This window comes from Amblyomma americanum, chromosome 11 (assembly GCF_052857255.1).
Source record: "Amblyomma americanum isolate KBUSLIRL-KWMA chromosome 11, ASM5285725v1, whole genome shotgun sequence".
Lineage (NCBI taxonomy): Eukaryota > Metazoa > Arthropoda > Arachnida > Ixodida > Ixodidae > Amblyomma > Amblyomma americanum.
In genome coordinates this window covers 8,696,092-8,766,579 of record NC_135507.1, presented here as the reverse complement: position 1 = coordinate 8,766,579, position 70,488 = coordinate 8,696,092, and the positions used below count along the sequence as shown (strand labels likewise).

The following is a 70,488-nucleotide window of genomic DNA, read 5'->3' as shown; positions in this document are numbered from 1 at the left end:
AAAAACAGCACTTATATTGGTGACGACGAGGAAGAATTTCTATTCAACTACGAAGATACTGTTAGCCTATTTAGATGCATAACGACGCTCAGGTTCCTCTAAATTTGAAAAAAATTCCTTGTTTGTGGGTACGCCACTTATATGCTATTCTTCTACGTTGCATTGAATACTGCTCCTGAAAACAGTTTCAGTATTATTGCATTTGATTAAAACACTAATTTTATTCTTGGCTTCCCGGTGGATGACAAAAATGACTGTTCCTTGATCTATTCGCCAAAACAAATAAACTGCGGTACTTCCATGCAATGCTTTCAAAAGACGACGAATCCTGCTCGAGGGAATCCCCACTCTTCACTTGCAGCCAGAATTTCCTGCGCACGCACAGAAGAAGAACTGCGCTGCCGTCGGACCGGTTTTTCTTAGTGCGCCCCCCACTCCGCATCCAGGTCTTCCAGAGACGCCAGTAACCTCCTGAGCTGTCTTCCCTTGTGCCTAGGCTCCACTCTGTCTTCGTCGCTCAAGAAATACCACGTCGGCAAAAACCATGACGACGATGGGTAAGCGAGCCGAAATGCATGAACACGCTGCCCGGAGTCGCCAGTTCAACACGGGACGCATTTTTCATTTAGGGAGCCTTTTTCCTTGCTGGTTTTGAATTAGAATGATCGCTGTGTTTGGTCCCAGAAATTATGCGCATTGGTGTTGGGTGGTAGCACATACTATGCCCGACAACTAACAACCAGCGCTGACTCTTGACAGCGTCCTTGATAATGAAGTTAGTCCTGGCTCAAGCTCTGCCGGACTAGAGCAAGGCCCTAGACACTGGTCTCGGAGCAGGGTTTTGGAGTCCGTTGTTGAAGGTCAGGCCTTGGAGTCGGGGTGAATTAGGGTGCGGTTGGAAGAGCATGAATGCTTCTGTTTTCGCGACGCAAGGTTGTGTCTCAATAAATTGGGCGCTTTCACTGCTTGCTAATATACTGTGCCACCATATAGAGCTACGGACAAAAAGCCTAGCGCCCAATATGCGAGTTAACTATGCACAGTTTCTACTGCATATTAATCTGCATTCCTTCCAGGCTGTTTGATGTGTTTTCGGTAATTTTCACTCTGTCGCGCAGCGCCAAGCCAGTGGTTATCCCCTACATTAATAGGGCGTCCCACAACCTGAAAAGGGTTGGCAACAAGTACGGCGTGCCGCTGGTCTTCTCTGCGCCATGTAAATTGGCCAAGATGTGTCCCAACGTCAGCCGTTGCGGCCCTGACAGTTCCGGCTGCAGGACGAAGCACACAAAGGCGTACGTGCGATGTGCCACGTGTGTGGTATACAAAATCATCCTTAAATGTGGCAAAGTATATGTCGGGTAGAGTAGCTGCTGTGTGAACGAACGTGCCAGGGAACATGAACGTTCACTTGGTAACGTTTCCGACTTGTTTCCGCTCACTGCCGCTCCTGCAAAGATGAGAACGATCAAAACTGTGAACCACGACTTAAGCGTACCAATATTCTAAGCAGAAGTAAGGTCAGATTAGCATGCGAATTATCCGAAGCGCTTTTTATTAAACAAAGGGGGCGATATGTGCGTCAGCACCACATCAGTCTCCCTGCGAGACAGGGAATACAGGTTAATAAATAGACGAGAGCATGCAGTATGCTCTCTCTAATCTACCGGAAATTTCCCACCCGCATGCGCTCTGGTCCTTCATTGTGTACAAATCTAGAATATGTCGGCTTCATTAAAGTTTGTGGGAAGCCTGCTAGATTCCCGCCGTGGTGTCTGCGCGGCATCCCGCGTCGCTCTCTTTCCCTTTCTCCCGCCTCGGGTAGCGGAGAGACGGCTCGTGGCTAATCGCTGTCATTCGGCCGCAGCTACGCCCCCGGCTTCCCAAGGGCCTTTGCCATTGGTGACTTTTGGCGGGAATTCGGGACCCGTTTTGGGTGGTCAGCGGCGCGCGACCGTCCAAGCGGGGCCTAGAGAGAGAGAGAGACCCCTCCGAGACAGCGTAAGGTGCGTACGTTACTGTTCGTCCGGGCCAGCCTCTGCCGTTCGGACCAGTTCATACTCGAGCTCGCCAGCGTGGGTCCTCGATCCGCCGCGGCTCGAGCCTGTCCAGGGGTCCAACGACCTCTGACAGGCGCACCTTGCGTTGACTGCTCACTCTCTCTCGCAAACGGCCCAACGGCCGACACGAGAGAGATCACAGCACTGCCGCGGGGACAATCTCCTGCAGCGGCGTGCTAGCGGCGCGCATTTCTCTTGTTGCCCCGAGCGCGCACCGGAGCCTTGCTCTGAGCGCGCCCCGGGACGGGGTGACTGTTGAGTGTGTGTATGTACCGCTGGAGGACGGTGTCAATAAACGTCTCCTTTGTGAACTTGGAGGCCTGTTTCTTGCGGCGAGCCGCTCTCCTCTCTGCAGAGGTTGAACGCCGCCGCAGCGGTGCCCCAGAGTGCGTGTGGTGACGGCTGAACGGGGCCCTTGGCTCGCGCGAAGCTCGAACCCGCGGTGGGTAGTGGCCTGTGCCTACTGAGAAACCCAGAAGTTCGAGTTAACACCCGTCCTATGTTGAAGAAAACTAAGAAGCCATGCTTCACCAACTAGCCCCACAACGTGTTTTGTTATCTGTCGTGACTGCCCGCGTGATGCTACCAGCAAAGGCGCTGGCAGGTGGTTTACTTGGAAACAGCCCGTCTCTTTGGCCAAACTTACCACTTTCGGTCCTGGTTGCTTTTCCGTTCTCTATTTCGATTCCCTATTTCTATTTCTATTTCGCTGCTGTTGTCGTGTGGTTCGCCTCCTTGTGACGAGCAGAAAGAATCATTAAATTAGTTCCGTAAATGTTGTTCATTATACGCAGTCATTAGCGTGAGTATGTCAGCTGTTCGTGGCTTCTGCTTTCAAGAGACACCAGTTGTAACAGCCATTATTCGAACAATGAGGTTTCCTTACAGCGGAACTCCGGAGGGATTCCGAGCATTTTGCGCTGACTATCGGATCGTATTTCTGGGACCTCTCTGTCTGAATACCGATAACACCTTTTTAAGACAACAAGGAACACAATTATAAAAGCGGAAAAATCTGAAAACCAAAAAGTGGCTAACGGCCAAAGTATGATGTCGCCATAGGCGAAAGAATAACGTCGCAGATATTGCAGAAAAAAGGAAAACTAGCGTGTCCGTTGATTGGCAAAGGTAGTGATTAATTGACAGCTTAGATTATTTTTTGTCTCGAATCAACAAAAACAAGTCGAAAAATTTTTTTTCCAAGCTTACACAGTGCGTATATTGACGGTGTGCAGCTCGCGACGTTACACACTCAAGATTTATCGCAGAAGTTTGTTACATGAGGCCATCAAATGAGAGTTTTACACTAATGAACGTAATCTCGCGCGGCTCCGAAATATGCCACACATGTCCAAAAGACTTCGGAGAACGTACACAGTAACAACCGCGACGATAGGAAAAACGGAGGAGTTGATTACAGGACCTTACAAATTGACAGACACTATAATGGTGTAATGCGACGAACTGCATAAGCGTAATGCGCTTTTTAAGATGATACTTTTGCATTTCAAGCTTTTCTATTTCATTTTCTTGTTTCCTCATTATCTTCCTGATTTCATTATGGCTCGGTAAAAATTTTATTCTTTACATATTTGTTTCCTTTGCCCTTTCCTTTATTTTGGCCGTATCTATGGCTTTCAAATGCTTCTACATTTGTTGCATTATGCCAAATTCGCCTTGCTTGGCTTCCCACGTTGGATCAGCCAATGACACGCGCTCGCTGATATGATTCCGTGACTCGCGCTCGCTTTCAGCGCTATCACTTTCCAGACACGCCACTCGATTGGGGATGTAGCTGCGGTTGTCTTTCTGCCTCTCGCCACCTCTCCAGAATGGGGAGGGGGGGAAGGGGGAGGATGTGGTCATGCTTGCAGGCGCTGGAGGCTTAACTCGGCGGTCTCGCAGAGACACACGCCGGCATTTTCGCCTAATGGTGGTCGCACTGCTTACGGAGTAAAAAATAGAAGGCGTCACGTCACTTCTCTGCGTCACGTCACTTCAGGTAGCAAAGACTTATGTTACTCCTCCTGTAAGTTGTGCCTTTCTTTTAATTTCAGATACAGGTGGAGGCGCAGACGCGTCGTCGAGTAAGTACTGCGCCTTCGATGGCACCCACGGATGTAGCCATACAATCTACTCTACCAGCGTTCGATGTTTATGGAAGGAAGCAGATCAATTTCTATTTCCTTGTATTCATAGGCAATTGTTTAGTGAAGATTTGCAGGTAAAACAGAAGAAAAAAGGTACAGAGTCATGTTTGCTGCAATTCCTCGTCACGAATCACCAACCAGCCCTTGTCTTTACCCTATCATCGCTTGACGTCTTATGCTGCAGGGAATAGTTTGCATATTCACAATTTTATTGCTAATATCTATTGAAGCTGTCTAGAAAGGCAGGAGTGAAATTAAATTTTCTCGCCAATTTTCTCCATCATTAACGTGTTGTTACGGGTGTACGTATACGCCGCTGCGAATTCTTGAGGTTTAAAGCTAAGATTGTGTTATCCATCTTGGTCTCGGACGTGTTAAAAACTATAGTGGTGTCATTGAGAGAACCTTCCACGGCTAAATGCGTAATCAAAGCGAAGCAGCTAAGCCAGCACGCAGCAAACCCAGGGCACACAGCACGCGCACAGCTCTTCAATTCGTCCACTTGTACGCCGACGTTACAACGTCCATTGCACTGACATACGACAACAGAAATACGTGATTGGGGCGTTTCTGTTCATTGACGAGTGGCATATGGCTTCAGGCGCAAGGCATGCACCATGTCGCGGTGAACGCATGTGTTATTGAATGAGGGAAAGCTGGATGATTTTGCAGGTCACTACTGTGACCTGGTGCAGTACAAAATATGAGCCATTATAACGCAGAAGTTTTTCAGACAGCCGCACGCTTAGATACGGCAACCGGTGGAAGACGAGGAAGCCAGGTTACTATGTGGCCGTGCAGGTGTAATAGTGTTGCTGTGAGGCGCACAATTCTAGGAGACAGGTTAGAGTACGCTGGCGGGATTGGTCGGCACAGGCAATTGTGGGCAAGTGCGTGTTCAGTAGGCGGATAATCAGCAGCAGGAAGCAGAAGGTATAGATGTACTGTGGCGTCGCGGCCGTGCAAAATGTAATGAAGTAACTAGCCGGCTCCGTGATGTCTCTATGAGTTACAGGTGAAGTAACATGAGAGAGAGGCATGTATCGTTCACAGTAATAAGAGGAAACATACATCGAGAGAAAGTATGTGAGCGTTTTCCTGAGACGTCTGTCAAGGAAATTGGTTGCGAGCGATAGGAGATGATCTACATATGTTTGGTGGAACAGCAACTGAGAACACAGGCTCGATCTTTGGGCAGAAGGCGACTTAGGAAGGTAATTCTTTAGATAACTAACAATGAGGTCATTCTAGGATAGTACCGTGAGCATGCGATGCGTGCTCATCGTTATCTTGTGGAAGAATTGATGCAGCTTTACGTGATTCATTGTAATTCCGAAAAATATGTCCTATTTCTCTGGCTACTGACGACTTATACTAGATTGAGGAGAAATATCATTACGCAATTTTTATCTCTGAACCTCCAGATTAGGTTTCTTTTCCCGTACGTGCTCTCCTTTCAGCGCCTAGCCCAATCACTCTAATGTGTTCTACTGCTATCATAGTAATTTATCCATGTATTCCAAAACCACGTGGATACGCAATACCTGAGGCAAAATACCAGCATTTTAAGCAATATAATCAACAGTTTTCAGCTTTATTCTTTAATATGTCTCCAGCAAACCGACGCAAACATTCGTTTGTGCGCTTCTTCACGCAGAAAAAGTTCGTTGGCTTTCTAACAGTTTTCGAACACAACTTGGTTCATATAATGGATCAACAACGACGCAAAATGCACAGTATTTGTCAGAGTCCAAAAAGCTGGCCTCTGAGGTGTGTTGTGGGCCTTTTTTAACATTTGTGGAAGCCCAAAGTGTTGTAAAGGTGAGGACAACAGTTCGTTTCCCCTTAAATAGATTTCGAAAGCTGGCGATGCAGAAGGAATCACACAGTATGGGGTTTAATGAAACTGATAAGGCGCTTTACGTTTGACAAAGGCTATACAAAGCTTCCGGTAGGCCCTGTACATATATGGTAACACCCGGAGGATTACTGGAAATGCAATATCTGATAAGTGGATTCCCATTGCTCTAAGCTAAAATACATCCTAATTAACTTTTTAGAAGGGCAGCCCGTAAAAAATGGTTCCTACTTGAGCGACTGCCTCAGCCGTCGCCCTAAGAGTTTACTATCGTGGCCACGATATTGTGGCCACAGTTGCACCCACAAAAAGGCCAACTGTAACTGAACCCCTCCCCTGCGTTTTGTAAAGTTATCTTACAAACAAAATGATTGCGTCACACATCTTCCTCATTTTCGTGAACATTATGTAAAAAAAGCATTTGCCCTTGTACTTCCCTCAGTTCTAGTGAATGTTTACTTCTTTTGTATGTAGGCGTATTTGTAATGGACCCCTAATTTCGTTACCTTTGCAAGGAGTGATTTCATTCTGATTTCACCTCTACGGACAAGCTGGTCAGTTCAAATCAGTTCTTGCGCGGAAAGCATGTGACAAGGTACTTCTGATATATATGTTTTGCTATCACCCAAGTTTTTGTGTTGTGATGTTGCACCAAAAGAGTTACCGATCTGCTCTTATTTGTTGTTTGTGTCAACATTTTATTCCTATGTCAACAGTGGAACTCTCGGTGTCATGCAAGTGCTCTTGAGTTGAATTTTTTTTTCTGACTCAATATCAAGGTCCTACAATATAAAAGCCACATTTTTTTAATTGACTGGTAGTCTTATGTTCTTCAGCATGTATCTCAACTATGGATGCTTGCCGATACATCAGATTACAAAAAAATGAATTGACTGCTCAGGACATCCGTTAATCTTTACCACTTATACCGTTCTGCCGTGCAGACTAAACGGAGTCAGCGCAGGTAAAAGCTGTTGCATATTTGAGTAGTCATGAGCAATAAAACTCATTACCGCTGGAACTGCTTTGCGTATCTAGAGACAGTTATGCACTTCAATCTTCATTTTCTAACATTAACCTGGTCAATTTTAATCCAGTAATTCTGAAATACAGCGCAACGCAAAACGGACCGCAAATTAACGGCGTATTTCCTTATAACTCTAAAAAATGCTGCGGCAAGAAAAACGGAACTATTGAGTACTTTCGCCATTTCACACTTAGTAAATGCTCTGTTTTCCTTTCCAGCTGAGCAACCAAATGGCAAGTATTAGTTAAACACTACTTGTTTGATTCCTTGTATCATTTAGCATTTTGGTTTGGTTTATGGGGTCTAACAGTCCCGAAGCGACTAAGGCTATGAGGGACGCCATAGTTGAGGGCTCCGGAAATTTCGACCACCTGGGGTTCTTTAACGTGCACTGACATCGCACAGTATGCGGGCCTCTAGGATTTCGCCTCCATGGAATTTCGACCCCGCCGCCGGGATCCAACCCGCGTCTTTCGGGACAACAGCCGAGCGCCAGAACCACGTTCTTCGTTTTCTTGTACCTAAGCTGGCAGCGAAAAGTTATGCTATATTTTTAATCTTAATATATATATATATATATATATATATATATATATATATATATATATATATATATATATATATATATATATATATATATATATATATATATATAACGCATTTCAGGAGTGCATGTCGTTAGGCGAGTCGGTCGTACATAGTTTAGCAAAGGTACTGCGCAAAATAATGCAAGTACGGACGAGAAGGGCACAAGAGCGGGCGCCCGTCCTTGTTCCCTTCTCGTCCGTGCTTGTATTATTTTTGCGCAGTACCTTTACTCATATATATTATGCACACACGCAAAACCACACATCCGGCTTCGGGCGATACTGCAATATCAGGGCTGAATCCAATTTCCTCTCAATCCAGTTTTCTTCTGTGAAGCATTAAGCACACTTCTTGTACCCGCTCATTAAATTTTTCCTGTATATAAATTTTTCTATATTTTATTATGCTGTTTCATTTCTTCATATCATTTTCAATCCACAGAAGATGAAAAGTAAGTAAAATTTTATTGAATTGTGCATTCTTCGCCGAGTTTAGAGTCTTTAGGAGCCCAGACAAAAAGTGGAACACGCAGCTTGTAGTGGCCTGTTGCTCCCTTCAAATTCGTTGTGCATGTCTAAAGTATAGCTGACAATGGCAATACAATCACCGGTAAATGACAAGCAAAATAATGAAGTTGATCTCAACAAAAACACTCTACATAAAGACTATTGTTTACACTGCATGACTGATGAAACAAAGTTCAAAGCTGTTTCCACGGCGATAGTGATACTTTGTTATGGCTTAAAGCACAAATTGTGTACCACGGCTGCTTCCATAATATTTTCAATACCATGACTATCCTCTCTTTTCATGGTTTTAATGTGGTTGTGAATGTGCATTTGGTTTTTGCTTCGCTCGTGATGTTCTTTAGGAACATAGCATGACCTTGATTACTCTATTTAAACGAAGTTTTTCATACCTGAAGTTTCTCAATGCTGAATCGTCTCGACAGTCGCGAGTGAAATTGTGGCACTGAAAACAGGTTTAATAAAAAATACTAAGCTCGCGACTTCCGAGGGTATACTTAGCCCACGACCGAAATAAAGCGACGCGTGGAAGGCTGAGTATTCTAAACCTGCTGTATATGTAACATGGTGAGGTTAAACCTGCAAGCCGAAAGGTTACTGAGGCAATAAGAGAAATGCGGCTTTTAATCATGGCTCTTAGATTCCCTCTCTCTGCACAAATCGACATTTGTTTTCAGAGATGATAAGGAAGCCTTGCCGAAAAATTGGCACAGATTAACATAAAGGTGTACGTGGCATTGCTGCTGTGCTATATGTTATGTGTAATATACAGCCACACATTATGTCGCAATCAGTCGCTGGCGAATGAATTCCAAATTGTGTTCTGGTATACTTACGAGACAGTGCCGTCCAAATAACTTCGCGTTTTCTGCACCTCATTTGTTTGCGCGCAACTGACGCTTATGCAAACCTGCCTCCTTTATGGAAGGCTTACATACATAGCATCTTCTTGAGCTTAGACATAACCACATGAGCTGCGAAACTCTCGACTTCCATACATCTCATGCACGAAACTGTGACATAAAATTAATATACAATAAAGTCTAGTAAACCGTGTGGGGTGGACTTGGGGAGATAAGTACGTTCTCCCCACTCAATTGAGTCTGACACGGTTCAAAGCCGCCCGGACCCCACCCCGTGATCGCGTACGCTACCGAGCGCTCGCCGACCACGGCGGGCCTTGCTCTGAAGGAACAAAGGAACGACACACTGGCTGACGCAAACAGGCATTTATTGCTACAGAAACAATAACGCCAGCTAGCAACAAGGTACGCTAATGAATCGAGGACGTCCGACTCACCAGCAAGGTTCCGAGCGAATGTTCGCCCGCGCAAGGGCAAGGGATATATCCTCCGAAGGCCGGACGGGACGAGTACGGTTGCCTGTCTCCCCGTCGCTTCCTCGCCCCGCCGGCGAAGAGCGGAGCCGCGAGCGACACGTCCGCCCGCGCCGACGATCCCAGCCGAATCCCCCATCTCCCGCGCAGCGACGCTGGCGCCTTCTCTTGCCAGTTAATGTAACTGACAAGGAAATGCGTTCATCCTCGGGGTGAGACTGCTGCTGCACGGTGCCTCGCGGGAAAGCAAACACAGGGGGCTGCAGGGCAGGTCCCCTCAACCGTCATGTCACTTTTGTGATCAAATGAACTCTTCAGTCGGGACAACACTGTATGAGGCTCTGCGCATACAACTACCTTACTCCTGTTTGTAGAATAGTAAACTGGGCAAGTCGGTGGGTATCCATAATAGAATAACCTAAGTGTCACACACAGCGCTAAGTGTTCCGCTTCTTCCTATAGCTCGTATCGTCTTATGCGTGGCAGTTTCTTTAATTATTGTTACTCCGGTATATTTCTGAAAATCAGTATTTGTAAGCACCATATTCATTAATTCAGTCAAGGTTCTTAGTTATCAAATGACACTAGTTCACTCTTTTCTCCATTTAGACGTGCGGCCTTTCTTCTGCATTTCCTTTTCCTCAGGGAGAAGAAGCGCTTCTTCGCTATGGTGGGCACTATCTGCTGCCTGTTGTTGCTTGCCTCCCTACTCGCCGGTATCTACGCCGGCACCAACATTCTCACAAGCGGTGAGGGGTTTGCTCCGTCATCTCCCGCTCCCCTTCTTGTTACGATATAACAAGACTCGCTACGTGAACGGGAACCTAGGAGGACGCAGCGACGGGTTCCAGAGCTGTTTGGTTGAAATGCGATCCCATGAAAAGCACGCACGTGGCGTTGACTCGTGCTCGCAGCGTCCACTGTAATCCCCAGAATTTGTGACCTTAGTCATCAGTGAGCACACTCTTAGTACCAGGACAATACTTTTCGAGTTCCCAGCTTGGCTTGCGGATACAGCTCACGTTTGACAAGGTGCTAAGGCCTAGCGGAAACCTGGACGGAGCGCCCGTGGGCTCTATGAACATAAGACAACACGGTACATTATAAAAAAAGCGAAATCGCTGGTTATTAACGTGCACGACAACCACAATACAGCGCCGACCTTGAATTTGGCTTATATCAAAATGCAGCCTCGTGGCTGGATTCGAGTCCTCACCTCGTGATGACTGCAGAATGCCAGGGGCCGAGTCACGTGAAAACAAAATTTAGATATTTCAATTGTCATAGGTGATATGTTTCGGAGAATCCACCAAGGTGGAATAGATAGCCGTATGGCTGCGCTTGGGTGGATGGCAATGAGTAATTACTCCATTATTACAATTATCGTAGTTTCGTCCACACGCGATTCTTAGGATAAGCAACGTATTTAGACGTGGGGACAATGAACGCCAAATGTAAAACATAGATTGGCAATGGCTAACCTGAAAGTGAGTTTCTGAAACGCCGCCCCAGCAGTGAGCGCTAGAATTCCTGTGAAGATCGGGGAATCCATAATACTGCCAACGATATAAAAGGACCCGTTCGCAGCATTCTAAAATCATAAGGAAAATTGATGGCTTGTAAATTTTTGCCGTAGGGTGCTCATAGCAAAACACTCACATGCACCTATAACGCATTCTCTTTAACAGACGAGGAGGACAATGGAGTAACGGAAGACCGCAAACAAACGTACTCGTCGGGACCCGGATCCTCAAAGCCTGGGGATGGGTCGTCAACAACGCAGGCAAGTTTCGGTTGCCATAGAAAGTGTCAGGGTTTAATATTTCCTGCCATGTCGCATTATCGAGAAAGATGCGGCTGCCTCAAAGGCAGAAAGCGTCTCGCTTAGAATGGGATGTATACTGCTGCTAGTGTTGCTGACAGAAAGAAAAGGGAAGTGCATGGGCCTGCCCACTGGCTCAAGCCGAGCCACAGCCGCTGCCAGGTGCTGAAGGTAGGATATTTGAAAGATAGAAAAAAGATGGAAAGAAAAGGCACGCGCTGGTGTACGCCGAGCCGATCTCGCAGGCAGTGCAATACCGGGAGGACCAGTGCCAGAGTGCTTCAAGCCGAGCACTCCGCCATATTAAAAAAATAAGATTAATATTTGGGGTCTAAGGACCCGCAGCAGATATTAAATCAGGTATCAGGTATCAGATATCATGGATCAGATCTATAGTCACGCTAATTGTTTTGTGGGGCTACCGGTAGGGTTTTAGTGTACGCACAAGCGTGGACTGTCCGTCTTTCAGCAACAGTCTGCAGCAGGCACTCGCTCGCGCCAACACGAGCTGCAGCACACGGCGGACAACACACTTGGTAAAATGAAAATGAAAATTGGTTGTTGGGGAAAGGAAATGGCGCAGTATCTGTTTCACATATCGGTGGACCCCTCAACCACGTGGTAAGGGAAGGGATAAAGGAGGGAGTGAAAGAAGAAAGGAAGAAAGGGATGCCGTAGTGGAGGGCTCCGAATAATTTCGACCACCTGGGTATCTTTAACGTGCACTGGCATCGCACAGCATACGGGCGCCTTAGCGTCTCGCCTCCATCGAAACGCGGCTGCCGCGGTCGGGTTCGAACTCGGGTACTCCGGATCAGCAGCTAAGGGCCCTAACCACTGAGCCACCGCGGCGGGGCACACACAAGTATTCCCTTCAATTCTCAAAACACGGTCTCGGAGCTGGGTGGTGATGGAAAGTGATATGTCCACCATCCGTCCGGAGAGCAAGTATTTTTGACGCGTGCAATACAAAGCATTCAAGTGCAATGTAACAAAAACCGCACTACAGTCAGCGTCCTTTGGTTGCAGGTGACAATGAGCGATGCTGTGGTTGTACTATCGCCTTCACTACAGGTTTAAACGTGCCCGTACTGAGCTTGTTTCATGGCAACACTTATAGTGCATTCCGTCACTGTACACTGAAAACTAGATTACAGGCACTCAAGTGGAACTCAGCGCGGATCTACTAATGTCGATTTCCTTGAGAACCATTTTCATACCCTGACTTAGTGTTGACAGCCCACTCTGTTCATGTCCTTTTCAGTCTCTTTGGACTCCAGTCACAGTCATTTGTATAGGAAGCACGGCGCTACTGTTTAACGCATTTTTTAAGAGCGAGGGCCAGAGTTCAAAGGCTATAGAACAAGCTGAGGGAAGAAAAAAATCGTTATTTGCACTCCTTCCATCACGTTGTATGAAAAGGAGATAGGATTTTTAGACGCCTCATGATGTGTCACCTGTTGATCTCTGGCGCGCAAGTGTACTTCGGTTTGTTTTTCTTTGCACGTTGGAGTTTATAGTGCTCTCTGTGCTATCTATGCACTGTGGGCCTTTCGCACCTACGTCGTTTATCTGTGTATATATATTGCGTTCCTTCATAATAAAATTTATTTGAGAGACGGCACCTGTCTTGTTCCCCTTCCAGTGTGTTTCGTCCCTCCGCGCTCAATGTTGCGCCAAAATGAACTACATCTAACTCGTCCAACTCACCATTATTCTGAGACACAGAATTCAACTAGCGAGCTAACTGGGAAGTTGACGGAGGTTCAACCTGTGAAATACTAATTTCATACAGTGCTGAATGTTAGACTGAGAACGCTGTTGAATTTTTAATATGAGTAACAGTCGACCGGCGGCTCATTCTAAATATGTGGAATTAGGACGTTGTAGGTGAATTTTGTACTAAGAATCTAAGGCGTAGAAATGAAACATTCCTCACCCCCTAATCAATTTGAGCTCACGACCACAGCAGCAAAAAGAACTTCGGTTTCGCCGTTACGAAATGAAGGGCGCATTGGCACAGGCTTATAGATTAGCGTGAGAAACAGTTAAAGACGGCATTGATTTTCCTTTATAAAAGCAGCTGGCTGTGGCGACACCTCTTTTTCGTTTTTGGCATTTTATAGGTAAAAGAACTCGCACTAAGCGGGCCTAGGCAATTTTTCGTTACAATGCCAAATCAATACAGGACAAGCTCAGTTTTCCCTGAGCCTGCTTTTAGGCGAAATAATGAAACTTCCTAAGCCACAGCTACACGTGTAAATCTAGATGACATATTATTAATGTTCTGAAACCGGTTGAAGATTCTCGCTTGGGCATGCGGCTCCACTGAAACACGTATTAAGCGGTAAGACTTGCTCAACTGTAAAATCAGAACTCCCCTACACACAGTGCTTCTGTTTCCGATTAGCAAGTCAAAAAGAGAACTATAAACCCACACGTCTCTACTGACGGCGAACTGACTGAATGAGATGAATTAAAAAAATTGCTCACTTAATATGCACCTGAAATACCTGACTTGAGCGAATATTGTGAATAAATCGTTACTTTGTGGAACGTTGCTCTTATTTATATATGCGATTGGATTCTCTGTAGTGGGAACGCTAGTACCAGTTTAATGGGCGAATAATTTGCCACGGCTAATCGCGAACGCCATTACTTCTGTCTGTGCAGCATTATACTAAATCTGATAAGGTGTGCAGCCCCGGGCATTTTCAATTCAAAGTTGCCAAGGATTAACATCAGGTAATGTAGTCCTGTACCTCTATCATTTGGAAACTTTTGGTTTATGACTTCCCTGCCCTTGGTGTTCTGTGCCACCATTGCCTACCCGCGATTTATGTATAGAGGTACAAATAAAAAAACAACGTGGTCGTCATCGCGCGATGCACCTGCGCATCTTCCAAAAGTGGGCTGGTCTTCTTAAGTATAGTAAACGTAATCGGAAATGACAAGAAGCATGAGTATAATATTTAGTGGTTTCTTGGCTTCACATCCCTCTAGCTATAATGACGGACGTTACAAGGAGCCGTTCGGCGCATCTTATAGTTCGGTAATCACATTAAACTCCATAATCGACTTTTGAAATGCCGCCGTACAGAAATCTACTGTAATTTCAAATTTCTGGCCCTCTTGAGAGTTACGAGACAACTTCTAAATACAGCTCTAAATGCTAGCTGTTGCTGTTTGGCTCCACAAACTGTCTGAAAAATGACTGTGTTCCTTGTTGTTTTGCAGCCGCAATCGACGTCGTCATTATTAGATTTTCACCATATCTCGTTTTAACCACCCTTCAATTCATGTACGCTCACTTAAATTCATTTTTTCCCTAAAGAGGCCATTAGATCTCATGATTTGTTTACTGAATAAGTGAAGAAAATGATAAAATGCACTAGGCAATTTCCAGTTCATTTAAATTGATTGCATTCAACGTGAGAGCTCCTGCGTGGAAGTGTTCGAAAAGCGTCCGACAAAATTTTCAACTTGCATGCTTTAAGGAACATCGGGGCGAATTCCACGTATAATCCTCCCCTTTGCGTGAAAGGGCAACGAATTGGATCCGCTGTTTGGCGTCAATTTCAGGCCACCTCCGAGATGCCGACGGCACATCCCACTCATCCATCCCGAGCACAGCCTCCTCCTGCTACCATCCGGCCTACGCCGACAGCATCTTCCTCGAATGCGACAATCTCGGTGACTGGGGCCACGACTGATTCGATGAGTACGACCAAGGTGGCGACTGATTCCACGCCATACACTACGCTCTCGGCGACAGCAAGCCCGCAGACCACCGTATCAGCTCAAACGACTACGCCAAAACGTGAGGGCTGGCCTTTTTTTTTTCATTCTAATGCTCATGCGTCAGAAATAGGAGATCATGTCGCAAGGGGAAGCTACGCTGAGCCAGGCGGGCCGGCAACAAAGTGGAAGTCAACGCGTTATCCTCATGCAAGTGCGATGGCATTACGCGTGGACAGGACAGCGACTGCACGAAACGCGGCGAAGAATAAAACTCACTCGAGAAATACGAGCCAACCTTTAGAAGTTTAAATTCAGCCACGTGATACTTATGGAGACAAGCACGCGACTAAGTAATAATAGTTACGGCAACATCACTATGCACGCACCGTTACTATAGCCTGAAGTGAAAAGCAGGAGCATAGTATAGTAGGTTCACAAAATACGAAGTGCTAACTATCCACTAAGAACTACGCCCTATGTGCGGGTTGAGTAAGTGTGTATTCAGGTTGGATGCGTACCACGGCGAAAATGTGGTCTTACACAAGTACAGACACAGAGAAAACTTTCAGGATGCGGGCTCATGAAAAAAAAAAATAATGAGAGCATTAAAAGCGTAATCGGGGAAAAAAATGTCGATCATAAACTAATTCACTGCTTGGAGAGAAGTGACGTCCCCAGACCTGAAGTGACAACTGTACGTTTAAATGTGTCTTCAATTTGTCCGTGCCGACACCTTTAGACACCTTCGGTAAAACATCTAAGCACGGCTGGATGACCCGAAGAGATGCCTAGCTGCGTGCAGACATGCGTGTAGGGGCCGCAAACGCAACCATGAAAGAATGACACCAAACTCGATGTTAATACATCAAAATTCCCTACCACATTCGCACTGCATTTGCATAACGTGAGTAGGTGCCCCTGTAAATTTTTTTTTCTGCGTTGCCTGCCTAGCTAGTGAACCGCATTCGTGCCAGCCGATAGAGCACGCATGCCCGGAATATTTTGCATTTTCACTTTCGTTTTCGGAAAGCAATATTTCTTTATAAAGAATCCGCATTCCGGAAAAGTGTTCTTGACTGTACACAGTACTGGCCAAAGAAGAGGCACTCAGATCTTCAACAATAGAAGGATTACCCAGAAAGCAACATACTAGACTGTGTATGTTCGAAACCTGCAGCTTGGCGTCCATCTCTATTGGACACACGCTAGAAGGCAGTTAACAAGCACGAATGATTCGTTCCAGAAAGAAAAATTGTTTCAAGGGCTTTGCACGAGCGCATGTGTTGTTGGCAGAACTCTCCGCTGGTGAAGCGTACCGCTAATATTCTCCTGCTCGCCCCTTAGATGGTCGTGGAGTAGGCACTTTATGCTCTCAGCCACTCCATCTGTCGTCATGTGGCTCAGACAGGTTTGGATCATAAGGTTAATGTAGCCAGAGGCTTAGGAGTTATTGATAATCGGCCATCCGTGCACCAGTTGGCGTTGAGAACAGGACGAATGCAGAGGCCTGAAATTCCACGCGTGAAGTACACATTTCCGGACGTTTGGATTAATACAGGTAGATAATACTTAAGGACCGATGAGGAACATCTCAAGAAGAAAAAAAAGAAGGTGAACAGGGCCGTTATCAAGCATATATAGATCATTTAGGGGTACAACAAATATGATGTAATTCGAGTCCTTCGGATTGTTGCTGTGGTTACGCGGCTGACATCTGCGAACGCGGGAGTGTACACGAAATGAGACGTGCTATAAAAACTAGAGATTGACCAGACAGCGGTTGATTAACTCCAGGTGGTCACGGAAAGTCAGAAAGTAAAGCTATACAAGGAGAATAAGAGTTAGACGTCATTTCAGGCTCGTGAAAAACAAAACAAAATATTCTGAGGAAACACTTAGAAAATAGAATGAACAAAACAAAATATTCTGAGGAAACACTTAGAAAATAGAATGAACAAAACAAAATATTCTGAGGAAACACTTAGAAAATAGAATGACAAGAAGTGGGCAGCCAGTCTGCAAGTTCTTGTATAGTAATAACAGAGACAAGCTGTGTAAGAAAAAAACTAGAAGCATCACGAGAGACATAGCAGAGACAACAAGATGGAAAAGGAGGTTACCGTGAGCATAAAAAAGAAGTTCACGAAATCAAGACGGCCGATTGACACATAAATAGAAATAAAAAAATCACAGCTTAAAAAATGCCGTAAGATCGAAATTCAGAAGGTAGCGCTACATATTATTCGAAGATGCAGTGCCCTCCAGACTGAGGCTCGATAAGGTTGTCCTAAAAGGAGATATGTAAGTAAAGATGAACAGGAAGAAATTGCACGAACTATCACAGAAATTGAAATAGAGCTTTGAACTTAGGAAGAAAAATGCTCAGAATCCAAAAAAAGACAAGCAACCACAATAGGAACAAAAAAGTTTCGATGAAACGGCATTTTTAATTCTTTAGGCAAGATGGCGATCGCCACCACTTTGATTCAACGTGTATGCGAATAAGATATACGTCGGAACCAAGACGCCATTCAGTGAAGCGGTGCGCAGTATCAAGCGTTCCCGTGGAAATAACGGTGCGACATTGTCGGGGTAAGTGGCTCCCTTTCTAAATCGGGTGGAGGAAGCAATTTTAATCTGTCATTCACTCTTACTGTCGTCCGAGATAGTTATGAGACGATCAGAGTCCGTCATTGGACTTCTAAGGCACAAGCAGACCTTCATGCAATTGGCTTGGAAAGTCCCTATGCTGTTTTGAATGCGATGAGTGCGCTTAACATGGCGCCAATCAGCAGCATCTGGTTGCCGCTCGAGCGGAAAATAATTAGATTAATGATATGAGCATGAGCGTTGGGTCTCTTCTAGTTGACGTCTAAATGCGCACAAGCCGCGCTGCGAATTTCGAAGAAATCTGGTTACACACCTGTCAGAGAGACCACGTACGCAATCAGACCGAAGTAGGTGAAGCAATGTACGTTCAACGGCCGAGGATGAAGGAAGCGCGCCCATTAATTGCTCTTAGGACAGAAGACAACATACCCTGTTCTTGAGGTCATATTCTGCTGTAAAGCACTTTTTGCGCGTGCGCGGATCACCTCAACAGGCGTTTTTTTCCTCTTGCTTCTACCCTCAACAGGTCCGGGTCTGCGTCGCTTCACCACCGTGTGCACAGTGAGCTACCTTCACATTGGTCTCGTGATGCCTCCGGGAGATAACTGCAACTACATCTTCTACGACTCGCTCTACTCACGGCCCGAGGACACCTTCATGGGGACATTCACCAACAACTACCTCAAGCCCTTCTTCGACGCGGCCAGGCAGGGCACCACAGTCCGCTTCGGGTTCTCTGTGCACGCACCGTAAGCCATGGCGTCCTTCTCGCTCTTCGATGATATTTTTCATTTCGAGAAACGAAAATTCATAGAGAAAAAATTTATAAACTACCGTTCTGCACAAATGTTTTTGCGTAAGCGTCAGGCTGCATTTCTGGCACCACGCAACGCGGTACACGGTAGGGAATAATAAAAATCACTCATTGGGAAGCGGAATCTCACGTTTCCAGCCTTCGCATGCCAGGTTGTCCTGACGCAGTACTCTTTCCCTTATCACTGGGATGACCAAATTGGCCACACTTCGGGGATGCTGTATTCGTTGTTAAAGCGTACCAATGGCCATCGTCGACTTTCTCCGCTTTGTAATTTATTAGTAGGCCTGAGGAGATTCATGTGGCACTCCATTCGTGGTTAATTATCACTACATGCAGGACCAAATAAAGTTTTCCGTCCGTCCGTCCGTCCGTCCATCCATCCGTCCATCCGTCCATCCATCCATCCATCCGTCCGTCCGTCCGTCCATCCGTCCATCCGTCCATCCGTCCGTCCATCCATCCATCCATCCATCCATCCATCCATCCATCCATCCATCCATCCATCCATCCATCCATCCATCCATCCATCCATCCATCCATCCATCCATCCATCCATCCATCCATCCATCCATCCATCCATCCATCCATCCATCCTAGGCTTTTAGTGTGTACTTTGGGACGACATGACAGCATATTTGACGGTATCTTGTGTGGCATGTCTGTAAAGATAGATAATTGAGTGTGAGGTCCCGTTCAGCTGTCCTCCGCGATTGCTGGCGCCTCTCTTCGCTGTATTGATTCATTGAAGAGACTGATTGCGAATTGCGCTACGAATGCAATGAGAAGACCTCATAAACGACTCAGTGTGAGGAAATAATTTCCACCGGTTTTAAATTTTATAGTGCATATAGAAGTCATTGGACTGGTACTGCGTGGCAATGAACACGAATGAATAATATGTATTCGGTAGCTGGAGGGGAAGTTAATAAGTTTTTGCACAGAACCAATGCCCAAAGTGGTTTTTTAACTATCAGTGGCCACTGCGTCTTAACTTTATTTATCGTAAATGCTTATTAGTAATCGGGGTATAGGATTTCTGCTCTGTACCAATAGGCTCGTCTACAGCGGGATTCAAAATCCTATTGCTTACAATCGAGTCCTAGCGCTACCCGATCGTTATCACAACCAACCCCAGTACGTCCGCTCCAGAGTTGTACCTCTTCCAATGAAGTCCATGAGTCCTGTCCTGTGCTACGTGCTGCAAACCTAAGCCTGCGAACAGCTCAGTGCAGGTCTAACATGTAATTCTCTGTCGCCCCGAACGCATTTTATTCCTCCGAGTCCATTACACTAACCTACTTGCTAACCATGACCTCTGCACAACGTGCCCTGCCCTTCTCTGTGTTCACTACGGCCTCTTGAGCTCAGCTAGGATATCATTACGTAATCTCTATTCACTAGTCCACTCTGCTATTTTCGTGTGTCTTACTGCCGCACAACTACACTGAAGTGGCTTTCCAGGTGGCTGCAATGGCACAGGGTCGGCTGATGTCGCAACAGTCAGTCGAGAAATGGCTTTAGTCACCTCTACAAGAACGTAAATTTTCCCTCCAGGGCAGTCGATGGTTTCACCAACGAGATCCGGTCGGTCGATGGCAAGAAGCACTACAAGGACCACTGGCAGCAGAACGTCTACGGCTGGGGCTTTCTCAACATCCACGAGCTAATCGTAAAGAACAGCCCGCAGGTGGTGAAGTCTGCACTCACCGCACTCAAGGTTTGGTGTCTGAACCTCTGAGCCGGTTCGGTAGAACAATGACTGAAACACCGCTTTTTAGTCCAGAAAGATCGAATCCACTTTTCGAAATTCAACCGGATGAATGAATTGTTTTAGTAGATTTACAGTCTTGTCATACCAAGAGATTATGTTCATTTCCTCAAGCTGTTTTATGTTCAATTGTCTTCATGCTCAGTAAGAATCGAGACAAGCAAGAGGAAGTGGTGCTTACGTCACGAGCAGTAGATGGTTTGTTGTGTACTGCGCTTTGCTACTCCCCGTTCCTAATTAAAGAAATGAGAAGCATGGCAGTAAGTGAGAGATGCAGCTTGCCATGAAACCATATTTCAAGCCACTAAGATGAATAAGATTGCATCTCTAAAGTGAAAGCGGCGATGCATATTAGACATTCTCAGCAACACTGTAACGCCGCTGTCAGCATATACAGTGGCAGTCTGTCTTTTCTAAGAATCTTATTCATAAAACTTATTTTAAAAAACGCTGCTAAAACACTGACATAAATCTGTTGCTATTTACAAACGAAGAAAACAAGGGTGCCTCAGGTTACTTTAACAAGAAATGACTTCTCTTCCGCAAATAACTATTCAAAAAGGTAAACACACTACAGGCGACGTAGCCTATTTAGCAGCATAGAGAGACAGTTATTCACTGCCTTTTACATACAAAGGACAACACCAGTATGTTTAAGATGAAAAGATCAACGCGTTCGAGTTTTAATGTTTTATTTTCGTGTTCTGCAAGCACGAGCGCTTTGAAAAGACTATACCTCCTGTTCTCTTTACATAACGAGTTATTTTGGCGAGCATAGGTCAACAGACGCGTAATTAAGAACATTATAGCAGCGCTCAATATATTCTTCGACATAGGAGGGCCAAAGAAAAATTAGAAGTGTGCACATCAGAGGGCGGAAATGTTTTCTTGTAACGGCATGTGTCGATCTATATTAAAAAGTTGCCATATTACACTCCCGTGAATAATTCGTGGCAAATAAGTGTTTTCACGACCTGTAAAGCCTGAGTTGCTTGTGCTCGCAAAGCACCAAATCTCATCAGTCTTGTACGAAGAGCATTTACGAACTTATTTTCTCAAAGCAAAGTAAGTGTCCACTCGAAAAAGCGCAGAAAGATGCTGCTAAACGCACTGACAAAAAAAAAGCTAACCAGTTATGCCGGTAAACAGCTTACCATTTCAACAAACATGCGTCTAGATGACCCGGCAATATAATGACCTTGAATAGCGCTATTGGCGTATTGTATGTGCATGTGCGTGCTTCGTTGGAGTTTTACGGATTCAGACACTAGAATTACTTGGTGAGTTTGATCGTAGAGCCTGAAAAGTTTTCTGAACTCAACAGTCAGTATAGCATATTTCTGCCGCTCGCAAGCCAAATACTTACAGCAGAAATTTCAGTGTGTCAGCAGCTCAGAAGTCTCACTGCAGAGACGCAGATATTACTAAGGCTGAAATTCTTCTATAGTATATACCATTCTAAAACAGGTTTTGACCATGACCATTATTTAATCCCGCCAGACTATATGTCTGCAAGAAGGAACCACCCTTTCAAAGTAAACGAAATTAAATGCAGAACTGATTTACTAAAAGTGTCCTTTTTTTCAGAAATAATAAATGAATGAAATAAGTTGCCCCAGGAAGTCCTTTCAACGAAATGTAATGAATAGTGCGCCGCATTGCTGCAATTTTATACTTGTGTTTACATCAAATTATGCTGCAATATATTTTCTGTATTTTTTTTCTTTTCCTGTCACTATGTTGTATGATTATTGTAACTCTCTCCCTCCGCTGTAATAACAAACCGGCGCTGTGGGTAATGTGATAAATAAATAAATAACAGCAGCAAATTCTAGGTAAGCGAAATTTTAATTGTCTACACGTTAGTGGGTTTGCGTATTGCGGCAATCAACAGTTGCATTTTGGTACAAGGATGCTTTTTTTGTCGCCCGCGCGGCTCATGGTTCGCTGCCCTTTTTTATGTTTGAAGATAAATCTTTGCCAACTTTTACGTCCAGTGAGCCATAATTAATAGGCTCAACATCACAAGCACCCCTGTGCTGGCGCATGCGCCAATTACAAGCTGGCAGGCAGCCTCAATCTTAGTAGTCGGATTCAGGGTTGAGAAAAAATTCGAATGTTTCGATATCGGCAGGACACAATAGAGTTCCTTCCTTTCTTCCTTCTTTCCTGTAGTGTATTTACTTACTTTACTCTACTTCATTACATACCTTACTTACTTTACTTATTTACCTTACTTTACTTACTTTGCTTACTTTCTTTCTTCCTTTTTCTTTTTTTTGTGTTGCGCGTGGAGCAGCACTAGTTACTTGCGCTGGTGTGAACAGCGGGGGGGGGGGGGGGGGGGGGGATTGAAATTCGGAAGTAGCTGTGGCAGAGTACGAAAACGTTACGTCTTTGAGTGTTGCTGGCGGCTGTGGCCGTTATGGTCAAAGTTCACCTCAAGCTCTGCGATTATAGCACAATGTCTCGCAGGAGTTGGAAGAAATCGCGGTTGCGGAAGGCAAGAATGCTTCCAACACGGTCATCGGAATTTACTGCCGGCCTCAAACGACCTGCGATCAAGTGGCGGATTACATGAAGTGAGCGCTCGATGTTTTGATTTCTTTCACTTCCAAGAAGCGCGTCGGCACAGAGATTGTTAGACTTGCTGCAGTTTCCTTTATTAATCCTCATCCTATTTTGTATGATGCAATCATGCCTTAAACGCCTTATCATATGTCATACGTTATCCCTGTCGTGTTACCGTAAGTGTTCGGAGTCTTTTGTTCCCGAAGCGTCGCAAAGTACCCCGTAAAGGAGCTGTTGGCAAAATTTCTTTTTGCAGTTGGCATTTAATATTCATGCTGTACTTGCAGGACTACATTCATTCCGGGAGGAGTGGTGATTCTTGGACACTTATCTCACCGCGACAACAACATCACTGAATGCTTCATACTTGCGCCAACTTTAAGGATTACTAAGGGCAGAAATTATGAAAACCTGAGCTACATACATACTCTGGTGAGCTCCACATCAATCAGTTGCCTGAGTTTCTAATCCTGCAAGGTGCATGCTGCATAGCGTATTTGTTGCTCTTATACTACAAGGGGCCAAAATTGGGTGCAATTTCCCCATGCTACCGAAGTACTGAAACTCGGCAAGATCAAGCGTAACATATACATTTATTCAAATTACCCAGTCCTGTACCATCCGCGGCTACCTTATTCACACAAACTGCCTAAACTTCCTAAACTTCTCAGTCTCCATATGGCTGAGTGCAAACAAAGGTATTCACCATGGGTAGCACACGCGAGATAGCCCCGAGTCTTTTCGAAGCCAAAGCACCAGGCGGTAGAGTATATATGCGAAAAAGAAAGAAAGAAAACGTATTTTTGGTTTCAAACTTCTCATGTATCTGCTTGTAACTTACCAACATATTCTTCTAAGTATCTTACCTATGCTTCTAATATCTAAGTGAGAGAAAAAACTTTTTCGTTATATTTTCAGGAGCACTTAAAATTTCCGGAAATTTTACCTTTGTATTCAGCAACCAACCGCCACAACAACTGATCCTCCACGGCGGGTCCCGCGAAACAATGTTTTCTTATTGCAAGGTGCTTCCATCAGAGTTAATAATAATAATAATAACCGACTGACCGGTTCCAACGGCCACCTCATCTTTTCCAGCGTCTTCATGCTCGTTGAACACTCGTCTTAATTCAGAGAATAGCAGTAGTTTCCTTTTCACTAATATCCGAAGTGTACTTTCAAAATCTGTTGCCCTTTCTTCCCTCGTCGATTCAACGTGCGCTTCACTTCTGATATTAACTGAAACTTGGTTGGACGATACTATTCCGGATGCTAACATTCTTCTCAGTGAATCCGAATTTTGCTTTTTTCGTTGTGATAGAAAAAATAGAAAAGGGGGTGGCGTCCTTATTGCTACAAAGAAACAAATATCTGCTGTCCCGATCACTGTCACTACTTTTCTTGAATGTGTTTGGATACGATGCAAAAATGGTATTGCTGATGTTGTTATTGCTGCCTTCTACCGACCGCCAGATATGACTGCCACATTTTCAGGTGAATTTCATAGAATATTGAGTGACTTATACGTGCGTTTTCCTAACTCCATTTTCCTTGTATTTGGTGATTTTAACTTCCCAAACATTGATTGGCCTAATCTTACGGTTAACCCCAGTGACCAGGAAGCCCACATGTTCCTTCATACTTGCTTAGATTTTTCGCTTGTTCAACTTATCACTGATCCTACCCGCCGCTCCGCCACAACGGCAAATATTCTTGATCTCGTCCTAACTAATAACCCTGAGGTTTGTTTCTATATCTTGCATTTACAAGGCCTATCCGATCATGAAATCATCACCGGGTACATCACTCGTCCATTTGGTAGAAAGAAAACATCCACTAAGCGAATTCATTGCTACAACCGCGCTAATTTCGATGGGATTAACTCTGCACTGCAATCATTTTCGGAGGACTTCCTAGCTCACTGTTCATCTCGCTCTGTCGAAACAAATTGGAAATCACTTAAAGACACATTAACTAATCTTGTTGACAAGTTTGTGCCGGTCATCACCATCAGATATCATAAAAATGCACCATGGTTCACAAATCGCCTTCGTCGTCTTAATAATAAGAAAAAACGCTTGTACCGCCAAGCAGTCAAAACAGGTCTTCCATCATCATGGACAAAGTACAGGCATTGCGATCATGAATATCAGTCACTGCTTAATACAACTCGTCATCATTTCTTCAGTCACGACCTGTCCACCATGTTAACCAATAACTGTCATAGATTTTGGCGCGTCATCAATCCGAGTTCCCACCCCGAAATCGTACTAACTAATCCTGACGGTGATCCTGTAACTGAAACTGAGTGTGCACAGCTTCTTAACGACGCATTCGTCTCAGTGTTCACCCATGAAGATACCACTTCCTCGCCCATGTTACAGTCATCTTCCGTCACTTCCATGCCAGAAATTATCATTAACGAATCAGGAATTCTAGCCCTTTTGAATAACCTCAAAGTTACTACTAGCTCTGATCACCTTGGATTTAATAACAAAATACTAAAGAATGCCTCTCTAAACCTCTATCAAGTATTGACATCACTTTTTTCACAATCATTATCATCTGGTACAATTCCTGACGACTGGCGTACAGCGAAAGTAATACCCATTTTCAAATCCGGAGACCGCACCATTCCACTTAACTATCGCCCTATCTCATTAACCAGCAACATCTGTAAACTCCTGGAACACATAATTCATACTCAAGTAATTAATTATCTAGAGGAGCACGATATCATTTTCAAATACCAGCACGGTTTTCGCAGGGGTTATTCATGCGACACACAACTCACTGGATTTACTAACGACATATTTTCCGCAGTAGACGCTGGCTTACAGGTTGACGCAGTATTTTTAGACTATTCTAAAGCTTTTGATCGCGTTCCCCATCACAGGCTCCTAACCAAATTGACAAACTTAAATCTCCATCCCAGCGTTATTTCATGGATAAAACAATTCCTCGATAACAGAAAACAATTCACCTCTGTCAACGGCTTTAACTCGTCTTCTGTCCCCGTAACATCTGGAGTCCCCCAGGGAAGTGTACTTGGCCCTCTGCTCTTTTTAATTTTTATTAACGATCTACCCCAGTGTGTATCGTCTCAAATTAGGTTATTCGCGGATGATTGTGTAATATATCGTAATATTACTAATGAAACCGACCGCCAATCACTTCAAACTGATCTTGACGCTGTAACGGCTTGGTGTTCTTCCTGGCTAATGTCTCTAAATGCATCTAAAACAAAGTTAATGTCGTTTACTAACCGTTCCACTCGAATTGCTACAACATACTTCCTCAATAACGATAAAGTTGAACTTACAACAACTTACAAGTACCTAGGAGTTCACTTTCAGTCTGACCTAACTTGGCATTACCATATTAACACAATCTTAGCATCAGCAAATCGCGCACTCGGCCTTCTTAGGCGTAATCTCAAACACGCGCCTTCACACTTAAAAAAACTTGCTTACATCACGCTAATCCGACCGAAAGTTGAGTATGCGTCTGCCATATGGGACCCTCATCAAGCTTACATCATAAACAACCTTGAATCCCTGCAAAACCGTGCTGTTCGCTTCATCTTTTCAGATTATTCACGCTTCACCAGTGTCACAGCATTAAAACAACGTGCCGAGTTGGAACCGCTATCATGTCGACGCCATTTCGCTCGCCTAACCTTGCTTCACAAACTGTATCACCATCCCATCCTCCACGACGACTTCTTTTTGCCACACCCTGCAGTCTTTCCTCGCCGCGACCACGTTAACAAAATTAAACGCGTCACATGCCGTTCATTGCTCTACTCGAAATCATTCATTCCTCGCACTATAATAGATTGGAATAACTTGCCATCACACATAGCTACTGAGGTTAACCCACAATCGTTTCAGCATTCGTTAAAACAAACCATGGACTAACAGATTTGGTATTTTTGTTGTATTATGTGCATTTACTGAGTATTTTCTTCTGCGTTGTTTGTTGTTGTTATTTGTGTACATTACTAGTTTTTAATTAATTATTACGTGTATTTTGTTTCTAATGCCTGTGCCATATTTTTATGCTTGTATCGCCCCCCCCCCCTATGTAATACCCTCGCACGAGGGCCCTTAGGGGTATTGTAAATAAATAAATAAATAATAATAATAATAATAATAATAATAATAATAATAATAATAATAATAATAATAATAATAATAATAATGTTATATAGTAGTTACAGAACTAAGTTTAGTTATATCAGTACCTGCCCTAAATTTTCACACATTGAATTATCTCAAGTGCTTGAGAGATTTTTACCTCACACTCCCCAGGACAGCTAGTCTGAGAACGGCAAATTGTATAATGGCAAACCTTGTTGTAAAACCGTGGTGTTATCGAAATTAGTGATGTGTTCAGTTCACTCGCTTCCGCAACAGGAGTTGTGTCTTCAAACTTTAGTCCTGTTCTGCCCTCTTTGCTCTCAGGCGAAGCTTTTAACTTGCTAAAAGTCAGACTGTCCGTCAGGTGTGAGGAAATGAGTGGTCCCTGACCCATGCCCAGATTTCCAGCCTTCCTGCGAAATAGAGGGCGGCGAAGATCTTTGTGAGAGAGCGCTTTCTCCATTTCGTCTTCCAATATGCGATAAAATATTTATTCGGTCCCTAGCATTGTTTACATGTTTCTGCATGTAGTCCTTTATAAACTTCACTCAATTACATCGCGGCGCACAAATCGGTAGGCCTTGACGCCGTCTGGCTAACTTGCCCCTGTGACATATTATGCAAACCATCAACATCATTATGGTATGACTGGGTAGAGTGAACGATCGATTAACTGGAAGCGCCTGCATATTGTTATGACACACTCCAACCCTGATTGTTATGAAGTTCAACACTCTAAACACGAGTTATCCCATATGGGAGTAAAAATAGCCGCAAGCTCTCCTGTAGCGCACTCTCTTTAAGGGGAAAGGTACTCTACTCGAGCCCTGGAGTAGAGCCCTAGGGTAGAGCCCTGAGGCAGCCTCCTCCCATTACTAGGTTCATCGTTATGCTTTGCGGTGGGAATATGACTCCGCTGCCAAGAGTAAGCATTCCATATATTTACTGAACAATGTCTTCCCCGGTACTTCAGAAACATACTCAGCCCCTAAAAGGGTGTCCGTAAAAGGGAAGCTTATTCCCTTTTTACTTCCATATAGGTTAATTCGGTTTTAGAGTGTGCGAAAGAGGCTTCCTTCAATTCGCGTTCGCCTAGAGATCTATACCGGCCTCTTTTCTTCTCTAGATTGAAATAAATGCTATTGTTGGCTGTAATTAGAGTACGGCCTTTCCTCTGAGCGTGGCGAGAACTCTCAGCAGCTCTTGACTATATCTCTTCTCTCATTTATTCCTTTTATTGCACACACTAGTTTTAGACCTCTCGAAGTAAGAGCGCAAAAAATACAGACGGCACACATAGAACAAAAACACACAACGAGCGCTGTTTTTCAAAGGCACATAGAACAAAAACACAATGAGCGCTTTCTTTCAAAGAGAGAGACAGCGCTCGTTGTGTGTTCTTGTTCTATGTATCCCGTCTGTGTTTCCCACGTTCTTAATTCATGTTGGATCACCAACAAGCCCAAGCTGCTGTTTTGGCTAGTATTAGCGTCGAAGTGATGCTTTTAAATCAATGCATTGGATTCCTCGATATCGGCTTGTTTAGCAGAAGGGAAACGTGTCTGAAGAGATTATTTTTGCCATATGCGCGGTCTTGTGATCTTTCTTTTTTCTTTTTACTTCTTACTCCCACCCCGAACAAAGCATTCTTTTCATTGCTTGCCTTTAAATTTACTAACCAACTTTTTTTTACTTTCCTTTTGCGTTTTGCACAGCACTGTTACAATATGTTTTCATATGTACATTTTGACACAGTACAATATTCTGGATAGTGTTGCTTGTTCTTGTATAACTGTTGTTGTGGAGAGCAACTGCTGACGCGCCACTGTTGCTGCACCGTCGGTGTCCTCTGAGGCCAGGGCCTAGTCAGGAGGATGTGTTCAGTCCTTTTGCCCTGCCTCAAGGGGGATAACTATGTATCACATCAATAAACAATATAAACACACTATATATCTTAAAAATCCGTGCTTTTTTCGAGCGAGAAATGAAGTCTCGCTCATTTATTCCTGTCGCTTCACAGCAGGATTCCATGGCAGCAGTGAGGCACCTGCAAAAGACGCACGGCATCGACACCATGTATTCTGTGTCGTTCACGATGGCGGGGCGTTGCTACCAGCCAAGGAATCCGGACAATCATTTCTCCAGAGCAGGAAGGTACCGCCCAGGGTACCCCTGCAGAACCGGAAACTACTCGCAAAAAGTATTCGTGCCAGAGGCAAGTCTCGTCTTGCTTACTGGGTGTACGATATGCTCATAGCGTCGATTGCAGAGAGAACTGCACCATGAAGAAGGGATAAATACGAATTAAAGTGCACTGAACCCGTGTGACACACCTTCAACCAAATTTGCGGAACCGGAGTGGCATTGAAGTGAAATCCATGTGCAACAAAAAAGAGCAAATGTTTCAACGTAATTAAACCGAGTAGACATGCGAAAGAATGTGATTAGCCTGGTTGTCTAATGGTTTTGCATTGCTGGGTCATGGGCACGTCTGGCGGCAATATTAGTTCGATAACAGTATAAGCTGATGAAGACGACGATGTGCAATGCACAGCGCGGGAGTGTTATGTTAGTTGGATGGTATTATTAATTGATAAACACTATGATGTGCAATGCACAGCGCGAGTGTGTCTATATTAGTAGGATAGTGGTATTAGTTGATGAAGACGATGTGCAATCCACAGCTCGAGAGTGCATTGCACATTAAGGCGAGATAGGTTGCGGCGATAGCATAGTGGTCTCGTGCAGTGGCCTGTGAAGTTGATCTTTTAGTGCGGGTTTGGCTACGGTAGCCCTCAAAGGCAAGCTGGAGAAAAACTCGGCGAGTCGGTTGGAACTCGTGAGGCAGTGTTCTCGCACACGGAACGCATGGACATCGTGGCAAAAAACGAGGGACGCTTAAGCTCCCACTTAGCCACCTCAGTGGTTCAGTAGTTAGGGCACTCAGCTGCTGACCAGAAAGACGCGGGTTCAATCCTGGCCGTTGAATTTCGATGGAGGCAGATTTCTAGAGGCCCGTGCAGTGTGCAATATCAGTGCACGCTAAAGAACTCCAGGTGGTCTAAATTTACGGAGCCCTTCATACGACGTTGCTTACTACTAGCTAGGGGTTGTTTAAAATGCAACAGAAAACTTAAATATCACTCGAAAAAAATGTAATCATCAGTATAAAACATGAGAATAGAAATCGTATTATGTATAGATAATGACAGTGTTAGAGCCATTTATCATAGGATCGGAACAAAAGGGACGTCTTACATATGGGAAAAACAGGGAAAAGAAAATATCAATCCCGCTAGCTTTTATTATGCTAAAATTGCTAAATAAGGTCATTATTTGTGTTTCTAGTATATCCTGTAATATTAGTAACGTAAAAATAAGTAGGTCGTGTTAGAAAAAAAAAACGTTTGGCTCTGTCACCGTCAATCCGAAGTGCCGCTCGCTCGCTGGGCGCACTCCGCTGTGGTGACCATACGAGCGGGCGAGGGCGCAGCGCCGTGAACCCGCTGGTCCGCCTGAGCGTTCCGCTTTCGTCCGCTCCGCTAGCCCACTCTGCTAAAAGTATCTGTTAATGGCAACTACCGAAGAGTTTTATTTGCGGCTCCTAGGCGGCGCTTCCATCTACTAGTGTCTTATTTGCGGTTAGTCTCACAGGCATTTAATGCTGACCTCGGTAGTGTACCGAATATCAATACATACCAACGCAAGGCGGTCACAGGGAACACCAATGAATCTACACAGAAGCTCATTGTGCAAAGCTCACATGTTTCACGTGAAATAACATGATCATCAGTGACACGTAGGCCGCAGTAATGACTCATATGGCTGACTATCTCTCATGCGGCTCTTTATTATCAACGCCTCATTCCGCGGAGGTCGGGTAGTAATCACGCGAACTACAACGATGACTGGGTAACTGGTCCAAACAGCGATTGCACACTATAATGGACCATGTAACTCACTATAATTGTCATGTGACCTATTAATTATCAGTGGCTTGTTTATAGAGATCACGTCGTTGTCACAAAAATGGCGTCATTAACACGTTAGTGCTCCCGTTGACGTCTAATAGTCATGTAACTGGTTTGCCAATGGGCGACATGACCCGTTGAAATCCTTTTAAATATGACTTCTCTAGCAACTTACGCTGAAACACGTTCATACAGGAACGTTCCTTTGGTATTTTTAGTACGCTAGGGGCCATTTTCCTTATTTAGCCGTTGTGTGTTTGTCTATTTCTGTTTGTCTGAGGCCTGTACTGTGGCAGGCTGCTCACCTGCCCACTGGGTGATGGGCAGCCTGCCTATGTGTATATACCTAGCAACGAGCCCACCGCGTCAGGCAGCAGCTGAATCGTGAGAGGCTGCTCAAGAAGAGCAAGCTCTGTCGCAACCCAAGTCACATCGATGGTAGAACCTGCCATAGAAGGGCAGTGGCGCATTGCTTGACCGCTTCACCACTGCGCCAGGAGTGGAAGGAAGAGTCCCAGGGATCTATGAGTGCAGCGAACGACCAGTTTCATATTATGAACATCAAACCATTATCGCTATCCGAACAACTGCCGTCCGTGTACACTGGATCTGAACACCGGAATCGAAGTCAAAACCAAACTGCCAGAGCACCTAATTCGCATTTGACCCTACTTCGCAAATCAACAATTTTTTTTTCTTTAATCGTACTCGCTCCTTTCCTTCTAATGGGTCCTCCGCTTTCCTTCCCAGGTCTGCGACAACACATCCCTCACATACAAGTCGACATTTTATTACGCCTCGACCGACAGCGCTGTATTCGCATTCGATAAGACTCACGGTTTTACGGTGACTCTTGACAACTCGGAATCCTTCAGAAGAAAGGTAAGCTGCCTTCCCTTAGCCGTCTCTGAAGCTCACACAGCGCTTATGTCTTTCCTTTTCGAGTGAAGGTGTGACGAGCGCTGCGAAGTCTGACTTCAAATCTTTGTGCTGTGCCGCATGGATTGGACACGAATGCAGAGTGGTTCCTGCAGCACAGGGGATATAAGGCGGGATAGAAGATGATTGGCTTTGCGCTATTTTTGAACTGAAAATTCTTGAGGAAAGTTGGTGTTCGAGTGCCGTGCAAACTGAGAGACCAAAGGCCTGACAACTTCATAGGAAGCTTACAATACACTCATCATCCTTTGACGAAGGGGAGACGTATATGATTTATTCTTCCTTTCCTAAGCACAGCGAAATGTCATTTCCAACTTCACTTGTTCATTGAGCAGCAAGCAGTAGTCAAGTTGAATTCCCAGCTTTTTCTAACTACCTCACTTCAGGAATATAATTATATTCCTCATAAAGGAACTCTACAAACACGCCCTTAATTGTTATCATTGGGAAAGATATTGATCCCTGCAATATGGTGTTATTAGTGTTTTTTGAGTTGCCTGCATCATTAAGGAAAAGATACGATACCACTAGCCCTGCCTTTTCGTGTGTCACATTTGTTTTGAGGCAAAACGAACAACTGATAGTTCGGGTTAGCAAACTTGTTTTCTTTCTTTTTGCCTTGTTAATGTTCAGCCGGAAAATAATTTCACAGCGAAAGCTGTACAAATAATTTTTCTCGAGATTACTTCGTCGGTGGCCGCGTGAGCTGTGAGAGCAAGAAGTGAGACTGCCAAAGAGCTGTCCGATGAGCGGCGCTGCGTACCTGCTGTACTTTCTGCCCGTTACTGATGGTAACAATCCGGCGATTTTATTGTTCAATAGAAATTTCGAGCGGTGTCACAAAGACTTAAAAGCGCTACTCCGTGCAGCGATCTGATATTCACGGAAGCTCGCAAATCTGCGTTGCTATCACGCTCTGACACCCTCCAGTTCGAACTTCGTAAATTTTCGAATCAATTGGTGAACCTTCGCCTATGGCGTACAATAAAGCATTAGGCAGTTTTAGTTTCACGTACGTACACAGTTCACGTACGCAAACGTGAGGAGTTTACGTAGCATACGCGCATTTCGTTTCAAACCCTTTTAGTTGCACGTACGCCATCTACTGACAGATGCAGGCAGTGCTGTAGCCACACTAAGACAAGAAGAGCTAAAGCCAAGCCAGTCGAACTGAGCGTCGGAGCACTGCTTCGTTAGGGTTAACAGCTTGGAAACCGCCTTTATATCTGAAAAAAAAAAAACAATACCTATTTCTCGCTTGAAACTTTATGCGAGGGTAAGAATGGACAAATCGAAGGCTAATACAACAGTTTAGAACACGATATCGCGTCGAGAGATTAGCCACGAAGCTGTTATCGTTTTGAAGCGGGCGGGCAGGGCGCCGCTGTTTGTCAACGCTACGTACTTGCGCAAACAACGCAAAGATCGCAACGTAAAAATCCGAATCTCACGCACATACGTGAGACTCGCGCATACCCTTTACGTTCTGCGCATGCGCACTGGTCACCCGTAAGAGCTCTACGTACGTGAAACAAATTATTAACGTCCCGCATCGTGAACGTCCTCCGGTTAGAGATGGTTAGCGGCGTTCGCTCAGTGATTTCAACCCTTGGTTAACAAATTTCAGTATCAATGGGCACCTCGCACGAATGCGACGATCGTCCGACACTGGTGCTAGAATCATAAAGAGATTAGAGTTTGAAATGTAACTACACCCTTAGATGCCCACAGTGTATTAAATAATCAGGGTATAAAACACATGTAATCCGTCGCGGGAATAAGTATTATGGCAATCCCCTTACATTAATGAGCCTCTTTTATTTCCGTATCTTGCGTTCAATATTATTGTGACCTTTCGCACTTCAATGCTTACTGATTTTGAATGTAATACAATGAAAATTACACTGTGACGCTTCCTGTCGCAGATTTGCGATACTTGGACAAACAACACGGACCTCCTGGCTGGTCTCGCTGTGTATGACGCAAACTATGATGGCGCGCTCAAGAACTGCACCACGTATAAGGGGGCCGCTTGGAGTTGTCTGCAACGGTTTAGCACCGCCCGAAATCTGCTCAATACGTGGGGAGCTAGCAAAGTTGGAAATTTCTCGGCAACATGCTACGCGCGTAAGTATAAGCACCTGCGATGGTTGACCCACTAAAAGACACATTCTTTTTCGAACATGCTATAAGTATGGGCCATTCAAAATCAGGCCGTCCATCTCTCTGCTGAGAAAAAAATGCTTTATACGAGCCCTTCGCGCCTTGAAGCGGATACAGAGTGCCAGAAAGTAGACGACAATCTGGACTCGTCATGAGCCAGAAATGATTAATTTTTTCATGTTCCCTTCGTTCAACCCCCGGGGGACTAGACCAGCCAGGTTCGTCACATCGATGACTACCATATCTGGCACATGAAGAGTTCAGCTTGTCGAGTGTTTTCTGAAACACTGTCTCCGATTTGAGACGAGAAGGTCTCGTCCAAATGATTTTTTTCTTCGAAAAAAAAAATGGCAGAGTGGGTACTAAACGACCATTTTGGTACCATTTTGAGAAAAAAAATTGTTAGGCGAGTAACAGTATGCAACTTTACAAAAAGTAATCGTGATGGTGTAGCACCCGGTTGCTGAAGATATCGGGACACGAAGGAAGAAATAAAAAAGAAAAAGAGTTAGACGAGCGCAGACTACATGCCAGGTGTCACAAACGCGAAAATTCATTCACTTTGATTGCCCACAGACACCCAGAAAAAAAGGTGCCTTCCTCGTCGTCTACAACTTCCTTCATTTGAAAATGAAAATTGGTTTTTGGGGAAAGGAAATGGCGCAGTTTCTGGCTCACATCTTGGCGGACACCTGAACCGTGCCGTAAGAGAGGAAATAAAGGAGGGAGTGAAAGAAGAAAGGAAGAAAGAAGTGTCGTAGTGGAGGTCTCCGGAATAATTTCGACCACTTGGGGATCTTTAACGTGCACTGATATCGCACAGCACACGAGTGCCTTTTGCGTTTCTCCTCCATCGAAACGCTGCCGCCGCGGTCGGGTTCGAACCCGGGTACTGCGGATCAGTAGCCGAATTCATTCATTGAACCTTCATTTATTCATGTTATTTTTTCACGATACCGCCCTCCTGCTATTTACGCGCCCGTTTCGCGACCTTAAACGGAGTGATTCGAACCCAGGCCAGTTCGGAGTCTGTGGTCTCCATCACTACTACTTTAGACCACTCGACCATGGTCGTTTTTGTGTCTTCCAACTTGTGCGCAATCACACACACTATACATATACAAAATGCGCTGACCTATGTCCACTGGCCTGCGAGGTTCACGTTATTGAGTATCACTAATTCGTCAAGTACAGACCACCACTCACTGGAGAGTCTGTCTTAAGCGCTTCACATGTAAGCAAAGCTCTAATTGAAATTTCCTCGCGCTTACCGGTTCAGCGATCACCTCGAGGCTTCGAATTATGCGTCTGTTTTGTACTTTCAAATATCTTGCATGTTTGTGCTGCGTGGGAACAGTTCTGAAATGGGCGAGTTTACTGGATAATTCGAGTGAGTGCAGCCTTATTGAGAATCTGGAATGCGTCGCGAGTTTGGTTTGAGGCTTTAGCAGAAAAGCGCTGGAATCAATAGAAACTGCAGAATATGCACAAGATTGGGGCTGAACTCCTCTCTACGCTTCAAGGGGAGCAGATTAACGCTGCCCAAGAGCACTGGCTGCCATTCATTAAAAACGCAGGCTGGCAGCACCTATCATCCGCCGTAGTTGTGCGGCGAACATGATACGCAGAGCGGTTGTTCGAAGGAGTTCCAAAAGTATAATTGTGGGGCATACCAAGGAAGTTCTCATGCGTACTAACAAAAGAGAAAGTGGCGACGTGGAACATCATTCACTGCGGAAAGGTTATGAGGTGGTGGCTTTTTTTTTTTTTTGCCCGGCTAGTGTAGGGTTGTAAACGTGTATTCAATCCTAAAAGCAAGACTTAACTGCGGATGCAGTGAAAATGATATAGGTTTTAAAAAGCAGTTAGGCTGTAAATGCGAAAGTAGTTCTCGGAGTCACTTGCTCGGGTCACACTAAACGATGATGATTGGGAAAGGCGACATATGGATGTGACCTTACGGATTCTCCCAAATAGAAAATAAGAAGCCTCGAATCCGGCTAGCACTGATTTATAGTGTCTAAACACTTGCATGAAAACAAGTTTGTTAGAAATGAGGCTGAAAAGCGATAGCGACAGTTAAAGGGAAGGTGAAATGGTTTTTTGAGAATTTTAGGTTCTTCAAGAAATCCAACCTATGAAGCTTCAAGGTAAAGCATGCCAAGTATTTTTTCGCCAGCATTGAAAATTTTGACGTAATCGCCAATTAAACCGCAGCGATAGTCAGGCTTCTCCTCACTGCAATAGAGATGTACGGAGAAACTCGTGATGAAATCTTTGTTGCCGAAATTTAAGACGTCCGCTGCCTTCGCCCACGAGCTGCAGTGAGCCTTCCAAGACCACCAAACAATGCTTCATGGGCTTCACTGTCGGCGGTGTTGGTTTAATTCCTTGAAACAAACGTTTATTAGCTGTAAACGCAGCGCCGCTCTATGTGACGTCATCGTTGCGGTCTCTGCCCATCGCAGGCACTGAAGAGAAGCCTGACCAACAATGCGGGTTTATTCTGCTATTACGTCAACATTTCAAATCTTAGCCCAAAAATACTTCACATGCTTTACCTCCGGGTGTCACACATTCTACCCCATTTAAACTCGTACAATTCTAATATCTCTTCACCTGCCCTTTAAGGTACCTGATTAGCGGAATAAGATATCATTACATTTCACATTATACGCAGCTTCTGTTGCAATCCCAGGGTGTGTTTGCGTCAGTTTCTTTGCAATTGTCAGTGCATCAAGTGTCATATTACGATTACCAGCTGCAGTAGCAGGTACCTGCTGTGCTGTGGCGGTGACGACATTTGCTGTACCAACCTTTTTTTCCCCCGACTTCTGATATCGAGTCTCTTCCTTGCTGTCTCCAAAATATTCTCGACCAATCATTATTTATTTGTCATCTGCCACGGTGAGCAGGTTTTGATGAACTGACAATGTTTCGTGACCTCTCTCAAACAATCAAGGTGTTTCGTCAGGGTAGGTTGGGATGATGTCACAAGACCACACGACATCTCTCGGTCAATGAGCGAGTTTCATCTCGGACAGTGGGGAGGGGGTGAGGGGGACTCTAATGGCATTGCATTAAAAGCAACGCACGCATCAGAGGAAGGTGAATAATATCGTAGTACGACACAGCAAGAAAGCAACATGGATAGTTAGATGAAATGCGAGTTAAGGCTTTTCCAGTTATAACTTCGGCCTAAATTATAACTTCCACTTTCCAGCTGTAACATTCAAGCTATACATTTTCCACTACGCCATCTACACAGACTCCCAGGATTCGTGTCATTGAATCAAAAACACTCCCATCACACCTGTCCACGGAGCTCGAGGCCGCACTTGCGTCGCTGCACCCTTGCCCTCTATTCCTTCGATGGATCCCTGGGCGCTCGGGGATTGACGGCAATGAGCTGGTTAACCAGCTCGCCCGTGAAGCTCTTAAACACTTGCCCGGGTACCGTTCAGCCCCTGGCCAAGGAACACGGAGGGCGGTTCGAGACGGTCCTTTCGCGCCACCATCAAAGAATATTACAAAGCAGTACGCCTCGACCGTAACATCTACCCCGACCCTCATACGGTCTTTCTGTGCAGGAGGCTCACATCCTTCGACAGCTACAACTTAACGCACTTGTCACACCTGCAGGGCTTTATCTATACAAATTTCATCGTGATACTTCATGCCACAACGGCCCTGCCTTTTATGCCAACCTCTCCCACTGTCTATTCTCCTGCCCGGTTACTCTGCAATCAGATTTCTTTTCCACCCCCTCCCACGCACTGTCGGGACCTGGCTGCACAGGCTACGAGCCCGTACTACCACTACTACTACCACTACTACTAACACTACCACTACCACCACTACTACCACCACCACCACCACCACTACTACCACTACTACCACTACTACCACTACTACCACTACTACCACTACTACTACTACTACTACTACTACTACTACTATACGAGTGTGTATCCCTCCCATTACAACTGCTTTGCAGTGTCCGTGGCTATCTCGAAATAGACGAACACTAGACGTGCTAGAATAATTATGAGACAGTCGAATTAGAATCTGAGCGTCACGCGTTGACTAATCTGAAGATATTTCGCCCTGTCCAATCTCCTTCACTTTGATATGGATAAACAAATTTTCCTACTTTTTTTTTGTCCAGCGCTAAAAACTTTTCATTTTTCCGGGGGAGAAACACCACTGCTGTGCAACGTAATATGTACAACGTTAAATCGATCCTTTTCGGTGATTATAAAATAAGCGCGAGAAACTGAAAAGAAAATGAAATAAAGAGATGCAGGCAACGTGGGCGCTCGAATTTCTTGCATCTCTTCGTACCGTTTTTTTCCTCGCTAATTTTGTGAGAAACTTACACCATGTGCCTGAAAAACCGGAGAAGCCGGGTAAATTTTATTTTTGGGTGTGCGAGTTGCCGTCTCCCATTTTGTTCTTACTGCTTACATACCGCAAGTCACAAAGAGAAGTAAAAAGTTTAAAAATATCTAAATTCCAGAATAATTAATGCTAAGTCTACATTCTGTTCGCAGTGCCTCGCCTGAAGTAACGAAGATGCGCCGCCATACAGCCAGCCCTCCGGAATTTGCCTTGCGGACTCCCCCTGGTCTCGAATGGACTTTAGTTCATTCCTGAGCTCAATTATGTGTTCATAACGCTATCTTTCGTTTGCTTTTTAGTTATCTTGTATTTATTTTAATATTTGCGTAGACACTGATATAGGAAGTGTGCTTTTGGTCGTTACGTTTTCTCATTCATGGCACGGTTTTCCAAGTGTGGACCGGCTGCTGATGGCGCCATTGCGGACTTTCCTGTCAATTCTGAAGATATAGACGCACAGAGAGCAAGCATCCATGCACAAGAGGACCAGCATTGCGCAATGCACGCTCACGAATCAGCAGGGACGCTCGTGCAGGCACTTCTGATCGTCGTCGCCGGCGGCTAATCATGGTGACCGTTGATAAAGAGAGGAGCACCAGACACCGCTGTCGACACTCAATGCGGAATTGTTAATGTTTTACCAGTTTCTTATCAGAAGATGGGAAAAGGTGGACAGATGAGGTCGCAGGTGTGAACAGGGCACAAATAACGTCGTTCGTCTTGTATATGAAACTCCTGCAAGAACCCCTGCTCTGCTGACTGATCCGCAGCTTTATACAGGAAGAGGTTAAGCTGCCTGCCCATTTACGGCGATTTGGAGTATACGACAGAAAGCGACACAAGCGGTGCTCTACTGCGACTTTTTTTTTTTCCAATGACGCTACATGTTCTAGCACCTGCATGGCATTTGCTTTATATAGGTGCTGCGGTCGCTTCGCCGAGCGCCTCCCATATTTTTACTTCTAAATCTCGAACGAAATTTCTTCAGACGAAACTTACTGACAAGTGTTCGAAGTATGTCACTAACACCACGCTAAAATTTTGTCCCCCTTCCAGTGTCTTGCGTCCCTCCGCGCTGAATTATCCGCCAATATGAACTACATGCAACTTGCCCAACTCGCCATTCTTATACCTCACTAAAATCTTGGATGCCATTCCTTCTGAATAATCAATGATGATGATGAATTTTTTGTGTTGCAAGTGCATCTGGGGCCAAAGAGCGCCATGGCACAAGATATTTTCGTTTACTCATGTGGGATACCAAATATTTCATCCTGAATAAGCTCAACACCAAACCAGGGAAAGCTTGTACCCATTGTATCATTGGCGGGCACCAGGCGGCGCTGCGGATCGAATCCCGCACCACCTGCAGACGGGGCGGATGCCCAAACTGCTAGGTCACGGCTCCGGTAATAAACTACCAATAAAAGTTTACGTTTCACACCATACTTTTTTGTGGCATATGTAAATTAAGCTGGGATGAGACTTATTGGATCTTGCTTAGAGAGCATTTCTTCAGCGCTCAGAAAATACGATATTAAACTTGAGTGTTCGAGACTTTAGAAACACTCTCTTTAGAAATCTCTCTTAGTGGCAACATCGGGAGGAGAGGTACGAGTTTTCAGATATGTCATCAGCATTTCTGTATGCTCACCAACAACAAAGTTTTGCCAATATTTCAAACAATGATTTTTTCATGGCTGGTACCACAATCAAAAGCACAAGTCTATTTGAATTTAAATCGCTGAAGAAAAATTCGACGGGAGCAATTTCATTGAAACAAGAAAGAGACGTAATGTATTGTTTCTTCAATACCCATACTTAGGAATCAGTTGTGTTGAACAACATATTGTACTTTTACGCAAAAATTGCGCTGCTTTTAGTAGATTTTAAGAAAAACAAGGCAATGAAAACTACTGGGCAGAATTTCAGTCGAGAATTTACAGCTGAGGCAAGCTGAATCTATGTTTTAAAATCGGTGGAAAATTTCGTAGCCACAGCTTTTAGTACAACTTCTCGACATCCGACTTTCCAACACTATACTCAGTTTCGCCGCACCTCAGCAAAATGAGGCTTTTTTCGACAAACCTTCCAAAACTGGCGGCACGAGCACCAGAGGTGGCCAGTATAACAACTATTTGTATACAACCCAAACCGCGCTAGAAACCTCAGTCGTTACAGAATGGTAATAAATTTGCGGAAAGGTCAATTTGTCTTAAGCGTCTCTTTCACTAGCAGTTTGTATTCCTTTGGTACATGGCCCAGCGGGAGCATGCGAGGCCGATAGTACTCCACGCTACCTCACGTTGATCAAGTAGCGCGGCAGAGTGCTAAGTCTAGCTGCCCATTCAGAACACTTTCACCATACTGACTATATGCTCGCATCCACGTTCCTCGTTGGTGTATTTTTACACCTCTCCCTCCATTCACCTCTTGATTTCATCTGACAATGCGGTTCAGGGTCACTCCTCATTTTTCCTAGCCAGATGCGGCTGCCTCCCCGCCTACCTCTGCGCGAAGGAGGCCGGCCAATGATAGGTTGTATCTGGGATTCCAAAAGACGAAGCACCGTAGTACTTTAATGTGAACGCTGACAAGCTGGACAAACGCCTGAAAAGGTCGTACAGGCAGCTAAGCGGCCATTTTTAACGCGACAGCGTTAAAGGCCCCGTTCTACAGAAAATGCGGTGTAGGCGTTGTGAGCGAAAAATTAATTTAAAGCAAATATATTGGTTGACATTTGAAAATATTTTGGTTCTCAATCTGTTCTTAGCTTTGGGGCTGGTTTAGGCAAATGCATTACCGAAATTCAATATCTTAGTTTCTCAGCGAAACGGAACACAGTCAAAGAAAAGAAGAAGGAAGAGAAGAAGGACGAACACAGCGCTGAAAAATTATGAGAGTGAATCAAGAATACCAACTTGACCAAGAACTAATTCGGCTGAAGTTCATTACCAAAGTATGATATCTAAAATTTAGGTCAAATCTCAATGAAGAACTCTTTCAGAAGATGCCGCAGAGAGGGCACTAGGAGGAAAGCTAATCTTGAAACGACCTTAAAACAACAATGAATTTAATGTTATCTACAAGCTATTCAGAAAGGAAATGAAATAACAATTATTGAATTCGGTACTCACGAAATACTATGAATCAGGCTCCATAAAATGACAAAGCCCGCACGCGTCACGCGCGTCTCTATATTTTCCGGCGCACGCACAGAAGAAGAAGAACCGGGCCGCCGTCAGAACGATTTTTTTTATGCTCCCGACTCCGCATCCAAGCCTTTTAGTGACGCCAACCTGAACCTGACTTCTCCCACCGTTTGCCTAGGCTTCGTTAGATCTTCTTTGCACAGGAGAACGTATTCACACCGCAAAAACCGAGACGATGGGTAAGCCACCCGAAATGCATGAACACGCTGCCCGAAGTCATTTCAACCCGGGTCTGATTTTTCACTTACTGTTTCTTCTAACTGGTATTATTTAAAGCGGTTGCTTACTTCTGTCCCCAAAATTAACCACGGCGGCTGTAGGTCGCACCACATTCCATGCCCTAAAGAAGAATGTTATGTTTGGCCACTCGAATACACTGTCGACAATGGCAACGTCTGCTGACGCTTGACAGCTCCTTATTAATCAATGTGGGCCTGGTTCGAGTGGGCATTGCTGTCAGTGTGGGCCTCAGGCTATGACTTTGGCTCGGAGCTCTAAAACGAGGCCCTAGACAGCGGTCTTAGGGTAGTGTCGGAGACTATCATTGAAGGTCAGGCTTTAGATTAGTCCTTTTGTCACCTCCCCTAGATTCTGGCCTTAGAGTAGGTGTTTAGAATTCTTCATTTGGAGATAGGCTTCGGAGTCGGGCCTTGAAGTCGGGATGAAATAGGGCGTGATTGGAACAGCATGACTGCTGCTGTTCTCTTGAGGGAGAGTTGTGGAAGGCCTTGAAGATCTTTAAGGACAGTACTCAACTATAGCCTGCTAGTATATCTCGAATAATGGTAATAAAGAAGGGCTCTCAGATCTGCGCCTTCATAGGTCGCAAACGCTGCGTTACTAATACCATTGAATGCAGACTAACGGGTGGACGGATCCTTCATATAGCCCTGTGGGTGTCGGAAAAAAAAAAACGTGTGACCATTAATGTTCGAGTTGCGATAGGAGAGTTTCCACATCTTCCTAGTTCGCGCGCCTTCCACACCGTCTGATATGTTTCATGGAATGTTCCACACAATATATCGTGACAGTCGGCGTGATATTAGCGGGAAAGGTGTCAGCAGGCGGTTTACTTGGAAGCGACCCTCCAGTTGGGTCAAGCCTCACCACTTTCGGTCCTGGTTGCTTTACACGCCCAACACAGGACGGATTTGTTATATATTGTTCGGGTTTCTTTGCTGTTTTCTTTTTGTTCCCTCAGCTGTCACGAGTGCTGAAATTAAATAAATTAGCTGCGCACAAGTCGTTCATTATTGCGGCCAATTGCGTCTGTATCTAACAGCTGTCGGCGGTGTCTATTCTTACTATATACTTTAAACTCAAAACAGCGGCTTAGAAAAACAAATCTTAGCCACACGACGCGTCAGTGGTGGTACTTAGTACTAATTTTATTTTATCTTCTCTATGTTACCTTTTGGCTTTGTTTTCAGACGCAGTAGGGGCAGACATGTCGGCTAGTAAGTATTGTGCCCTTGAAGGCACCCACGGCTGTATAGCCGTAGAGTCCTGAGCCATGGCCACTGCTGCTCACTCTATAACAGCTAAGTTAGGATAGCCTTAGTAGCCAACGCTCTCACGCTAAAAGTGTTTCTTGCTGATGGCTGTTCAAGCCATTGAGGTAGTAACAGTAACGGCAGCGTGGGGTGCCTACAGAGGTCCGTCTGCACGGACAAAACGTGTGCGTCGCGCGTACCAGCGCTCTGTGGTGCATGGGGCGTCGAATTCATGGCCTTTCGAGTCGCTGGGTCGCGCTCTTTCCGAAGACGCCCTTTTTATGAGCGCGTTTGGAATGGGAATGTCTACCTACCGGGAACCGTATGCTGGAACACGTGCGAATGCTCGCGTCCGAATTAGACACAACTTAATCAGCGGTTTAGACTGCATGCTTGAGTCACGGTGTTCAGGTTTTAGAGGGCCCGAGGCACCGCCTGCGTGCGATGATCCTTGCGTCCTCACTCCGAATGGTTGAAGTGGCGCCAGTGTTGTTGCTTTATCATCTTGCTTAATTTCTTCGGAAAACGCCGGGAAGACAACGATTGGTAAAAAGCGAGATATTGACACGCAATGGACGGAATGCGCATGCCCAAGGAGGAGCTCGCGGATTTGGTTAGCAGCGGCCGATGGAGAAGATGCTGTCATGACTCGGAGGCTGACGGAGAGCCAGCATGATGCTGAAAATTAGGCGGAGCCTGGGTAGCAGCGAGCACAACATAGTGGAGTATATGTTATGTCGAGGCCGTACAAAACGCAAAAATATGAGCAGCCGGCGATGTCGGTGAACGAGTATTTACGATAGACTTAACATACGGGACGGAGAAAAACTGCACAAATACTCAAACTAGACGAGACATGCAAGAAAAAGTAGACACCACAAGCGCTGACTCGTTTAATTTGAGCTGTGTTTCATCGTGAATATCCAGCAACTTGCTAAAACTTCTGCTTTACACCAGGCATCTTCCATTCCCGATAACCCGACGAAGCATACATTGAGAGCATATGTCATTGTTTGGCTGAGATGTTCGATAACTTCGTTTGGGAATGATAGGCGACGATGAACTGATGGTCGGTGGAGGAAAGGACAATATCGTCAACAAATCTGGAGAGAAAGCAAATTTGAAATGAAGATATCTCTTCGACTGGCCAACAATAAGTTTATTCTTGCATGATATCATGCCGTGCGATGGACGCTAGACTAATCAGTCTAATCAATGAATGCATATATAAACATATTATCCCGGAAATCTAGGACGACAAATGTCAGAAATTTGGAGCGAGAGGGACCCTCGACCGTATTTTTTCGGAGTGTACGCACAATCCCCAGGCAGGGCAAATAAAACAGATAGGAAAGACGCCTGGGAGACCTTGCTGCGTAGTACGCAACCTGAGCACCAGCTCCTTGCCGTACGACAGGCTGAAGAGGCTGCCTGAATTCAAGAAATCATGGCCAGCATCTAACGCAGCGACCCTGTCCACCACAATCCCTCCTGGCCCTCATCTCTCGACTGAAAAGGAGAGCCGCAGGGTAGGATGAGGTCGTCTTTTTTGTTGGACAATAAAGTCTTTTACTCACTGACTCCATTCCCTCTTTGCTAACTTCCACTGCAGATTTATTTACATCACCCTTGTTATCTCTCTCTAAACCCTAGGGCCTCAGGAAGAGTGACTGTGCCTGCAGCGACATCCGGATGGGTACCATCACATTTTAGTATGAGGTGTTCACCCCCTGACCTAGCTTAAAAGAGTAGGGCACTGCCTATGGAGTTATCATAGAAAGCTTCCTTTCTAATATCCCTTTTCTAGTATCGATATAGTTCTACACTATGCTTCTTTTTCATTGAATTAATCCAATTTTACCTTCCGTGCTTTTACCTGTCGTTTAATGCTCTTTCTTTCTCAGTCCTCGTGTTCGACATACTTATTATTCAGTTTCCTAGTTATTTTCCACCATTTTGAGTCGACGCCCTTTCTGGAAAAAATTTAAATGCCTTAGCTGCCGACCTGTTTTCGTCCAATTTTCTCAGGCGTTCTTCATATAGTATATTACTCTGAGCTTTCCGTGCTTCGAATGATTCAAGTCCATGTCCCCTGTACTGCCTCGTTCGTGGTCTTGCCGTGGGCATCTGGTGCTAATCTTCCTACAGCTCCATGGTTTACTCCTAATCTCGACTGAACTTCTTCTCTTAAGCCCCTGCACCATTATGTTTGTGGCTTGGGGAGGCTATCTGCCGGCGCCTGACGCAAAGTTCGTGGGCATGCAGACGCTTCAACAAGCTCGTTTCCGGGGATGCTCACGGCCCCATGTAATGGTGATGTGTTGCAGCAAGGCTGGTAGCGTAGACAATGTGTGGGCTGAAGACGAATGAGCGATGCCTTTACTGAAGAATATGTACAGATAGAGAGAGGATCGTGTGACCTGTGAGCAGAGTGCAGATGTTTGCTATAGACAAACTTATGGCCAGGCATTCTGCCTCTCTGGTGTTCGTGGTTACGAGGGTTGCTGCTCCTATATCCAGGAAAGAGGCTGTGTGGATGCCTAGGAATTGTAAGTGTGGTGTTGCCTCGATATATGGGACTTCTTCCCTGGCGTTGTATAGTTTTGTGAGGTTGGATGCGCATGCATTCCTGCCACCTTTGTGGTGGTTTGGGTGTATGTTACGAAGCAGTAGTTTGAGCTGTAGGTTGCTTTGTACATGGGCAGTGAGGGTTGTTAGCCTGGGCGCGGCGGTACATCGCGGGTTATAGCCCAGTGTCCTGATTTCCGCAAGTTGTTACCCCAGCTGTGGCAGTTAGGTGGTGTTAGCGTTTCGAGGTAGGTGTGGCGTTGCCTTGACAGCTGTTCGGTGTGCTTAGTCACTTGCGCATTAGTGAGGTTGTGATATCGTAGGCGGTATGACAAGCCACTGGTCATTAGAGCAACAACGATGCGCAATCGGTTGTTTTCATTGAGCCCGTTATTTTGCTTGGATACGCGTCTGACGAGATGTGCTATTTGGCTTATTTAAGTCTGTGGGAGAGATATGGTGTTCGTCGTCCTGGTGTCTTCCTGGGTGTGTAGGCCAAATAATCGTAGTTTTTTTTTCTCTTAGTATGGCTGTGTTGTGAAGGCTTATTTAAATGACAGTTGCGTGAATGCGCGGTTTAATGATAAGCAGTTCGGATTTAGTTGGCGAGCGGCTAAGAGCGAGAGATTGTGTGCTTTGTACGGTGTTGGTTGCTCTTTGTAAGGTGGCCTGTACATGACCTGATGCTCCAGTGATAGATCAGTCTAATGTCATCGGCATATATTGTGTGGTGGAGATTAGGATTATTTGCATGTAGGTTGATCAGCCAGCGGAGTGATGGCGAAGTTGAATAGCAGCGGTGATACCGTACTGCTCTAACTCATCGATTATGACTTGCAGTTCACCTCCTGGGTAACTCAGCAAAGCAATGTCATCAGTGAATCGCTGATTATTTAAGTATTCTCCATTAACTCTTATCCCCACTGTTCCCAATTCAGTCCTCGGAATACCTCCTGTAAACAGGCGGTGAATAGCATTGGCGAGATCGTGTCTCCTTGTCTGACGCCCTTCCTTATTGGAACTTTATTGCTGACCTTATGGAGGAGTATGGTAGCTGTGCAGCTGCTATATATAACTTCCAGTATTTTGACATAGGGCTTTCCTACACCATTATTACGCAATGCCTGTATGCTTGCCGAGGTATCCCCCTGAGTCGAATGCTTTCTCGTAATGAGTGAAAGCTATATATAGCGGTTTGTTATATTCTGTACACTTCTCTATCATCTGATTGATAGTGGGAATATGATCAATTGTGGAATATCCTTTACGAAAGCCTGTCTGCCCATTTGGTTGGTTAAAGTCTAAGGTTGCCCTGACTATATTAGCGATTACCTTCTTAAATACCTTGTAGGCAAGGGACAGTAATCTGATCGGTCTGGAATTTTTCTAGTTCTTAGCGTCTCCTTTTTTAGGAGGACTTAAGAGAATGTTTGCGTTCTTCTAAGCTTCTGGTACGGTCGAGGTCATAAGGCATTGCGTATAAAGGGTGGCTAGTTTTTCTGACACAATCTTCCCTCTATTCTTCATCACATCTGCTGTTACCTGATCCCCATCAGCTGCTTTCCCCCTTTGCATTGCTTCTAAGGCTTTCTTACTTACTCTTGTGTTACTGACGGGATGACACATCGCTGTGCGTCACTTTCTCATTAACGTTCTGATTACGTTGACTACTCTATAAATTTTTGTCCGAAGCCACGAACTCCGAATTGCGCGTTTGTTGTTCTACCGAATAAGCTACAGTGACGGCTGTCAAATGTCTGCTTTCTGGGATATTTCTGTTTACGTGCGATCTAACCTTCAAAGTGTTCACCAGCGCCACCCTCGTCCATAAGCGGAGGATGTAGTACATTCTGTATTACCGCTGGTGTGACGTGGAACGTCATTGAAAAGCAAGGACGGAAGCTATGTAAGGACCCTCTTGTGTTTCCTATGGCATCAAGGCTGCCAGAACCGAGGGCCTTGTAGCACGATATGGTCGATTATATTTATCTATGAAGCTAGTTGGGGACATACGACGGAGGTTGTCTAGTGACATCGCTTTCGCAGGTTTTTGGTACAACGTGTTTCCCCTGTTGTGGTATGGTGCCTGCCTTCTAGTGTTAGTTGTATTACCGCATGAGCTGTTTCATAGAGGTGTAATCCATGTTGGAACAAGCTGATAGGAGATTTTGTCAGGTCAGGGGGTTGTGTTGCGGGTAATGCAGGCCATGGCAGTCTTTGCCACGGCTACGGTGATATCTTCGTCAGGGTGTGGGTGGTTTGGTGGTGGGCATCCCGGTGTTGTCGTAGCTTGGAGGGGAGGTGCTACGTATTTCTGTTGTAGGTATTGCAACCTATCCACTCCTTGCTTGGAGGCGGTGTGTATTAGTTTCTGCGTGCGGTCAGCCGTTTGTCGTTTGGTGGTTGGGAGTCGACGAGAGTGCGGAGGATGTTCCATGTTTGGTGCTCAACGTGCTTTGTAGTGGGCCACAAAGTCCTCTCCCGTTGGAATTGGTTAACGTTCCTGCGTATTCAGCTGCTTATGTTGTAACCTGTTCTATGCGCTTCTGCAGCTTTTTATTGTGCCGTTGACGCTTTCGTCGTTTCATCAAATTCCTTCTGGCTTCGAATATGTGTAGGAGATGAATGGCAATTTCTGTAGTTTGTATACGTTTGGTGTGGTGTTGTAGTTCGTCTTGAATTTGGTTAATCCACGCGTCCCGAGGGCAGTCTTCTGGGCTCGATGCGTTCTGGCCTAGGTGTTCTCGGAATGCTTCCCCGTTGATGAGGTGTTTTGTGCGGGGTTCGATACCCAGTGCCGGCGGGTACTCACCGGTGATACAATGGGTACAAGCATCCCTTGCCTGGCGCTCGGCTTCTTTGGGGTGAAATGCTTGGAAATGGGATTTTCGCACCACCTTGAGAAAAAAAAAGCCACAAGTGGGCTACTACTGCACGAGACATACTTAAGGTTGCTTGACGGCAGAACTTATCTCTGATCCGTCAAGGCAACGATTTAACCTCCAAGCTACCGGTTCGTAGCGTTTTGTGTTAAGTTGTATTTGCGCTTGAGTTATGTGGTGATCACTGCCCAGAATGTCTGGTAGAACCTCTTGGGAGATGATATTGAGAGTGCCGGTAAATGTGAGATCCGGTATGGCGTCTCTTATCACGCTATTCCCCATCAGCGCAGGCGTATGGGGGTCAGTCAGGAGTGTGAGAGTATGTTTCATGCATGCACCACGTAACCGAGTTCCTTTGGGCGTGTTTTGGGGGACACCCCCATGCTGTCTGTCCTGCACTGAAGTCTCCCCCGAGTACTATGTGCGCTCCACGCTGTGCGTTTGAAATCTGCGAGTACCTGTTGGAGCCCCTGGCTGGCAGCTCGGGGGAGGGGGGGGGAGGTATAAGCGATGAAGAAAAGAAGCTGGATGTATGGTGCTGGAGCGAGCATCTCTATGGATGTGCGTTTTATTGTTTGATCCCCGAGCATATGTTCGACAGTTGTAAGGGCATATTTCACCAGGATTTCCGTGCGTGTCGATTGTGTGGCTGTAGCTGTGGCTGTAGTCGCAGTACCTGTAGGGCATTAATGTCTGGTAGGGTGATGTAGTTCTGCATGAATGCTTGGAGGGGTGCTCGTTTGTGTCATAGCTATGACAGTTCCACTGCAATATTGTGATGGTTGGCGTCTTCTTTTGCGTTCTTAGCCCGACCCATTGTCTGTGTTGTTGAGGTCCGGGCGTGCTACTGGGAGGTATGAGCAACCCCTCTGGGCTTCTCCGAGAGTATCTGAAATTACGACGGCAGGTCAGATGGCGAAGTAGTTAGTGCGGCTTGTCACTGTTACAGCTATTTGTTGTTGGAATTTGGCCTGCATGGTAGCTAGCTGTCTCATTTTCTGTCTGTGCTGTAGATATTCTTGCTATACCTATTCTTTGATTTTCTCGAGTCCTGCGTCAGCGTGTGGTTAAACTAGCTGTGTTGCCTCACTGATGATTTATAATCTGCATTGCTCAGATTGGTTTTTAAGTTTTTTTGACAGGTGGATGTTAAGGGGGAGCCAGGGCGGATATATCAAACAATCTTTGGGATGGCATGGAACCCTAATGGAGGTTGGCTTAGTCGAAGTATAGAAGCAGTAGCCTGAGCCACTTTGTAAAAAAACACGAAGGCGTACGAAACTGTCAGATGAGAAAAGTTGAAGATGTCGCCAGAAACTTTCTACCAGACTGCCGCTGGATGAATAAGTGAAAAGGCAGAAAAACTCTCTTTTCAGATGACATGTCGAACTGTTATTCGAAACTAATGTTTATTTGACTGGTGTGGGATGCACCGCAGACGGTAGTAAATGAATCCCGAAGGTGACAGGGATCATTTACGCGGTTAATCATCTGCAGTCGCATGTTAGCCATGTAATGGGTGACGTCATATGTAATAAATAAGAAAGCTGCGGCCCGAGGACAGAGCTGAAATCATAAGCTGCAGGGCCAGCCCTCTCCTAAGAGACTCACTGGGAACAATAAGAGTAAAAGCAAGCAGGAGTCCTCTTAACCTGGTTAAGGTCATTTAGCATAGGTTTAAATTTGCAGTGAAGTTTAAAATGGAGTGCGGTGTAAAAAGCTTCCAGAAAAACTTAAAATACACCAATCCTGCACTCACCTAATGGGGCTACCGTGCCAAATCCAAAGCCGCGTCATATTTTAGAAAGTAGAGTATTTCATTCTAGACGAAATTTTATGTGATTGACGTGCTTTAAGATCGTGTAAGGCTGCGATGATAATAAAACTGGCCTGCAGTTCAAGAAATGTTGCTTGTCACCAAATTCGTTTAGTGGGAGCATTGTTACTATAATGATGATAGAGGAAGGGCAGCTTCAAGGGATGAGGTCTACGACTGGTAGATATTTCGAGGACTATATAGAATAACGAACCAGGAACGGATTACTACTAGGTTTCAGTAGGGTGCATTTTTTAATTATGTAAGTTGAATAAAAAGCTTACAAAGCCATCCTTATTACAACATCACCGATTGATTTGAAAGGAACAATTTCGTGAATTTGTGTAATGAGGTTGCTATCAGAAACTGGCTGAAAGTACTTTTTTTCGAAAGCAGCTGAAACTATCACCCGAACACTTATTACGAAATTGCGTATTTTGAAGAAAGTGGATGAAGAAACACGGGGTAAAATAGAATAACAAATAATAAGGAGATAGTTCTTAGCAAGTCGTACAAAAAAAATGCGGAACGTTTGCCGGGGTGCAAGTCGATAAGACGGCGATGACGACGAAGCTGGCAGTGGCGCGGGACGGAGCGCTCGCGTTAGGCCAGCCGCCATTAAAAATCATCTCACTGCCATCGTTCATCTCGCCTCATTCTTCGGCTGGTCGCCACGTAACATTTGGTGGAGGTGCGGGGTTTCGTCCCCATCCTGGTGCTGCAGCCTCGGCGTCCTCCGTCAGCCGTGGTCGTCGGCCGTGAGTTCCTGATCCGCACCGCCCGGCCGTGCCCCAGCCTGCCAAGACCGAACCGACCTCGCCGCTCGACCCAGCCCCGCTCTGTGTTGCGTGTACTGCCTCATTAGAAGCGGGTTAATGTTCAAAAGCTTTCCTTACCGAGGTTCATTAGAAGTTTTAGTAGCAGGTCTGCATTGGCTATTTTGCTTACTTTGTGCCTTAAGCCTAAGGCATTTATTAGACATTTTGATACTAGGAAAGGGGACAATATTCGGGCTGGTTTTTCTTTAGCTTTGGAACGTATCACATGATATTTAGATAAAGTATTTTTGTTCTTTGCAGGAAATCTACTGTGACAGGTCCACCTCATTTTGTCGGTGTCATGAGTTTTTGAGGAATTGGAAACGACAAAATGGATACGTTGTTCGGCCACGGTGCCTACCGCCCACCATGGACCCCAACAAGCGGACGGCGCAGGAACTTGGCAGAAAGCCCGGCCCACAACGGAAGCCTAAGGGAGTTGGTGACGGCTCACTTGCCACATAATCCGTAAATGCTAATCCGTAAACGTTGTTGGAAGATAACGTTGTTTGATTGCTTCCCATATTTCAGTGGTTTTCTATCTCGTCTTCACTGTTAAGAAAGTGCTTATATTGCCTGGTATCATGCAATAAAAGTTCAGTTGTAAATTGCCGCCCGTCCTGTTTGTCTCCCTGCCTCCGTGCCTGTTTAGCGCGATGTGGCAAGTGGCCCTGCCCACGCCAATTCTACACTTACTATAGCCAAATATTACAAAGCGCAGGACAGTGCGCCACGCAAGGTTAACCCTAGTCGCCATGAAAAAGGAAAAACCAAGAAGGGAGAACGAGCCAGGAGAGTTGGAAGAGACAGGAAACTGAAAGATGCAGGGGACGTCAGGAAAAGGCGACTGCCGATATCGACCCGGTTGGATCAGGCCGTAGGTGCCGTCCACAGGAAGCTGGGGATAAATTGATGTGTTGCGTCTGCCGATCCTCTTTTCCCCCAACACGGCTGAGCCATCCTCGGCTAAGCGTGGGTGCTCGGGTCCGTTTGTGTGCGGGTTAGTCGACGTATTAGGTTGGTTCGTTGAGCGTCGATAAATTCTGACACAGTATTGCAGGTGCCCGTTGCGAGTTAGTGATTTGTGCTGCCAGTTGCAGGCAGAGTGCTGAAGTAGTCGCCTTTCTTATAAGAACATCAGCGTTTTGACGTGCAAGTGGTAGGAAAGCTGATAATTTAAACGGCCAGTGATTACGGCGTCTGTCAAATTAAGAAAAAAGATCAGTTTTTTCAAAGCTGTGCCCCCGCATCACCAATCAAGAAACAAAGAAAAGTTATTGGGACAAGAAGCGCGCTAGGCCCTTTGCAGGATGCGCCGTCGGAGTTGTCTACGAAATACCACTGACTTGTGGAAAAACGTACGTAGGCCAGACTGGACGCTGCTTGAACGATTGTGGACGGGAACATGGATTATCGCTAACAACGGGGAGGGATCTACTTTGGCTAAGTATTGTCTGTCCTGCAGTGACTGTCGGCCACGGCTGAATGAGATTAGAGTTCTGGGCGAGAGTCGCGATACAATCACACGCCCGCCGCGGTGGCTCAGTGCTTATGGTGCTCGGCTGGTGACCCGAAAGACGTGGGTTCGATCCCAGCCGCGGCGGTCTTTTGGGCGTAAACGGCAGCACCCTACCTATAGAACAGTGTGCAGAACAATTCAATAGCCACTTCTCACAAGTTTTTACGAACGAATTGCCCATTTACAACCCACTGCTGCTTCCTGAGGCCGATATTCAGATTCCCTTTTTACCCATTCACATATCTGCGCTTGGCGTGGCTCGTTGCAGTTGAACGCCTACCTCACCACACTGGCCCAGGACCCGATGGTATCAACGCGAAACTGTTAAAAATTACCTGCCAGCACACAGCTTTACTGCTATCTCTTCTTTTCCAACAGTCACTCGATACGACATTTGTGCCAGAAGAGTGGAGGTCCGCTTATGTCATCCCGGCATTTAAATCTGGAGACAGATCCGTTCCTACCAATTACAGGCCAATTTCTCTAACCTCGATATGTTGCAAGGTACTCGAATACATAATATACACTAACATTATGACTCATCTTAACCAGAACAACTTGCTTCATAACAACCAACATGGCTTCCGCAAACATTTATCGTGTCAGACACAGTTATTTGAGTTAATAACGGACCTTCATCAAGCAATCGACTCTTCCCTCCACATTGACTCCATCTTTATTGATTTCTCTAAAGCCTTTGATCGCGTGCCTCATAACCGCCTGATGATAAAGATACGCAAGCTGCAGCTGGATCAACGTACTACGCAGTGGATCAACGCATTTCTAACAAACCGCTTCCAGTCAGTTAAGTTAGGGAGCTTCTCAAGACGTACAGGTGCTGCTCCGCTGGTTCCACTGCTTTTCTTCATATTGTTACGGGGATGTTACGGCGGTAAGTCTATATGGCGGCTGCTCTGAGAAGGCCAGCACTCAGCTCAGAACCGAGCGCCCAGCTACCAACTGTCAACGTCGTCGTCGTTCCACGCACCGCCACTTCGTTCATGATTCGTCCACTTGTAACACTATCCCCCTCGGCTGAAGGCAACGTCCCGGTGCGTGTTAGGCGTGCGATGTCGATGGTGGGTGATAGGGCTTGAGGCGAGCTACATGAACGACTTCGGACTTAAGTGGAGCGGACGTCGACTTTGGGTGCAACGGCGTGATTTCATACGTTACGTCGGTCACTGCCCGTAATACACGATAAGGACCTGTGTAGCGCAGCAGAAGATTTTCACATAACCCCACACGACGGGATGGGAGCCACAGCAGGACGAGAGATCCGGCAGGGTATCGCACATCACGGTGCAGGCCATCGTAGCGGTGTTTTTGAGCCTCTTGGGAGGCGGAGAGCTTGTGTCGAGCAACCTGGCGGCGGCGTCTGCTCGGGCGATAGCGTCACGCGCATATGTAGTGACAGGGCCAGCTGTGGGCAGCAGAGTGTCGAAGGGCAGTAAGGGGTCTCGTCCAAAGAGAAGATAGAAGGGCGAGTAACCAGCGGTATCATGGCGCGAAGAGTTGTAGGCGAAGGTGACAAAAGGCAAGCTTATGTCCCAGTCCCGGTGGTCGTCGGATACGTACATGGCGAGCATGTCTGTCAGCGTGCGGTTGAGACGCTCCGTAAGGCCGTTCGTCTGAGGATGATAAGCAGTGGTGAACTTGTGACGAACGGAGCACGAACGAAGGATTTCGTCAACAACTCGGGAAAGGAAGCAGCGGCCATGGTCGGTAAGGAGTTGACGGGGAGCGCCATGGTGTAATATGACGTCGTGCAGAAGGAAGTCAGCGACGTCAGTGGCGCAGCTGGTTGGAATGGCACGAGTGATCACGTACCGCGTGGCATAATCGGTGGCGACGGCAATCCACTTGTTCCCCGTGGAGGACTCCGGGAAGGGCCCAAGTAAATCTAGCCCAACGCGAGAAAACGGGTCGGTCGGGATGGGGATCGGCTGCAGGTGTCCAGACGGCAGGACAGCGGGCTTCTTTCGGCGCTGACAGACGTCGCAAGCGGCGACGTAGCGTTGGACGGAGCGGTACAGACCAGGCCAGAAGAAACGCCGGCGCACGCGGTCGTACGTACGGGAGACACCAAGATGACCAGCCGTAGGTGCGTCATGCAGTTGTTCGAGGATAGTGGACCGTAGGTGGCGGGGAACAACGAGCAAGTGCTCAGCGCCATCAGGTCGCATGTTGCGGCCGTACAGCGTGTTCCTGTCCAGCAAAAACCGGGCCAGAGAAGTGTCGCGGCGGTCGGTGCTGAGGCGGTCGATGAGAGAGGTGAGGGTGGGGTCCAAGCGCTGTTCGTCGGCAATGTGGGAGAGGTCGGAGATGGAGAGGACACAGGCATCCGACTCACAGTCTGTAGAAGGAGGATCGACGGGATAGCGGGACAGGCAGTCTGCATCTTGATGGAGGCGACCGGACTTGTGAACCACGGAAAAGGTGTATTCTTGCAATCGCAATTCCCACCGGCCAGGACGGCCAGTAGGGTCCTTGAGAGATGAGAGCCAACACAGGGCGTGGTGGTCGGTTATAACAGTGAATGGGCGGCCGAACAAGTCTGTGCGGAATTTTCCAATGGCCCAAACAAGAGCCAGGCACTCGCGTTCTGTGATGGAGTAATTCTTCTCGGCGGAAGAAAGAAGACGGCTGGCGTACGCAATCACGCAGTGCTGGCCGCGTTGTCGCTGAGCAAGGATGGCGCCAATTCCGTGACCACTGGCATCGGTGCGAAGTTCAGTCGGGGCAGACGGGTTGAAATGGGCCAATACAGGAGGGTTGGTGAGGACGGCGATAAGGCTGGAGAATGCAGTAGCCTGCTCTGGGCCCCAGGAAAAAGGAACGCCTTTCTGCAACAGATTGGTGAGAGGGCGAGCGACGGCTGCGAAGTTCGGGACGAACCGGCGAAAGTAGGAACAGAGACCGATGAAGCTGCGGACATCACTGGGCGAGCGGGGACAGGGAAAAGCACTGACGGCACGAACTTTATCAGGGTCAGGTTGTATGCCACTCGCATTCACCAAATGGCCGAGGACTTTGAGTTCGCGGCGGCCGAAAGTACATTTTTTTTAGTTGAGTTGAAGACCGGCGCGGCGGAAAAGTGCCAAGATGGACGAAAGGCGAAGCAGGTGGGTTTCAAAAGAGGGCCAGAAAACAATTACATCATCTAAGTAACAAAGGCAGGTCGTCCACTTGAAGCCCCGGAGTAACGAGTCCATCATCCGTTCAAATGTGGCAGGGGCGTTACAAAGGCCGAAGGGCATGACCTTAAAATGGTAAAGGCCATCAGGGGTGACGAAAGCTGTTTTCTCGCGGTCTCTTGCGTCAACAGAGATTTGCCAATACCCGCTACGAAGGTCGATGGAAGAAAAGTAGCGGGCGCCATGTAAACAGTCCAGGGCATCATCTATGCGCGGAAGGGGATAGACGTCTTTCTTCGTGACCTTGTTGAGATGACGATAGTCGACGCAAAACCGCCAAGTTTGGTCTTTCTTTTTCACGAGCACGACAGGAGATGCCCAAGGGCTGTTTGAAGGCTCGATGATATCGTTGGCCAACATCTTGTCCACCTCCCGCTGGATGATCTGGCGCTCTGGTAGCGACACACGATAAGGCCTCCGGTGTATACGTCTGGCATCGCCGGTGTCAATGCGGTGAGTCACTACCGACGTTTGACCCAGAGGAGCAGAAGCGAAGTCAAAAATGTCGGAGTAGGACACCAAAAGGTTGTGAAGATCCTGTGCATGCTCGGGGCTCAGGTCAGAAGCAATCATCGCAGAAATGGATTGCGGAACGTTGGCCGGGATGTCGGCCGCTTGAGAGACAGTAGAAGGCGGTCCAGGTGAGAGAGCAGTGACGGTACACTCGGTGAGAGAAGACAAAGTAGCAAGCGATATGCCTGCAGGAAGAACTTGTGGTGACAAGCTGAAGTTGAGGACAGGAAGGGAGGTGCTATTCTTGGTGACGGTCCCGATGAGGTGCGGAAGAACAACATTGCGGGAGAGAACGACATCGGCGAGTGGACAGGCAAGATAATCCCCATCAGGAACCGCAGGAAATGGGCACATAGGCAGATAAACGGCAGAGTCGGGGGGCAGGCGAGCGTACTCGGTGGAGCGAAGGCGGGGCGTGGAGCTTGAGGGTGTGTCGGCTGAGCTGAGAGGCAGGTCCAATCGTAGAAGGCCGCTGGAGCAGTCGATAAGGGCAGAGTGAGCGGTTAGAAAGTCTAGACCAAGGATCGCATTGTGAGGGCAGTGTTCGAGGACGGTGAACAAAACTGGGATGTGACGATCGGCAAGAGTGACGCGGGCAGTGCACAGGCCAGTGACGGCAGCAGTGCTGCCATCGGCAACGCGAACGGTGGGCGAAGCGGCAGGGGTCTGAACTTTTTTGAGGCGACGGCAAAAGGATGAGCTAAGAACCGAGACTTGGGCACCAGTGTCAATGAGGGCAGAAACAGGAACACCGTCCACAAAAACGTCGAGCAGATTAAAGGGCGAAAGCTGGGTCAGTAGAGGATTTTCAGGTCGGGGCACCAATGCAGCATCACCTCCGGGAGCTGCACTGGCTAGTTTCCCGCGAAGCGGCCTGCAGAGGACGGTGAGTAACTGCGGTGCGGAAGAGGTGAGCGGGAACGGTGGGCTGTTGGGGAGGGAGAGCGGCTGGTTCTACGAGGAGGCGGTGTGGACTCGGCGCTGGGTGGGTCATTCCGAGGCGTGAAGCGACGGGGTCCATAGTCATAACGGCGGTCGACGTAGGGCAAAGGTCGGGGAGGTGCGGACCAACGGCTGCGGCAGTGGCGGGAGATGTGGCCTATACGCGAGCACGTAAAGCAGATCGGCCGGTCGTCAGGGGTACGCCACTCATCCGGATTGCGATACCTTGTGTAACGTGGGACGAAGGTGTTGCGGGCCGTAGCAGTAGCGACCACGGGAGAGATGGGGCTCGCACTCCGAGGTTCGACGGGACGATGGCTGGAGGGCATGCCCAAGTTGGCGACCTCCTGGCGGACGACAGCTTGAATAAGGGATATTGTGGCAAGGGTGTTGTCCGACAAGGGCGCGTTGGGCGTAACAGGAGCCAGCGCCTCCAGTTCACGGCGCACGATGCGAGTCACGTTGTCGGGGTTGGAAGGCTGCTTTAGTGTCAGCAGATCCTCGCACGTGGAACTGGCAGCTGTGTTAGGCAGGCGGTCGAAGCGGTGTGCAATGCGCCGGTGCTTGGCCTGCTCGAAGCGTCGACACACCTGCAGAACGGAGTCAACCGTAGAGCAGTCCCGGCATAGAAGAAGGTGGAAGGCATCGTCGGCAATGCCTTTAAGAATGTGGCCTACTTTATCGTCTTCGGTCATGTTGGGATCGACCTTTCGGCACAGTGCCAAGACGTCCTGAATGTATGTAATATATGACTCAGTGGCCGTTTGGGCGCGAGCTGCAAGTTCTTTTTTGGCAGCAAGCTGACGGCCAACTGGTTTTCCAAACAGGTCGCGGAGCTTTTGCTTGCAGGCATCCCACGTGGCAATCTCTTCTTCGTGGGTTTCGAACCAGACGCGTGCGGTGCCGGCGAGATGAAATATTACATTGGCCAGCATCAGCGTGGCGTCCCACCTGTTGTGCTGGCTAACACGCTCATAAAGCGAGAGCCAGTCCTCGACGTCCACGCCATCTGTACCGCAGGATGTGCCCGGGTCGCGAGGGTGGGCTACGACGACAGTTGGCGTGGCAGGCGCAGACGGAGGGGCCGGGTCGGTAGTCATCTCGCCGGTTCGGCCCGTCGTCTCGTCGGCTCGTCGGGTCGTCGGCATGTCGGCTCGAACCCGCACCTCCACCAAAAGATGTTACGGGGATGTTACGGCGGTAAGTCTATATGGCGGCTGCTCTGAGAAGGCCAGCACTCAGCTCAGAACCGAGCGCCCAGCTACCAACTGTCAACGTCGTCGTCGTTCCGCGCACCGCCACTTCTTCGTTCATGATTCGTCCACTTGTAACAATATATATTAATGACATCACGTCGAACATAACATCAACAATACGATTATTTGCAGACGACTGTGTAATTTACCGAGTAATATCGAGCCCTTGCGACATCATTGCTCTCTAGACTGATCTTGATGAGCTAACTCATTGGTGCAGCAGGTGGCAAATGGTGATTAACGCAGATAAAACTAAACATCTCAAGTTTACTTCCGCTGCCAACACGAGTCCTAATGCCTACACAGTTAATAATACCATCATTGAAACTGCAGCGTCGGTAAAATACCTCGGTGTTAATTTTAGCTCTAATTTATCCCGGAGCTCTCATATTGAACTGATCACTACTAAAGCCTTAAAGAAACTTGGTCTTCTTAAACTCCGACTACACCAAGCCAACCAGGACACAAAACTACACGCATTCAAAATGCTAATCAGGCCTGCAATAGAATACGTGTCAGTGATCTGGAACCCTCATTATAGCTATCTTATTAACATGTTGGAATCTGTGCAAAACAAGGCTGCTCGATTCATCCTTTCCCGTTACTCTCGGTATCAAAGTGTAACAGCATTGAAAATATCGCTCCATCTCCCGCCTCTGGTCATGCGCAGAAAATTCAGCCGTTTATCTTTTTTCCATACTCTCTACCACAGCAACACACCATTTCCAAGTTCACATCTTCTCCCGGCACCGCACACATCGGCTCGTGTAGATCATATGAAGAAGACTACACCCATTTTCGCCGGGATAGAAGGACACAAATGCTCACATTTGGTACTAGCTATTGAAGAGTGGTATTCGCTTCCTTCTAGCATTGCGGCTATCGCTGGAACATCACCATTTCGAACAGCTCTTTTATCAAACTTAGAAAACTCCAATGTAGAATGATGTGCGTTTTTTTTTCGTTTGCTTCTGTGTGTGCGTGTCGGCCGTAACGTTGCATGAAATGTTAGAGGCCATGTTTTGTAACTTATGAAGGTGCGATTTTTGTTTTGTTTTGTGGAATTTGCTACACGTGCATTTTTTCAGTACCTGCTCCTAGCCATTCCCCCTCCCCCATCCTATTAACTTGTACCTGGCTTCTTGACTTGTTTATTTCTGTCTTCAGCCGTTTATATGCTGTGTTGTATATCTGTCAAGTTTTCTTTGATGAATCTCCCCCCCCCCCCCCTATTTAATGCCCGCATTGGGCATTTAGGGTATTGAAATAAATAAATAAATAAATACTATCGGGAGGGATTTTTTGAACACATGCCTCACATTTGGTCTATCTCAGCTCGTCAGCAACACGACAAGGCAAGATACTCATTCTTCTAGCGTTCTCGACCTCGTGCTCGTTACTCATCCTGACAGCATCTCATCGCTTACGCACCTATCAGGCTTGAGTGATCTAATCTACGGCACCTATACCCCAGTCCCCAATTACGCCCCGAAAAATTAACGGAAACATTAACGTTCTACGACAAAGCTGACTACGATACCATGAACAGCAACCTCACGGAATTCTGTAGCTCTTTCCTTACAAACTTTTCAAATCGCTCAGTCGAAACTAACAGGTCTCTGCTCACTGACAAAATGGGCGAGCTCATCCACACCTACATCCCCACTAAAACAGTCACCACACGGTCATCATCGCCATGGTTCAACGGAACGTTAAAAGGGCTGCTTAGCAAAAGGAAAATGCTATTCCGATGTGCAAAGCCTTCTAATGACGCGCGCAGATGGGAATATGCTACCGAAAGAACTAATTTTTTATGCAATACAAGCAAAAAAAAAACTCATCCACACTACCTAATATGCTTCAAAATAACCCCAGGCAATATCGTAAGGCCATAAACCCAAAAGCAACCCCATCAGTATCGCTGTGCGACGAACACGGTTCACCTATTCCACACACTGACGCGGCCAAAGCATTAAATAATACATTTTCATTCAATTTTACTCACGAACCTGTACGCGACGTGCCCTACTACCTTTATTTTGATTATCCTCCTAAGCCGGACATACATTTTTACCCTAACGGAATAATCGCGTCAATTGATACCATGAAACTAGCTTCATCAGCTCGTATGGACGAAATTAACGCAAAGGCTCTCAAGAATACTAGAAAAGTTGTAGCCGTTCTTCTTTGTAATATCCTAAATCAATCACTCGAGTCCGGTACTGTACCTCATCAGTGGAAAGTGAGGAAAATCATCCCAGTGCACGAAAAAAGTCCTCCATCATCTAGTAAGACCTACCGTCCCATTTCCTTGACTAGTGTTCCCTCTAAATTAATGGAGCACGTAATTTACTCACACATCATGAACTTCTCTCAGACTGTCAACTTTTTGCACCCTCCTCAACACGGACTCCTGAAAAACCTATCCTGCTCTACCCACTTGGCTCTCTTTATTCACGACACCAGTTCTGGTATGGATGCAAACACACCCGTGGACGCTCTTTTCTTAGACTTGGAAAAAGCTTTCGAGAAAGTTTCCCGTCAACGCTTCTTATTTGAACTTTCACGCCTAAAACTGAACCCAGTAGTTTTTGACTGGCTCTGAAATTTTTTCATTAACCGCCAACACCTGTATGGGCTAACAATCGCGCATCTTCCATGTCCCCTTTCACCTCAGGCGTGCCACAAGGCACAGTTTTAAGGCCTCAATTAGTCCTAATTTACATTACCGACTTCCGAAGTAATCTAGATTCTACCATTCGCTTGTTCGCCGACGACTGTGTCATTTACCGGAGTATCGCTAATAACTAGTTACCCTCTGCAATGCGTCAAAAATTTCGGAAAAGTGGTGCGCTAACTGGCTTATGTCTTCAAACGTTAATAAAACAACTCTAATATAATTTCATCGTCGTCAATCGTATCCTATGCCTAACTACACCCTCTGCGGTTCCATGATATCCAAGGCATCTTCATATAAATATGTAGGAATCAGCCCAACACAGGATTTCTCTTGGACCACCTCCATAATGAACATAACTTACGAAGCTAACCATATTCTTGGTTATCTAAAACGGAACTTGCGTTTGGCACTTGCAGCAGTAAAACTTTTTGCCTAATTAACTCTTGGTCATCCTAAACTTGAGTATTCATGCTCAATCTGAGACCCCCCACAAATTAACCTTTCTAAAACCTTTCAGTATGTCTAGTGCCACGCGATAAGATTCGTATATTCTGATTATTCATATCGTACGAGCTTAACAGCATTGAAAAAAAAAAGATAACCTCCCCAGCCTTGAATCCCGTCGGAAAATAGCCAGACACTGCCTTTTCCACAGGTTTTTATCATCTCCCTCTGAGTCACTCTGTTATCACCCCAGCACACCCCCTCAAACTTCGCCACAGTCATCCGAGAGCTGTTCATACACCTCGGGCATCCACTTCTGCGCATCTTAAATCATTCTTCGCCCAGACCTCAGGAGACTGGAACAGCCTGCCCGCTGAATCTTTTATCCGTCGTGGCTAGAATCCTTCAAATCATTCATCCCTGATCTAATTAAATGATATGTTAGCCCACTGCTCATGTAATGCCCCTAGTCGGCCTTTGAGGTACTAATAAGTAAATAAATAAATAAATAAATAAATAAATAAATAAATAAATAAATAAATAAATCAATCAATCAAAAGGTTGCATGTGAAAGAAAAAAATTCTATCAACACATTCTTCCATTTCTTCTGAAACACAATCCTAAGTAATTTTGGAATGTGGTCAGCGGGAATAATCCGAATAAATGAGATCTTTCCCATGATACCAACGTATCAATGCCTGATAGTGACTGCTGAAAAGTGTTGAATGAATATTTTGCCACAGGTTTCTCGTCTACTTTTCCGAACTGTTACCCCGATATTTGAACATCTGGCTATCTACCCATGGATCCGATTATCATTGATTCTGTTGGTGCGTCATGTTTAATTGAAAGGCAGACAGTTTCAGCTTCGTCAAGTGTCGATGGCATAACAACCAAGTTCCTCAAAAGCAAAGCTACATGTTCACCTTTGATTCTTACTGAGATCTTTATGCAGTCATTGCAGACTTGCACCATTGCCAAATGACTGGAATGTGCGGAAGATGGTTCCTTTACATAAATCAGGTAACAGTTTTTCAGCACTTCATTATGGGCCCATTTCATTACCAGCGTACTCTGCAAACTTCTTGAGCACATAATTTGCTCTCACCTTGTCACAATCCTTGAATCTAACCCCTTTTTCAATTCTTGTCAACATGGTTTTGGAAGAGTTTCTTCAAGTGAAACGCAGCTCCTTTCTTTCACTAATGATTTATTTCGAGTTCTGGTTACTAACGTTGATATGGACTATATTTTTTTTATATTCCGCCAAGGCATTTTACACTGTTTCGCATGACTTGTTACTAATTAAACTCAATGCTCTTAATATTGACGATCAGGTATTAAGGTGAATTAAATCTTTTATTTCAAACGGAAGCCAATATGACTCAGTTAATGGTCATGAATCTTCTCTTATTTTTATAACTTCTGGAGTACCTCAAAATTCTGTGTTAGATCCACTCTTGTTTCTAATTTATATTATTGATCATCCTAACAATATTTATTCCCACATTCAACTTTTCACAGATGATTGAGTGCTATATAGTATAATTACTCATCCATGTGAAGAGGCATGTTTACAGAGGGACCTGGATACAATTTATTCATGGTGCACTGACTGGCTTATGAAGCTTAACGCTACTAAGTGCAAATAGATGTGTATTTCTAGCCGAACTCATGATAACACCACTCGCTATCTACTTAATAACACTCCGTTATCGACTGTTTCATCGTACAAATATCTCGGTGTTCACATAACACACAATCTCTCCTGGAAAATGCACATGAACTATGTACCTAAACAGGCTATCCGCACACTCGGTTTCTTACGCCGCCATTTCACAGCTGCAAACATATCTGTTAAGCTTCATTTGTACAGGACGTTAATAATGCCTAAACTAGAATACGCATGCTCTATTTGGGATCCTAATCAAATATCCCTAATTAACACTTTAGAGTCCGTTCAGAACCACACCGCCAGCTTTATTGTTTCAGATTACTCACGAACAGCACGCGTATCTGCAATAAAGTCAACCCTTGGTCTTCCAGCTCTTTCTCTGCGCGTATTTTCGCTTATGTGTTTTCCATCAGATTTATTATACTAATCCTATTCTCAAAGATCAGTTACTGATTCCTCCATCTTACACATCATCACGCACTGATCACAGCTTTAAGGTAAGAATCCCGCACTGCAGAACCACCCTATGCTTGAATTCATATGTTCCACGAAATACAAATGACTGGAACCACCTCCATGTCTTCATCGCTGCCATCACCGATGTTGAAAATTTCAAAAAAATACTGCTGATTTCGTATGCCCTCCTTTCTGTAATGCCTCCGGGCGGTAAGAGCACTAAAATTAATTAACTACTTGGTCAAAAGATATGCCTATGAAGGATACTCGGCTCTGGAGCTCACGGCCACACCCTTACCCACTTTCCCCACTCCGCCGACCAACGTTTAAAACCTAGACGACCACCCAGTCTCCCACTCCAACTGGAAACTATCATCGTCTTCGTCTGAACGCCGCATTTACAAAATGTTTGCTATAGCATGTAGATATAGTGAAGAGTCCGCTTTTCATCAACTGTGCCTCAGTGGAAAATGCGCAACATATTCTGTTTCAATGCCAAGGGTATGCCGACAAGCGTGCGTACTTGAACATCATATGGAGCCACTAACCCGAGTGCTTCTAACAGTGGACTGTGTGCGGTATCCCCTAGCCTGCTTCACGCTGCCCATATATCCCATGAGATTTCTATCTGCCTATTTAGATGATGTTGGTCTACGCTACCAACTCTGATATCCCCGTGAATCTCACCATTATGAACTCTGCATATAGTGACCTTTGTCATCCGTTACGTAGGGCATTGAATTTCACCTCTTCATATCACGTAGCATTGCTCATTGATGTACCACTGCCAAAATTCAACACGCATTTATTTTTATTTTCATACGCAATTACAATTAACATTTTTCTCTTTTCCTTTTATTTATTCACCTCATAAATTAGTGCGCCTTTCTCTTTCCGTCTGTCTATCCCAAATTCCTTTCAACACGCAGAGCAGCATGTCAGCGAATTTCTCATGCCGGGTAAAATCTCTGCTTTTCACTACAGGGCATGTCTCTATCTATTATAGCGAAAGAGGAAGTAAAAGAAGGCTTACGAGAACTAAGAAATAGGAAAGCAGCTGGTGAGGATCAGGTAACAGCAGTTCTGTTGAAGGACGGAGGGGAGATTATGCTAGAAAAACTAGCCACCCTGTATACGCAATGCCTTACTCCCTCAAGTGCCCCAGAAGCTTGAAAGAGTGCTACCATTATCTTAATTCATAAGAAAGGAGACGTCAAGGACTTGAAAAACTACAGGCCGATCAGCTTAATCTCTGTTGCCTACAAGGTATTAATAAGGTAATCGTAAATAGAATCAGGGCAACCTTAGACTTCAATCAACCAAATGATCAGACAGGCCTTCGTAAAGGATATTACACAATAGACCATATTCACACAACCAATCAGGTGATAGAGAATTGCGCACAATATAACCAACCCCTGCTGGAGTATATCATATGCACTGCACTTGTGAACTTTCCCAACAGCAATTTGTTTTTTTTTCTTTGCACAATGTGGTTTCCACAAATCATATTCATGTGACACTCAACTTATTTTTTTCACAAGTAGCTTACACCATACACTCAAGAGGTCATCAGTCGCTGAGTGCATTTTTTTAGACTTCTCAAAAGCATTTGATAAAGTTTGTCACTATTTCCTTCTTCATAGATTGCGCCACCTAAATATTAATAACAAGTTGATCAAATAGATTGAATGCTTCCTTGTTAGTCATTCACAATTTGTCACCGCTAACGATTACTACTCGTATTTTGTTAACGTACTTTCTGGTGTTGCATAGCTAGGTTTCCGTTCTCGGACCACTACTACAACTAATTTACACCAATGATCTTCATTCTCATGTGTCATATAAAATACATTTATTCGTCGATGACTGATTTTTCGCGCGATTAAAAAAGGCAATGACATTAGCATCCCTCAGCGCGACATTACGGTTATACTTAATTTGCGCAATCAGTAGCAAATTAAACTTAACTTTAACAAATGCAAGGTCATGCGTTTCTGTACTGCTAATATGTCTCCAATATTCCATCTGAATGACAATGCACTTGAAAGCGTCAATTCTTATAAATACCTAGGCATTCTGATTACATCTAACCTAATTTGGAGGCTTCATATAGATTACATAATCAATATCACTAACAAACCTTTAGGTTATTTGCGACGTAATATTTCTCGCGTTATCTTCTTTGAAATCAGTTTTTTAAAATATTAATGCGTATAAAGCTAGAATACTCAACAGCCGTCCGGGACCCTAGCCATGGCTACTTAATTACTTCGCTTGAACGTGCTCAAAATAACTCCGATCGTTTCATTCTTTCTAACGATTACAGAGGAGCAAGCATAACGGAAATTGAAGCTAGTCAGAGTTTTCAGTCTTTGGCTTCGCAACAAAAGATTTGTCGGCTAACCCTATTTCACAAGTTACATTATCACCCCAGCCTACTCAATAATTTCATTCATAGACTACATATCTAGCCGCATTGATCATCCCCACAAAGTTGACATTCTCTTATGGAAAACAGTTTCTTACGTTCATTTGTTTCCTGTACTTCTGAAGAATGGAACGATCTCCCTAATGAAATCGTGTCTATTACTGACATAAACACTTTCGCAAAGCTTTGGTTAGCGTTGTATAAACTCTGACAGTTTTGTTCTTTACTAATATATTTATTGTCTTAGCTAGCGTTTATATAAAGAATTAAACTTTTACGCACCCGTTTTTTTCTAGAATTCTTTGCTGCAAATATTTCTGCCCATTCCCCTCTGCAATGCCTGTACGGCATGGAGGGTAAAAATAAATAAATAAGTATATATATATGTAACATTCATCGATTATGAGACAGCATTTGACTAAGTGGAAACCTCTCTAGCCATGCAGGCATTGTGGCGTCAGGGTGTAGAAGAGTCTTGTGAGAAAATACTGGAAGATATCTAAAACTACTGCGCAGCTACTATAGTCCTTCACAAAGTCAGCAATAAATTTCCAATAAGTAAGTGCGTCACGCAGGAAGACGCGATCTCGCCAATGCTAGTCACCGCCTGTTTACACGAGGTATTTTGAGGCCTGGATTGGGAACAGTTAGGGATAAGAGTTAATTAACAATACCTAAGTAATTTGCGATTTGCTGACGATATTACCTTGCTAAGTCACTCAGAAGGTGAACTGCAAAGTATTATCAATGTGTTAGACAGGCAGAGCAGAATGTTTGGTCTAAAAACTAACATGCAAAAAACCAAAGTAATGTTCAACAGTCTAGCAAGGGAACTGAAGTTCACAAATGGTAGGGAGGTGCTGGAGGTGGTAAGGGATAAGGTCTACTTAGGGCATGTAGCGGCCGCTGATCTGGATCATGTGAGGGCAATAACTAGAAGAATAAGAATGAGGTTGAGCGTATAAGGCTGTTTTTTTTTTAGATCATGAATGGTAGTTTACCAATATTCTCATGAGAAAAGTATACAACAGCTGTACCTTACCGGTAATCACCTATGAGGAAGCAACGTGGACACTAACGAAAGGGATATAACTTAAGGAGAACGCCGTAACCTATGGAAAGAAAAATTATAGCTGTAACGTTAAGAGACCGGAAGCGGGCAGAATGGGTGAGGGAACAAACGTGGATTAATGGCATCCTAGTCGAAATCAAGAGGAGGAATGGGCTTGAGCAGGACATATATGGCGAGGACAAGATAACCACTGGCATGCGCTTGTGTTACACACGTGCACACAAGCGCTTGTGTTTGTCCCCTGAGTTATTGCAAGCGCTATGGAACACAGCGCATACCCACTAGCCCGAACAATCACCTTGTTAACCGCTGGTCTTTAAGGGATTCCATATGGATTGCAGGTGGGTTCCAAAGGAGTGGATTCCAAGAGAAGGCAAGAGTAGCATGGGACGGCAGAAAGTTAGTTGGGTGTATGAGATTAAGAAGTATGCGGGGATACGATGGGCGCAGCTGGCAAAGGACCGGGTTAATTAGAGACACATGAAAGAGGTCTTTTCCCCCTGCAGTGGCGTACTCAGGCTGATGACAACGATGAAAATAGCTTCACCGTTTTCGCGCGTTCCTATTACCAAGTTATGTCATATTGCTTTCTGTAATGTTGAACACGGATCCTGTGTGGAACACTCATAATATTACTTGCTGTATCATGCCTGTTGTCTTTTGCAGCTTTTTCAGTTCTTGTGTTTTTTCGTTGTTATTTTTCAGTTCCTATGACATTTTTTTTTGTTATGCATGCTTTCGCCGCAATTTGCAGTATGGAAATCAATACGTCCGTCTTCTTGTGTAATGATTTCAGGCCCTTAAAGGGTAACTGCATAAATTTTAGAAATGTACTAGATTAAACGGGGCCGAATGTGTGGAACGTGCAGGTAAAGCAAGTGAAGTCCTTTCGGGCTAGCATTTGAAATGGCAACGTAATTGCCGATTAAAATAGCGACGGCCGTCACGCTTTTCAGCAGAGAACAGCGCCAAGTGTGGGGCGCATCATGACGTCATCGATGGCAACGGTACATTTTCAACCCGTAAACGCTTGCTCTCCAGGAAAAAAAAACGCCACTAAACGCAAAGGCCGCAGAGCGTTGTTTGGCAGCACCCAACTAAGCACGGCACAGTGTGGTTGACGGCCGCGAAAATTTGAACTCTTATTTTCCGTGACCTCACAAGAAGCTTCTCCGCACTACCGCAGGGCTCTGAAGAGAAACCTAAATTTTTACCGTCTATAACGCCACTATTTTAAACGCTAGCGCAAAAACACTTGGCATGCTTTACCTACAGCCTGTATAGATTTGAATCCTTGGATAGCGGCGAATTCTCAAAAAGTAGTGTTGTTGCCCTCCAACGAAACAAATGAAATAAAATACCATGAATCAGAACTTCAATATTAGCTATCGCGATCAACGGCAATGCAATTACGCCTCCGGTGCATTCTCCTCTACCTGCTATCACAATTACATGACGACGGCACCAGCAATATGCTCTACAATGCTTCATCTTTTTGTCAGGAGCGAACGGCGCATACCCCTCAGATGACAATTCGTGTTGGAAAACGACAGCAAGTCCAATCACGCCCGGTGCGAAATCATCACACTTTCTTAGCGCATCTATTAATAAAAAAATCAGAGGCTCTATTTGTATTGTTGTTTGTTAAAAAGTCAACGTTATTAGATGATGATTTATCTAATAACTCCCAAACACGTTGTGGATGTCATCTTTGCAAGCGCCGGCTGATTTTGACAGGACCATGGGCCCTGCCTTCTTCCGAACACAAATTTGTTTGCCGAACAATAGGTGGCGTTGTTTTTCGTTTTTCTTGTGTAGGGGAAGCAAACAAAATTAGTTTGGGTTAACAGGAACCAAGGCAGCAACGTTCACCGTTGCCCAGGATATGACAATTCCAGTGGCTCCATTTCTTCACCGCCGACAACATCCCCGAAAATTCGCAGCACCACGTATTTCGTGCAAGAGATCGAAATCATCGTCAGCCTGGTTAAGCCCACTGCAGGGCAAAGGCCTCTCCCATGTCTCTCCAATTAACCCAGTCCTTTACCAGCTACTGTCACCGTATCCCCGCAAACTCCTTATCTCATCCGCCCACTTAACTTTCCGCCAACCCCGCTACGCTTGCCTTCTCTTGGGATCCACTCCGCTGCCCTTGAGCACCAGCGGCTATCGTGCCTTCGCATTACATGTCCTTCCCAGACCCATTTATTCCTCTTGATTTGATTTGATTTCATTTCGTTTATTTTACCCTCGGAGCTTTCGCATTACAGAGGGGGTGGAGCAGTGAAAAAACAATGAATAGATCAAAAAGAGCGCTATATATACGAACAATGTCGAAAAAATGCTAAAGACAGAAGACCAAAAGATTGAGAACAAAACTACACAAGTAAATGAAAGGATTACAAAAATTAAAACCTTAATTATAATCTCTATATGGGTAAATAATATATCACAATTGATATAATTCTAACAGTGCGAGTAATTTGCTTTTAAAACGCGCATGGTCGCTAAAACAAGTGGCTGTGGGGGAAAGATTATTCCAGTGAAGACAAGTTTTAGGGAGAAAGGAATGATAGCAGGTCCCTGTGCTGCAGCGCGGAACAGCTACTTTTTGATTGTGGTCTCTGCGAGGTGAGAGGAAAGATGGTGCCTTTACAGAGATGGTTTCAGGCAGAGATTGAGGTAGTAAATTTTATGGAAAAGGCAAATGCGTGGAAGTTTACGGCGAGTGAAGAGTAAGGGAAGTTTAAGATTAGCTTTCATTTCTGTTACACTGGCGGTGCGATGATAGTTTCCAACGATGAAACGGACACTTCGATTCTGCACGGCCTCTGGTTCTTTTATTAATGTGATGGTGCCGGGGTCCAAAATTGAGCATGCGTACTCTAGATGCGGACGAATGAATGTATTGTATAGTAGCGTTTCCAATGAAGGTGGAGAGGAAAAATTTCTACGGACGTACCGTAGCATGCGGTTAGCCTTTGAAGTGATGAACTTGATATGAACATTCAAGAAAGGTTAT

The 70,488-nt window shown here is 45.5% G+C and overlaps 1 protein-coding gene and 2 long non-coding RNA genes across 3 annotated transcripts; all 3 read left to right on the top strand.

Annotated features, from left to right (window-relative positions):
• The first annotated feature begins 10,213 nt into the window (after positions 1-10,213).
• LOC144110899 (uncharacterized) lies at positions 10,214-20,274 on the top strand. Its single transcript, XM_077643968.1, has 5 exons — positions 10,214-10,295; positions 11,235-11,329; positions 14,951-15,188; positions 18,246-18,468; positions 20,091-20,274. Exons 1-5 carry the CDS (start codon positions 10,214-10,216, stop codon positions 20,272-20,274), a joined length of 822 nt encoding a protein of 273 aa, XP_077500094.1.
• Positions 20,275-22,785: 2,511 nt separating this feature from the next.
• LOC144110528 (uncharacterized) lies at positions 22,786-29,125 on the top strand. Its single transcript, XR_013309858.1, has 3 exons — positions 22,786-22,886; positions 23,163-23,307; positions 29,038-29,125. It is a non-coding gene; the product is annotated as an uncharacterized LOC144110528 (long non-coding RNA).
• Positions 29,126-41,731: 12,606 nt separating this feature from the next.
• Positions 41,732-51,892, top strand: LOC144111399 (uncharacterized). Its single transcript, XR_013310043.1, has 3 exons — positions 41,732-41,882; positions 43,134-43,160; positions 51,542-51,892. It is a non-coding gene; the product is annotated as an uncharacterized LOC144111399 (long non-coding RNA).
• The last annotated feature ends 18,596 nt before the right edge of the window (positions 51,893-70,488 follow it).

What these genes read in the sequence shown, in the direction of transcription:
- LOC144110899 (XM_077643968.1), top strand. Translation starts at nt 10,214, where the DNA reads ATGGTGGGCACTATCTGCTGCCTGTTGTTGCTTGCCTCCCTACTCGCC. An exon ending in CACCAACATTCTCACAAGCG is followed by an intron (nt 10,296 to 11,234) that starts GTGAGGGGTTTG and finishes TCTCTTTAACAG; the next exon opens with ACGAGGAGGACAATGGAGTA. An exon ending in GGGTTCTCTGTGCACGCACC is followed by an intron (nt 18,469 to 20,090) that starts GTAAGCCATGGC and finishes TTTTCCCTCCAG; the next exon opens with GGCAGTCGATGGTTTCACCA.